The sequence below is a fragment of the Thalassophryne amazonica genome, chromosome 7 (assembly GCF_902500255.1).
Source record: "Thalassophryne amazonica chromosome 7, fThaAma1.1, whole genome shotgun sequence".
NCBI lineage: Eukaryota > Metazoa > Chordata > Actinopteri > Batrachoidiformes > Batrachoididae > Thalassophryne > Thalassophryne amazonica.
Window position 1 is genome coordinate 69,346,220 of NC_047109.1, and position 72,089 is coordinate 69,418,308.

General features: G+C 39.7%; 2 protein-coding genes across 3 annotated transcripts in view; both read left to right on the plus strand.

Annotated features, from left to right (window-relative positions):
* Positions 1–1,830: 1,830 nt before the first annotated feature.
* Positions 1,831–45,222, plus strand: capn7 (calpain 7). Of its 2 annotated transcripts, XM_034174393.1 has the most exons (21): positions 1,831–2,191; positions 15,653–15,761; positions 20,211–20,368; positions 20,481–20,548; positions 21,511–21,744; positions 22,111–22,197; positions 25,185–25,311; positions 32,343–32,428; positions 32,894–32,987; positions 33,086–33,232; positions 34,348–34,454; positions 35,519–35,639; positions 36,251–36,395; positions 36,529–36,628; positions 37,370–37,505; positions 37,615–37,690; positions 40,463–40,608; positions 41,206–41,268; positions 43,855–43,985; positions 44,321–44,413; positions 45,025–45,222. In XM_034174393.1, the coding sequence occupies exons 1-21, from the start codon at positions 2,090–2,092 to the stop codon at positions 45,167–45,169; spliced, it is 2,475 nt and encodes an 824-aa protein (XP_034030284.1). In that variant the 5' UTR covers positions 1,831–2,089; the 3' UTR covers positions 45,170–45,222. The 2 variants fall into 2 exon arrangements, with proteins under 2 accessions (XP_034030284.1, XP_034030285.1); XM_034174394.1 differs by lacking the exon at positions 1,831–2,191 and having other exon boundaries at positions 20,216–20,368.
* A 19,434-nt stretch (positions 45,223–64,656) lies between these two features.
* LOC117513460 (calpain-7-like) overlaps positions 64,657–72,089 on the plus strand; it is a 13,217-nt gene continuing 5,784 nt past the window's right edge. Inside the window, 9 exon segments of the mRNA XM_034173640.1 lie at positions 64,657–64,760; positions 65,217–65,310; positions 65,409–65,555; positions 66,653–66,759; positions 67,819–67,939; positions 68,549–68,693; positions 68,827–68,926; positions 69,667–69,802; positions 69,912–69,987. Of these exon segments, the coding sequence (XP_034029531.1) occupies positions 64,657–64,760; positions 65,217–65,310; positions 65,409–65,555; positions 66,653–66,759; positions 67,819–67,939; positions 68,549–68,693; positions 68,827–68,926; positions 69,667–69,802; positions 69,912–69,987 (1,030 nt within the window).

The window sequence follows — 72,089 nt, forward strand, 5'->3', positions numbered from 1 at the left end:
GGTCTTGTTGGATTTGTGAGAATCTACTGAATCTACTGGTACCTTGTTTCCCATGTAACAATAAGAAATATACTCAAAACCTGCATTAATCTTTTTAGTCACATAGCACTACTATTATTCTGAACACTGCTGTACATGTGTGTAGTGAAAATTGTGCTTGTAGCACAGTTTCCATGCTAAAAGGGCTTGTTGATAGAAAGCACACCATTTCAGGGGCAGTTTAGTGACATTAAAGTTACATTGCAGTAGGAATGGAAGACCTCCAACCTTTTCAAAAATATTGTTGGGAATAAAATACCACAAAGAGTCAGGGTTTCCAATGCATTTTTGATCCATTTGATCTTAAACGTATTATTTAGAACCTGAAAGTCTAAAAGCTCCAGTCCCCCTGACTCCTTGGTTAGTCAGTATAGTTTGTTTCACTCCATGCTGTTTATTCTTCCAAACAATATTCGTGATTAACCTATTGATTTCATCACAAACAGGTTGATTAACATTCAGAGATTGAGTAGGATAGACAAACCTAGATATTCCTTCTGCTTTTGTTAAAAGTGAACTTCCCCAAATAGAAATATCTCTTTGAGTCCACATATTAAAAATGTTTTTAGCTTTCTTCAGTTTAGGAGAGACGTTAAGGTGCTGGCGCATGTTATTGTCCTTATAGATGTGAATTCCAAGATACTTTGGAATTCACAAAGTATTCCTGGGCGGCACGGGCCCCTCCTGCTGCGGCCTTCACCCACTTTGCCTCAATTCGGAAGACGGACTACTTCAAGTTCAGTGCACATAAACAATGTCAAATGTATTTGTGTTGTCTTTCATTTTGATGTGTGCCATTGTTACAGTAAACAAGTAATAATTGTGGATTAATTGCTGTATCTTGTCTGAGGTAATTGTGTAAACGTAATTGCCCTTTTTTGGGATCAATAAAGTTGCCTGAAGTCTGAAGACTTTACTGTTTCCTTTACAGTTATATTATCAATTGTTGTACCGTCACAGTCATACAAACATAAAATTTCACATTTGGACATATTTAGTTTCAAACCAGAAGCCTCTGAAAATTCTTTAATCTTAGATATCGCTCTCCCAACCTGGAGTTTGTCTTTTAGAAATATAGCAGTATCATCTGGTAATTGAGTTATTTTAATTTCTTTATCAAAGATTTTAATTCCTTTTAATCCCTCATCATTTTTAATATATATTGAAAGTAATTCGACTGCTAATAAAAATAGATACGGGAAAAGTGGACACCCTTGTCATACAGATCTTGTAATGGGAAACCTTGAGGTGGTGTTAGGATAGAGCATAAGACTGCTATTGATATCGTTAGTGTGTCTGAATGGTCATTAGAAATTTTGAACCAAATCCTAACGCTTTCAATAAGAAGTGATGTTCTACAGTGTCAAATGCTTTATAAAAGTCCAAGAATAATACAGTATAAGTGCTTGTGAGTCAATGAGTTCAGGGTAATCCAATAGATCTAAAATTAATCCAATATTAGATTTTATGTCCTTTACCAAAAAATAGTACTGATAAGTATATAAAAAGTAAACTAGAAGTATACTTGAAACATACTTGCATATACTACTTTTTGGTAAGGGGTATCTATTGGTCAAACCTGTTTGCGTTTCACTTATTAAATGATTTAGTCCACTTTTTAAGCGATTGGCAATGATTAGAGCAAGAACTTTATGTAAGTCCCTTCGGCTGCTTTTTCTTTTGATTTCTTTTTTCTAAAGCAAAAAAGTAGCTTGTATTTCTTTCTCCCTGTGCCACTTGCATCTAGATCTTATAGATGCACCTTTGGCCAATGCATGTGACGTATTATTTTTGCGACTGCGGTGACGTCATTGATTAGCACTCCCAGCAGTTTCTCTCAAGTCGTTGTTGACACATTCTTGGTGACCTGACTCACATAATTCTCCTCAGTACAGCGGGAACAGTGAGCAGAGAATGATATCGTGATTTCGGACACAAAGCTGTCCTGTGTCAGGTTTTTACCCGGTTCTTGAGCTTTCGAATGAAAGTTAGCGTTGCTAGCTATTAGCTAGCGTTCTCAGTGGCTGAGAGTTTGTGAGTTGGGATAATTATGGACTACACGGCGCTGGAACTCGATGGAGTGAAATTTGCCAAAACAGCTGTCATCTATGACCAAAATGGAAAATATAACGAGGCTGTATTTTATTATAAGGTAGGTGGTTTTGCCAACATACAAACAGCTGTCCGTTAGCAGTTAGCTCAAATTTCCATAGGGACACTTTTAACGCAGCAAACGGGTTCAGACTTGTTAATTTGTTAAATTGACACGTTAGTTAGATGAGGTGGTGGAGAGTGTGCCCAAGCATGAAAGTGGTGATAGGAGGGGACTTCAATGTGCATGTTGGCGAAGGGAACAGAGCTGATGAGGAAGTAATGGGTAGATATGGTATCAAGGACAAGAATGTGGAAGGGCAGATGGTTGATTTGATGATTTTGCAAAGGGAGGAGCACGGGGTGACATATAAGAGTGGAGGAAGGTACACAGGTGGACTACATTATTTGTGGGAGATGCAAGCTAAAAGAAATTGGAGACTGTAAGGTGGTGGCGGGAGAGAGTGCAGCTAGACAGCATAGGATGGTGGGTTGTAGAATGATTTTTAGAGCTGAAGAAGAGAGTGAGAGCTCAACAAAGGATCAGATGGTGGAGGCTGAAGGAGGAAGACTATTGTGTGAAATTCAGTGAGCAGGTGAGAGAGGCAGTGGATGGAGGGGAAGCTATTGGAAAGCAGCTGGAAAAGTACTGCAGATGTGTTGAAGGAGACAGCTAGGAAGGTACTGGGTGTGACATCTGGACAGTGGAAGGAAGATGAGGAGACTTGGTAATGGATTGAAGATGTTCAGGAAAGCATAAGGAGAAAGAGGTTGGTGAAAAAAATTGGCCGGAGAGTCTAAAGTGAAAAGAGAAGAGACGAAAGATAAGGAAAAGGCATATGGTGAGCTGTACAAGCAGTTAAACAGTAAGGAAGGAAAAAAGGATTTGTATGACTTGGCCAGATAAAGGGACAGGGCTGGAAAGGACATGCAGCAGGTCGTGGATGCACATGGTAATGTGCTGATAAGTGAGGAGAGTGTGTTGAGAAGGTCGAGGAAATATTTTGAGGAGGTAATGAATAAAGAAAATGAGAGCGAAAAGTCTGAATGATGTGGAGAGAGTAAATCAGGAAGTGCAAGAGATCGTAATAATGAACTAAGGTGAGCTATAAAGAGTGGAAAGGCAGTTGGTCTAGATGACATTCCAGTGGAGGTATAGAAATGTCTAGGAGAGATTGCAGTGGAGTTTCTTATCAGTTTGTTTAATAAAATCTTGGAAAGTGTGAAGATGCTTGTGGAGTGGAGATGAAGTGTGCTGGTTCTTATTTTCAAGGTGATGTATTGAGATGCAGTAATTACAGATGCATATAGTTGATCCAACATGAAGGTATGGGAAAGTGTAGAGAGCAGGTTGAGTCTAGACTGGAGATGTGGTGATAGAGGTAGGTTGGTGGAATAGTGTGGTTACAAGTAGTTGAAAGTAGATGAGTTTAAATACTCGGGGTCAAATGTCAAAAGTAATGGAGAGTGTGGTACAGTGGTGAAGAAGAGAGTGCAGGCAGGGTGGATTAAGCGGAGAAAGGTGGTAAGTGTGATATGTGACCGAAGAATATTTTATTTGCAAGAGTGAAGGGGAAAGTTTACAAAACAGCAGTGAGACCAGCTATGTTGTATGGCTTAGAGATGGTTGGTCTAGCAAAAAGACAGGAGACAGAGCTGAAGATATTCTGATTCTCCTAATCTGGACAAGATTAGGAATGAACATATCAGAGGAACAGCTACAGGTGGGGCTTTTTCAAGACAAAGTCAGAGAGGCAAGATTGAGATGGTTTGGTCATGTACAGAGGAGGGACTGAGGGTATATAGGGAGAAGGATGGTGAGGATGGAGCCACCAGGCAGGAGAAGAGGGAGACCAAAGAGGAGGTTTATGGATGTGGTGAGGGAGGACATGCAGGTGATTGGTGTGACAGAGGAAGTTACAGAGGACAGGGTGAGATGGAAATGATTGATCTGCTTTGGTAACCCCTAATGGGAGGAGCAAAAAAGGAAGAACATAATATAGAAAGGCCTTTCTATAATATAACTCTATGGCTGGATTCGAACTCAGCTCAGCAAAAGCATCCACACGCGCACTAGCTATGTAACTTCAGCATCATTTCCCATGTCCTATTAACTGAGTGCATCAACAGCGATGAAATGCTTTGTTTTGATTTGCTACTCCAAAACAACTGGTTATGGTTGTAGCTAGATCGGAGCAGAGCAGTGTATAAATGTTCAGAATGAGCTGGAAGGCACGACGGGCATGCGATAAACAGCAGCATGGCTGTGAAACCGAAACTGGTGTCGCAGCCCAAATGGTCCCCTCCTAAAAATCGGTCTATACTGCCTTCACTGCGCATGCGTCTTTTCTGAGCGTCACTAGCGTTTCGCTGATTATCACCTCATTTCTGGTTAAAACTGCACCCCAGTCATCATCTATCTCAGTTATTTCAACAACTTCAAACTAGCATTTTCACACAAATACACATGATTAAGTAAAGTTGAGATGAGATTAGGAAAAAATAATGAAGAAATAGGTGTTAATTGATAATTACACCTCAGTTTTTTCACTCGGAATCAATAAAGGAAGCCTTGTGTTGTCTTTTTTTTTATTACAAAATACCTTATTTCTTGTTTACATTCAATAAATAACAAACATAAGAAACCGTGCATTGTTCCTGTGATTTCTGGGACTTTTTTTGTTAAAGTTAATTATTACATAGTAATCGTATAATCATGATTATTTCTTAGACAATAATTGTACCATCAAAATCTGTAATTGCGTTGTCCGTAGTTGAGAAAAACATACTTGTCGGTAATTTCAAAATACTCTACTTGTTACAGTCCTGTTACATTGCTGTTGATAATCAGCCTGTTTTCCTCTGATGGGCATCTACAAATCTTTACCTGTGCTGACTGATGCAACCATATACAGAAAATGAAACGGCTGTGTGTCCTTTGATCCATAAGGTTCAAAATAAGACTGTATATAAGGACAGAATTGTTTGTTTGCTAGTTGTTGCTTATCAGCTACACGGGGTCTTTAGTTCAATGGGAGCTCACACACACAGGTCAGATAGCAATTTTCATTTTAGTAACATCATGACAGCAGGTGGTGACGTAGACAGTGTCATGTTACCCTAAATTACCTTTTGATCTTGATAAATGTCTTTGCATGTGCAAACCTCACCCCACAATTTTGCGTACTCAGGTAGACACACCTCAAATAGCATATTTATGAAGATAAATGTGTTAAATGGAAAATACTATTTTTTTGGCACTGGAAAGATGCAAACTTCAGTGTACCGTGTTACTAAAACAGCAAGCTTTTTTTTTTTTGCAGGAGCTACTGTGTTTGCATATGCAAACCTAAAGTAAATAAGGCCCTTAATCTGTTAACAGTTATGATATTCATTAATTTCCTGTACCTGCTTATTCCAGTTTTGGGCCTCTCACAGCAGTTATGGTGTGAAAGGTACATTACACCCTGGACAGGCCGCCAATCAATCACAGGACCACATACTGTATAGACAGACAAACACCTATGACCAGTTTAAAGTTTCCAATTCCCCTAACCTGTGTGTCTTTGGAAGTGGATAAAACCTGAGCACCTGAAGAAAACCCACATAAACACATGGAGAACATGCAAACTCCACACAGAAAAGACCAGGTGAGAAATGATCCCAGGGCCTTCTTGCTGAGAGGCAACAATGCTAACTGTTGGGTATTTTCTCCTCCAAACATTCTTAAAACCTTTAACAAGACAAACAGAGTCAAGAACCACCAGTGAGACAGAAAGTCAAATTTATCTCGCGAGGAGTGCAGTCAGGCTGTACACCAAAGCTACACTAAAGTCTGGCCTGCGCTCCTGCTCTTTTTATTGGAGAAGCCCTAACCACATCATAAAACTTGTCCTAAGGGTGGGGGGGACAACGCAAGACAAGTTTCTTCCCGTAACATAAACACATACATACATAAGTGCATCTGCGTTTCTTTAATCTTATCAATGGAGGTCAGCACATCCCGTTCGTCTGTTGCACTTATCATCTGTTCTGCATCTGCCTGGAGTGTCCTGTTCTTTATACTAAGCATCACATATACAAGGCCATAAATTCACAACGGTCAAAACAACCTCCAGTTCTTTACTCCCAGTTCAGACTGACCCCAGCATGCTAAAACAAAGTTGAATAACAAGTACATTCTCAGGGTTACTTTTAAGACAGGTGCATAACAGCACAATAACAGAACAAAGACAAAGGTACAAATGTTTAACAGTGATTAAAAATATATATATATATATATAAAATCTTTAACATTTCCCTCCTGTTATCGCTTGTTAAACATATAGTAGGCATCACCTAGCTTAGCACTTCTTTTGAGATTTTCACTAAGAGGTTCATCATGGTATGTTCTACAGGCTTACACCCCAGAGGTTATGTCATCATTGTCATCATCATCGGTGTCTGGGTCATACTTCCATTGGTCTGGGTACAGGTCATGAGAGCCCTCTTCCTCTTCGTCGTCGTTTTGCCCCAGGAGTGGATATGAAGCTGGTCCCCCTCCTGGTCCTGGACCTATTGCTGTGGTTATCATTCTATTTACAAGGCCTCGAAGACATGGAATACAACAACATCCACACAATGTTAGAATCGCAGCAAATACTGCTATAGACACTAATAGTGAAGAAATCAAAGACCTCCATTTTCCCATCCCTTCCAGCCACCAATCCCAGCCTTCGGTGTTTACTCCACTGTGCTCTTTCATCTTCCTGTTCAACGTCCTCAGCCCGTCGATGGCTTGAGTGAGGCTGCCATCTGCAGCTGTGTTGTTGGGAATGAATGTGCAGCATTGTTCTCCGAACATGGCGCAAACACCTCCTTTCTCTGCCAACAACATATCCAGAGCAATACGGTTCTGGAAGGCCATAAGGGACGTGGCTTCTAACTGCGAATGGACAGCCTTAAACCCTTCCTCAGTCCAATTTCCTAATTTCTGTACATTGTAGTGGATGTAGTTTATTCTGTCCACGTTCTTATTAATTGAACACCACCAACAGATGGAGGATTCGAATCCAGCTGCTATCTGATCAGCCAGTTTATACTCGTCAGGCACTCCTCTGGGGACTCCTATCGCATCAATATATGTTGGATCTCCCACTCCTTTCCAATCTCTTTTTACTCTATGTCTGACTATGCCTTTCTGCCAGTCTTCAGGAATGAGAGAGGCTGTATATGTCATGACTTCTTCAGGTGTCATGGGCATGGCTTTAACTGGTAACAATAATGATATAAATGCACAATAACCTGACACATTTCTTGGCAGTCTGTCAAAAATTCTGTTATCGCCACACCACCACCATACGTCACTCCTACTGACAGGTTTGAATGTGGGAGTACTATGGACCACATCCTTACACCAGGCAGTGTGGTTTAAGCTACCCAAAGTCTTACTTGTCCCTGTCAAGTTTACACATGTATGGTTAGCATGCCCAACTTTGCTTGAAAATAAAGGTTTAATCTTAGTCAATTTGGTCAATGGATAGATCTTGTCCCACTTAGAACAATTGTTGTTTGCTGCAATGTATGTCTGTGTCATTACAGTCAGCAGACAGTCTTTGGGTAATGCTGCCGGTATTACCTGTAATATAGGTCTGGGTCCCATACATACAACACAGTCCTTCTTTGCAGCTAGTCCTGCTTGTTCTGCCATTAAAAGCCAATTGTTATTTTGTCCACTAATTCCTGTAGTTACTAGGAACCAGTCATCTGCCTTCATGTCTTTTGTGCCTTGTATGGACACCCCCTTTGCTTGTATGGACACCCCCTTTGACGTACTTAATTCTGTCAATATTGGTTGCTGTACTCCATCTGTTTCACAGAGGAAAAAATGGAAATACGGATCTTTTCCTGATTTGTATACCCAAAGGAGGAACAACCAGCAGTCTCCCTTTATATCAGGTGGGAATATGGTTCCTTTTTCTGTGGTATTCACCACTATAAACAGCTTATCATCTGTTTGATACATTTTAAGAATTTGACTCTGGTACTTAGCCCACTCGGTTTGTGCCCATCCTGGTGTCCATCTACTCCATTCATCGGCTACCAACGTTTCCCATCTCTTATCTAGCTGATCATTGGTCATATACCATGAGAAACTATTTCCGTAATTAGTCCCTCTGTCACCATCCCATGTTCCATGGGTAAGAGCACTATATGGTACAGAGATGACCACAGAAGCATTTCTAGGAATGCAGGCTTGTACACCAAATCGGTACACATTGTTCCTATCACACCTATGTACTGTGGCATTTGTTATCGGACTGGGGTCTTCGTTACTTCTTTTTGGTCTCTGCAATCTGCGGATGTGATCCTTATTATCATGTCCTGTGCTTATGGCTTTTAATAATAAGCCCAATCCGAAAAAGAAAAGTAGCATAACAAGGACTGTCCATGGGGTCCAGGAACCCTCGTTCTTTTTGTTTTTTTCTTTCGCCATTTCTGCACACTACAGCACACCTATGTTCAGAACAGTGGCTTCTTAATGTCTTCTGCTAGCTTTCGTGTCTAACCTGGATCTTAACACCAAGCTCACACACTATTACTAGTCTTATCCTACTGTTCTTACTGTTTGTCTGTGTCTGCAGAAATGACTTTCTTACAGTGAGTTAAATGAATCCATGTACTTCTTTCCCCAATTTTCAAGGCTGTGGGTGTTGTGAGTAGTACTTGATGGGGCCCTTCCCATTTAGGTGAATGCCAGTGTTTTCTCTTGATGCTTCTTATCAACACCCAGTCTCCAGGTACCACTTTAGGGTCATCCTGTGGAGAAATGGGATCATCAGTGTTTGAAACTCTCCCTCGTTGTCTTTCTAACATCTTCCTCATGTAATCTGCCAAATTGGCTTCCTCAGGTACATCCCAAATTTGCCCATAATATGGCAGTCAGTATTTTCTGCCAAACAATGTTTCATACGGTGTCAACCCCATGGTACTAGTTATGTTTATATACATTTTTACCAAATCTACGCAATGTGTCCATGGTCTGCCTGTTTCCTCCATTGTCTTTCTAAGTCTGTTTTTTACTGTTCCATTCATCCTTTCCACTAATCCGGCACTTTGTGGATGATAAGCACAATGATTTTTGAGATTAATCTGTAGCGCTTCTCCTACGTATTGCACTATTGTATTAACAAAATGCGCTCCATTATCTGAATAGACTGTTTCTGGTATTCCAAATCGTGGAATGATGTCTTTGCACAATGCTTTAGCCACTGTAAGTGCATCTTCTACCCATTTTGAGAACGCATCAATTATGACTAAACAAAATTCTTTTCCTTCATGTTTACTCAGCTGTATATAATCCATATGAATCACTTGAAAGGGATATTGTGGTGTTGGAAATTTGCCTCTTTGGGGTCTCAAATTGCCTTGTGAGTTGTGTTTTGCACATGTCATGCATGCTCTACAATGCTGTTTTGCATATGCATCGAACCCATAAAGACAAAAAATAGATTGCAATTGCGATATCATACCCCCTGATGAGACATGCGTCACGCTATGGCTCATAATAGCTGCCCATTTAAACATATTTTTTGGCAATATGGGTTTCTTTTGTGGTCATAAGTACAAATCATTTGCGAATGTAGCTCCTTTGTGTAACCACATCTGCCTTTATTTCTCAGGTGCCTGCTGTTGCATCTCAGCAAGCAGTATGTGACCTAAGTGCAAATCTGGAGTGGTTTCCTGTACAACAAAAATAGAAGAAGCTGCTGCTGCTGCCGCCTTCGCAGCTCTGTCAGCAAAATCATTTCCTTGTGAAACTATATCAGAGCCTTTGGTGTGAGCCGCACATTTGCATATAGCAATTTGTTTAGGCAATTTCACAGCTTTCAGTAGTGCAGTTAGGAGAGTGGCATGAGTCACCGGCTTTCCAGATGATGTCACCATTCCACGCTCTTCCCACAGTTTTGCAAACACATGCACTGTGCTGAAAGCGTACTGGCTGTCTGTATAAATTGTTACAGCCGTACCTTTAAACAGATAGCAAGCTGCAGTTAAAGCAACTAATTCAGCTGCTTGTGCTGAAAATGACGATGGCAATGAAGCAGAATCCAATACTTCTGAATTTGTGACAACAGCATATCCAGATTGTGTTTGTCCATAAGCATTTTTAGTGGAAGAACCATCCACATACACAATTGTACTGTTTGGGATGGGTGTGTCCTGGAGGTCTGGGCGTGCTTTCATACAGACTGTTGCTACATCAAGACAATTGTGCGGCTCACCATCCTCAGGTAAAGGTATCAATGTGGATGGATTCAATGTTGTACAGCGCTCTACCGTAAGGTGTGGTTGTGATAATAGCAAGGACATGCACGAAAGATGTCTTGCTGGGGACAAAAAGCTCATGTTTGTCTGCAACAGGAGTGCAGAAACTGCATGTGGAACTTTCAATGTCAGCTGATGGAATAGAACAACATTACTGCTACTTTGAACAGCCATAGAGGCTGCAATTACAGCTCGCACGCAGTGAGGCAATGCACTTGCTACTGTATCCAATTTGGAAGAATAGTAAGCCACTGGTCGTAATTTTGTACCATGTGACTGTACTAAGACACTTGTCATGAAATTATTTTTACAATCCACTGTTTGAGTAAATGGTTTACTATAATCTGGTAGTGTCAAAACTGTAGATGACACTAACGTTTGTTTTACTTTTACAAAAGCTTCCTCAGCTTCTTTGTTCCATTCCAACACGGTTGACATTGAAATATCATCTTTGTACATCAAATCAGAAAGTGGACTAGTCAATTCTGCATAGCAGGGAATCCATGCCCTGCAGTAATTAGTCAGTCCAAGAAATGACATCATCTGTCTTTTAGTTTGTGGTTTCGGAGCATATAAAATCGCTTCCTTTCTGTCAGACAGGATAGTACGCCCTGTGGCTGATAATTCATGTCCTAAATATTTTACTTTATCCCTGCACAACTGAACTTTGTTTTTACTCACTTTGTGGCCATTATTAAATAAGAAACATAATAATGCTACTGTGTCAGTTATGCAGTTTTCTCGTGTGTCAGAGGCAATCAAAATGTCATCAACATACACTAATAGTTGGCTATCTGCCGGTGGAACGAAATTGGCTAAACATGCTGACATGACTTGAGAATAAATAGTTGGACTCTCTGCGTAACCCTGCGGTAATCTGGTAAATGTATATCGTTGTCCTTTAAAGGTAAAAGCAAACCAGAATTGACTATCTGGGTGTACTGGCACAGAGAAAAATGCATTACTTATGTCAATTACTGAGAAACTATTAGAATTTGGTCTCAGCGAATTTAACAAGGTGTGTGGATCTGGAACACATGGTGCTCTTTTAATCACAGCAGCATTTACTGCCTGCAGATCTTGAATCATTCTCCACCCCACTGAGGGCGGAGCCTTTTTTACAGGAAATATGGGTGTGTTACATGGTGAATCTGGGCATGGCACTATTACTCCTGCTGTTAACAAATCCTCTATTACTGGCCCGATTCCTTCAATTGCATCAGGTTTCAATGGATACTGTCTTACACATGGTCTGTATTCTGTTTTTGGTCTTATAACTACAGGTTGTGCATTTTTAATCAGTCCTACGTCTGAAAGACCTGTTGTCCACAATCCTGATGGTACTGAAGAAAGAAGATCATCTTCTTCAGGACTCAACTGAAACACTCAGGATTGTGAAGTGGACACATCAATATGTGTTCCAGCTGTCAGCACTAATGAGACATTAACTGGGACTTTATACAATTTAGTTGATGGGCTGAACTCCGTTCGTGGTCCAACTCTGCTCCAATCAGTGGCTGACAAAGCTGTCATGACTATCAGTCCCAAATCTTGCCATTCTGTCAAATATGGTTTACAAAGTGACACATGTAATGGCATACCTGTGAATCTCAATTTTAAAACATCTTCAGTGGCACCTGTCACTGTTATGACAGCTGTGGAGTTGCCATCATGAATCAAATCTGTCATTGTCAGCTTCACAGGTGAAATGCCTTTCAATTTGTTTTCATAGTCACCATCCGGACCTGGAGGATCTTTATGCCACATTGTGACATGCAGGTCAGGTGGTGACATCTTTTGTTCAGGATGTTTCAGTAGGGCTGTTGCTTGCAAAACGACATCTTTACCCCATCCTGCAGCATCTTCTTCAGAAATGTCAAATGTATAGTAATAGTGGAATGTGGGGTCATCGTTTTCTTCTCTCACCATGTTAACACCACCTGTGCGCTTAACAACTAATTTCCCTTGTTCCACAATTATGGACAAGCCCAATGCAGTCAATCCGTCTCGTCCTAGCAGATTTACGGGACACTGTGGCATGTTCAACAATGGCATTGTACACGCCATTCCAAAGGGATCTTCCAAGGTTATGGGTTTAGTAATAGGGACGTCTGATGTTTGTCCATTTGCAGAGCGAACCCTGAAGGTTTCATTGCTTAGTTTATGGACAGGTATGTTGTTATTACATGTGGTTCTACATGCTCCTGTGTCACAAAGAAATACCACTGGTTGTCCATTTACTAACAAAGTCACTTCCGGTTTTGGTACTGGATTTCCCAGTAAGGCACATAAATCCATATCGCACTCAGATTCGCTGTCTGAAGTGGTGCCATGGATTATGGAATCTAGTCATTGTGGATACTGTGGTTGTGGAGGATTATTCCGTTGTGGAATTCTTCCTGCTGCGCCATCAGCAGGTGGATTCGAACAATTTCTAGACATGTGTCCCTCTCTTCCACAGTTCCAACAAATCAGGGGACCACGTGGTGGCCCTCCCTGTCTGCGCTGCTGTTGCGGTTGCCATGGTCCTTGACGTTGTGGCTGTCCACCTTGTCTGTTCTGCCATGGCTTTTGGGGGCGTTTCCACTTCTTCTGCTGTCTTAAGTTACCCTGTTGGTAATATATTTCATCATCTCCTTGTGCTACATACACTCCTTTGTCGCTGTTACCTGTCTTTTTCTGCTTTAAGACTTCTTCTGCATGACAACAGTGGGTGTGTGTTTCTTCCAATGTGCCTGTAGGCAGTCCAATCCAATGTTTCTGTATCCAAGCTTTTATATCCTTGTTGGATTGCTGGATCAGAGCGTTTTTCAATTGTTGTTCATACACTGGTGTTCCTGGCATTATGCCACTGTGGACCTTAAATACACTCTCAAATCTGCATCTAAACTCTGTCCATGGCTCTCCTTCTTTCTGAGCTGTCCTGGTAATTTCAGTATAATTTATTTTTGGTCCTAACACACCTTTTGCTCGTGTAATCATGGCTTCCACTCGTGTTTTCAAGACTGGATCATCATGTTGCACCGGTACGCCATCCCGGTCTACAGGATTCCAATCTCCGCGTACCTGACTCCATTTAGGGCCACATGCTTTCATCCATACCTGTTGGACCTCAGTTCCATCTAGGTGATACGACTTTCTAATGTTTTCTATGTCTTGCATGAATCCCTCAATGTCAACATGAGGTGATGGTATCATGTCAACTGCTGCTTTGATATCATCAGCATTCCATGTTCGATATACGAGCATGGTTGGTCGATGTCCTGCTGTGCCTGCACGAGGATTTGGTACTTCTATCATAGGATAGGCACCGTCCTGGTCACTGTGTTCCTCCATGGGAGGAGCTGTAGGCACTTTTGCTTGACTGCGTGTTTGTGGCTTTTCTTGTTTTTCACTTTTTACCTTAGGTTTTACTGCCAAATCATACTGTGGTGGCGGTACGTCACCATCCTTTGGTAGAGGAGGATATAACTGTGTTGTTACCGACGATCCAGCCGACGGTGGTTGTTGAGGTTGTTCTGGTTCTCTGTGCTGAATTATCACATCTTCTTCTGCCTTACCTACGCCTTTCTTTTTCCTTGCTTTCTCTAATCGTCGCTTCTCTGCTCCCTTCTGTCTGTTCTCTGCTTCCTCCTCCCAAAACGCCACTAAATCTGCCCCTATTTTCTGCTTCTTTTTCTTATCACCTTTATGTTCCTCTTCTAACCTTTCCTTCAACTTCTGAATACTAGTCAGGTTCAGTCGTCCGTCAAAGTCATGTTTATTTATCCAGGTCTCCAATTTCTTAGTTGCTTTTGGATTTTTTGCTTCCATAAATTTCCAGTCGTCAGTTGATAAATTTCCCTTATTTTTAGACGTCTTACCCCCCATTTTTATTATCCCTTGTTATAATTTGGACTTCAGACGGGGGCACACCTAGGGTGTTCTAAATCTGAAGTTTTCACTTTCTTTGGACGTGACAATTAATTTGCCGTCGTGTGGTTGATTCCTTTCACCTCCCCGTAGGAAGCGGAATCACTTGCCTCTGCTTCCACACACGGTTGTCACTAACGTTGTCCAAAGTATTACACTCTCACACTTTTATTCTCAAAAACCGGTATTACTTCGTATATAAACAGAGGAGTCCGCACCCTCCTTCGGAATTTAACTACGTGCGTTCCTCGCCATCGTAGAGGAGTCCGACCTCCTTACAGAGTTTAACTGTGTTTCATTAACAGACGATTCTGTATCATCGCTTGCGGAATTTAACTGTTTATGTGATCTGATCACCACTCACTCAGTACTGTTACAAAGAAATTCTACTCACTGACTCGACTTCCTGTCTGTCTTCTTCGGGAAAATCTCGTCAACCAGACGATGCCACCGGCGGTCGACAATTGCAGACACGATCAATCGATCGGACCTTGGCCAAGGATTTACGTCTGGACTTGGCGACCCCCGCCAGACACCTCCGGTATTGTTGAGATCCCGGACGAGCCCCCAGTCAATGTTGGGTATTTTCTCCTCCAAACATTCTTAAAACCTTTAACAAGACAGAGTCAAGAACCACCAGTGAGACAGAAAGTCAAATTTATCTCGCGAGGAGTGCAGTCAGGCTGTACACCAAAGCTACACTAAAGTCTGGCCTGCGCTCCTGCTCTTTTTATTGGAGAAGCCCTAACCACATCATAAAACTTGTCCTAAGGGTGGGGGGGACAACGCAAGACAAGTTTCTTCCCGTAACATAAACACATACGTCAATAAGTGCATCTGCGTGGAAAAACAGTTTCTTTAATCTTATCAATGGAGGTCAGCACATCCCGTTCGTCTGTTGCACTTATCATCTGTTCTGCATCTGCCTGGAGTGTCCTGTTCTTTATACTAAGCATCACATATACAAGGCCATAAATTCACAACGGTCAAAACAACCTCCAGTTCTTTACTCCCAGTTCAGACTGACCCCAGCATGCTAAAACAAAGTTGAATAACAAGTACATTCTCAGGGTTACTTTTAAGACAGGTGCATAACAGCACAATAACAGAACAAAGACAAAAGTACAAATGTTTAACAGTGATAAAAAAAAAATATATATATATATATATATATATATATAAAATCTTTAACACTAACCACTAAACCACAGTGCTGTCCCTAATCAGTTGGGATATTGACTACCAATATTTCACAACTGTCTTGTGTGTCTGTTAAAGCAATTCTTCCACTGTGATTTTGTAGGAGGCAGCCCAAGCCCTGATATACGCTGGTATGGCAGGTTCCAAACTGGAGGGAATCCAGGACAAAGTGAATGAATACTTGGATCGTGTCCAAGCTCTGCACAATGCAGGTACATTGACATTTTGCTTATGTTGGGACTTTTAAGCCACCAGTGAAATTATTTCCTTTCAGTGCTTTCTTTGTTGTAAAATATGATTGTACTTATGTCTGTCTTTAACATTCTTGCATTTTGGCATCACAAAGGTGTAAAGGAGGGAAAAATGGAATTCTGACTAATCTCTTTTGTTGAGATAAAAATGATTTTGGCTGCTGTTTTCTTGGTATGTGCCCCTGATTGACCTAGCTTCATTACAGTATTAAAAAAAATCATTGTACATAAGGATTAGAACTGTTTTATGACTCTGCATTTCAGTATCAGAGGCTCAAGAACAAGATGAAGAGACTTTATCATTGTACATACGAGGTCTGTCAATAAAGTAACGGTCCTTTTTATTTTTTTCAAAAACTATATGGATTTCATTCATATGTTTTTACGTCAGACATGCTTGAACCCTCGTGCGCATGCATGAGTTTTTCCACGCCTGTCGGTGATGTCATTCACCTGTGAGCACGCCTTGGGAAGGAGTGGTCCCGCCCCCTCGTCGGATTTTCATTGTCTGGAAATGGCGGAATGAAAAGGACTTTTTTTCCATCAGAATTTTTTCAGAAGCTGTTAGAGACTGGCACCTGGAAACCATTCGAAAAATTTATCTGGCTTTCGGTGAAAATTTTACAGGCTTCACAGAGAATAAGTTCTGTTACTACAGCTTTAAGGACCCCTTTAAGGACGCTCGGCGCGCCACGCTCCGAGCTGCGACGACGCGGCACAAGCCACCGGACCATTTCTAAACGGATGGCTCTGTGGATACGAGACCGTCGTGTGCTCTTTCTCTGGTTATCACAAGAGCTGGACATCAGCCATTTTCCGGCAGATTTTACTTTTAACAAGAAATTTTGTCATGGAAAGCCGCGTGGAGGCTTCGCGCGTAAAGACCGATTCGCTTTGGAAGCGAGACAAAGGAACACCTCCGTTTTGGCGTGTCAGAGGACAAGTTTGGACATGTCTATCTCGGCTTTCGATGCTTACCAGTCCAGTAAGTATCAGTGAACTTGTGGAGAGCTGGACATGTCCAAACTTGTCCTCTGACACGCCGAAACAGTGTTCCTTTGTCTCGCTTCCGGTTACTTTTTTAGACCAAGCAGAGGGAAAAAAAATATGGAATCACTCAATTCTGAGGAAAAAATTATGGAATCATGAAAAACAAATGAATGCTCCAACACATCACTAGTATTTTGTTGCACCACCTCTGGCTTTTATAACAGCTTGCAGTCTCTGAGGCATGGACTTAATGAGTGACAAACAGTACTCTTCATCAATCTGGCTCCAACTTTCTCTGATTGCTGTTGCCAGATCAGCTTTGCAGGTTGGAGCCTTGTCATGGACCATTTTCTTCAACTTCCACCAAAGATTTTCAATTGGATTAAGATCCGGACTATTTGCAGGCCATGACATTGACCCTATGTGTCTTTTTGCAAGGAATGTTTTCACAGTTTTTGCTCTATGGCAAGATGCATTATCATCTTGAAAAATGATTTCAACATCCCCAAACATCCTTTCAATTGATGGGATAAGAAAAGTGTCCAAAATATCAACGTAAACTTGTGCATTTATTGATGATGTAATGACAGCCATCTCCCCAATGCCTTTACCTGACATGCAGCCCCATATCATCAGTGACTGTGGAAATTTACATGTTTTCTTCAGGCAGTCATCTTTATAAATCTCATTGGAACGGCACCAAACAAAAGTTCCAGCATCATCACCTTGCCCAATGCAGATTGGAGATTCATCACTGAATATGACTTTCTTCCAGTCATCCACAGTCCACGATTGCTTTTCCTTAGCCCATTGTAACCTTGTTTTTTTTTTCTGTTTAAGTGTTAATGATGGCTTTCATTTAGCTTTTCTGTATGTAAATCCCATTTCCTTTAGGCGGTTTCTTACAGTTCGGTCACAGACGTTGAATCCAGTTTCCTCCCATTCGTTCCTCATTTGTTTTGTTGTGCATTTTCGATTTTTGAGACATATTGCTTTAAGTTTTCTGTCTTGACGCTTTGATGTCTTCCTTGGTCTACCAGTATGTTTGCCTTTAACAACCTTCCCATGTTGTTTGTATTTGGTCCAGAGTTTAGACACAGCTGACTGTGAACAACCAACATTTTTTGCAACATTGCGTGATGATTTACCCTCTTTTAAGAGTTTGATAATCCTCTCCTTTGTTTCAATTGACATCTCACGTGTTGGAGCCATGATTCTTGTCAGTCCAGTTGGTGCAACAGCTCTCCAAGGTATAATCACTCCTTTTTAGATGTAGACTAACGAGCAGGTCTGATTTGATGCAGGTGTTAGTTTTGGGGATGAAAATTTACAGGGTGATTCCATAATTTATTCCTCAGAATTGAGTGAGTCCATATTTTTTTCCCTCTGCTTGGTCTAAAAAAGTAACCGTTACTGACTGCCACAATTATTTTTCCTGATTTCTTATAGTGTTTCTTAAAGCCAGAAAGTTGCCATTTGAAATGACTTTAGTTTTGTGTCATGTCTGTGATCTGCTTTTTTTCTACAAAATTAAACAACTGAATGAACATCCTCCGAGGCCGGTGATTCCATAATTATTGCCAGGGGTTGTAGGTGCAACATTGTCTTCACCAAACCACTCAGCGTTTCATGCTTTAGGTCTTTTTTCTGCTTTGATTGAGATTTAAACAAAACAATGCATACTAGAGTTGCTGTAAAACATTTATGAGTTGTATAAAGTGGTCTCTTAGCATTCATAATTTTATTCTCAACATGTACAGAAAAACATAGACACAATCACACTATGGACAATTTTCACTGTTTTATTTATGTTGACAACATTGTCAACCTTTTATGGACTTGAACTAGACATAAGTGAAGTGCGAACCAGATATATAAAATTACAATAAGCCAAATCAGCATTATCAATACGCATGCACTGTGACCGTGTCAAATCTCCTGGTCAAAGTTCACCAGTACCAGAAGTGTGTGATGGATTTATCTTTTGCCCTTAAAGTTAAATTAGCAGCTTTAAGCAGTGTTAAAGCAGTGCACCAGGTCCACATTGTTCTGTGAATGATCTGTGTGGGATACAAAAGTGGAAAATACAAATTTGCTCAGCACAGGACTGGAAGCAGCACATCACATTTGCGCTGCAACTTTTCCAATGGAATTCTAAGATCCCGAAAAAGATGGTGAGTGGACTACATTAGTAAGTTGTAATTATTATTCGTACTTGTATCTGTCATATATGCAAATAAGTAAGTCCCTTCGGCTGCTCCCTTGTTTTCACTCAGGGTCGCCACAGCAGATCCAAGGTGGGTCTGAATGTTGACTTTGCACAAGTTTTATGCCAGATGCCCTTCCTGACACAACTCCACATTACATGGAGAAATGTGGCAGGGGTGGGATTTGAACCGGGAACCTTCCTCACTGAAACCAAGTGCACTAACCACTTGGCCACCACCCTTGCCTGTTAGATACGCAAATTAACTCAGACAAATATTTTATCATGTCTATATTATGGTACTATGGAGTTATGGTACACTGTGTCATAGTGTGAAGTACAGTGCACTGCTTACAATTATATATTTTTACATGGTGTATGATACCCGTACACAGAACATAGACTCTATATATAAACATCTACAGATGAAAAGGTCTCAGTCTGTATACTCTCTGTGTTTCATGGCCATGCGAGTTTCATCTTTCTGTATGAGATACTTGTTAATAACTTCATGCAGGGGGAACATTTGCTTGTTGCCGATGCCTCGGCAACAACTCAACAACTCAACTTCTGACAGCTGTAACAGATCGGAAATTGTCAACTTCAAACGCCAGTAACAACTTCATGACGATGAACTTCAGATGATGAACTTCCCGTTCATCATCTTTAGTTAGTACTTCAGGGTCAATTTGTAGTGTAAGTGCATGAACTAGGGCTACAATTTCTTTTTTCCGCTTCCCTTGTTTGGTTTTTTTTTGTTTTTTTTTTTTTTGTTTTGTTTTGTTTTTGGAGAGTTTTGCAATTTTATTAAAAATAATAATAAAAAAAAACCTAAGGAATCTTGTGTACATAAGTATTCACAACTTTTCTCATGAAGCTCAAAATTGAGCTCAGGTGCATCCTGTTTCCACTGATCATCCTTAAGATGTTTCTACAGCTTAATTGGAGTTCACCTGGGATAACTTAATTGTGCTGTGAATACTTTCCAGATGAACTGTACAGTACACTGTTTTAGCTCTGAATCTCACAGTGGGATTCTTTACCATTAAATAGCATATAGAAACTATGGTTGTACATTGCTGCATACTCACACCAGCTCAAAATAATGACAGTTATTGAACTGCTCCTTGTTGTGTATGAAATGATTCATAGTTTTCATGCATGGCCAGTGTCAATACATCTTATCCTTTATTTTTACTGTTGTTTATCCCCAGTCCAGGTACAGAAGAGTGACCCATTAAAGTCAAGTCAGCAGGTTGACTTGGAACGCGCCCATTTCCTGGTCACCCAGGCTTTTGACGAAGATGAGAAGGGGAATGATGATGAAGCAATAGAACTCTATACTCAGGCAGTGGAGTTATGCATTAAGACGGTAGTCACATTTTGTATCTTTTTCTTGTCAGAATGAGTCATTTTTGCTGTCTTTTCTCATGAGCGTGATGCTTGTAATCACTTCTGCTTCTCCTTTTTGTTTTTGTTAACAGTCCAATGAGACATCAGATCAGAGTCTGCAGACCAAGCTCAAGCAGCTGGCACGGCAGGCTTTAGACAGGTGCACATTTCTGAAAAACATTACAGTAATCACATTTGTTTTGAGTGTGTCTCTCTTCTGAGTTGTACTCGTACCTGTGTAATACTTGACAGTTTTGTAATTGGCTTTCATCTTATAGTGTACAAATAATGAATGTTTGAGTGCACTGGTAAGAATATTTGTATGATTTGGAAAATAGAACATTCCATTCAGTGATTGATTAATTTTCTGCTGCCTCTCCGGGTTGCTGTAGCAGTATAGCAAGCAGCTCATTCCACACTTCCCTATGGGATCCTGAGGCATTCCGACACCACCTGGGAGATATCATCCCTCCAGCTTGTCCTGGGTCTGAACAAAAATTAACCAGTAGCGCATAACAGCTGCTTGTAGCCTCAAATACTAGTATAACCTTTCCTAGTGACTGAGTTCTTTTAAACAACTTTACTGTGATCACTTCCAGCATGTAGAAAATTGCCAGAACCAGATATGGTTTCACATTTTTTTGGACAGAAACAATAGTTTTGATAGTTTAACAATAGTTTTTTTTTTAAATCAGACATTGGTTATAGAATTGTTTCATATCAGTGTGTTCAGGATTTATTTATTTATTTTTTTAGTAATGGAACTCAAACACTGCACTCTTGCCTTCCACCACGAAGGTGCCTGTGTCAAGACTTCCTACCCCAATGTCCATGAGCATTTCATATAAAATTTGTCAAACCTACTTACGGTCCGTACAGGATCTGACATGATGACCCACAGCAAAAATGGGGGCAGCCAAAAGAAAACCCCTTTGCCAGTGGGACTTCTACCTTTTTCTGTTTCACAAGTTCAGATATGTACACTTTTTTTTTAATAGAACATGAATGCCATCATAAAGAGTTTTTGAATTCATGGCTTCTGACGAACCTTGTTCCTCATACTTGTCGGGTAGAACTTGATTTTTCTGACTATCAACTAAATATCCAGTTATGTGTTATCAGGGCGGAGGGCCTTAAGGAATCCCAGACCAAATCAACTTCAGGCCACACACAAAACAAAACAGGACCTTCTGGGGCAAAGCCAAGCGTCTCTTCTGGGGGACCAGCCCGTCAGTTTTTCCCACTCGGTCCAGATTTCACTCTCAATGACAGGCTGCAGCCCCAGCCTATGCCGTCCGTGCAGTCCAGTGATCCCCAGGGCCAGCGATACACTGCAGAGGAGATCGAGGTTCTCAGGTGAGGAGTCATGTGGGATCTGTTGTTCAGAGATCCTGCTTAAGATGCACAGAGGGTTCCGTAGGTTAGATGTGAGCAGAGGAAACAAACAAATAAGAGTAAGATGAAGTCCAAAAAATATTTTTAAGTCGTCACTGGTAGGAGAGCCCAAGGTTGAACTGTAACTCACATGGAGTCACAATGACAAAGTGTAAGGTGTCAGAAGAGCCATCAACCAACGTTTATAACAACATATTTTTTCAAAAGCTGATTGCTTGTTACATAAATGTTGCCCTTTTTCCACTCTAAACACAATTCTGTGAAACTGACTTTTTCCTCACATGAAGGGTTTGAATAATGGTTTATTGTGTGTTTACTATTTTTCAGGACGACATCTACAATCAATGGCATAGCTTATGTACCCTTTATGAGTGTGGACTTGAAGGAGCGGTTTGCCTTTCCTGTTCCTTTCTCGTGAGTCAGCTTCATGTTCTTTATGGTTTAGTAGTATTAATGCTGGTGTATAATGTTAGACTTAAATGTTAGATTTACATTTGAAATTTTGCTAGGCTAGCTTATCAACAAGCACTTTAAAATATTTTTTCTCCATATTTAATTCAACTGCACTATCACTATTCATTATAATGCATGATGCTACAGTCCCTGAGAGGTGAGTACTCATGTTGTGTCTTCCATTTCAGGCACAGTTTAGTTTTGCATGACCAAAATACAGAAACTGAAATCATACATACAACCCCAGTTCCAATGAAGTTGGGACGTTGTGTGAAATGACAATAAAAACAGAATACAATGATTTGCAAATCCTCTTCAATCTATATTCAACTGAATACACCACAAAGACAAGATATTTAATGTTTAAACTGATAAACTTTATTGTTTTTGTGCAAATATTTGCTCATTTTGAAATGGATGCCTGCAACACAAAAAAGTTGGGACAAAATACTGGAAACGTTTATGAATGCTCAATAGCACCTGTTTGGAACATTCCACAGGTTAATTGGAAACAGGTGAGTGTCATGATTGGATATAAAAGGAGCATCCCCAAAAGGCTCAATCGTTCACAAGCAGAGATGGGGAGAGGATCACCATTTTCTGAACAACTGTGTGAAAAATAGTCCAACAGTTTAAGAACAATGTTTTTCAATGTTCATTTGCAAGGAATTTAGGGATTCCATCATCTACAGTCCATAATATAATCAGAAAATTCAGAGAATCTGGAGAACTTTCTACACATAAGCACCAAGGCCGAAAACCAACATTGAATGCCCGTGACCTTCGATCCCTCAGGTGGCACTGCATTAAAAAACGACATCATTGTGTAAAAGATTTTACCGCGTGGGCTCAGGAACACTTCAGAAAACCATTGTCAGTTAACACATTTTGTCGCTACATCTACAAGTGCAAGTTAAAACTCGACCATGCAACGTGAAAGCCATACATCAACAACATCCAGAAACGCCGTCACCTTCTCTGGGCCTGAGCTCATTTGAAATGGACAGATGCAAAGTGAAAAAGTGTGCCGTGGTCTGATGAGTCCACGTTTCAAATTGTTTTTGGAAATCATGGATGTCATGTCCTCTGGACAAAAGAGGAAAAAGACCATCCAGATTGTTACCAGAGCAAAGTTCAAAAGCCAGCATCTGTGATGGTATGGGGGTGTGTTAGTGCCCATGGTATGGGCAACATACACATCTGTGATGGCACCATCAATGCTGAAAGGTACATTCAGGTTTTGGAGCAACACATGCTGCCATCCAAGCAACGTCTTTTTCAGGGACGTTCACGCTTATTTCAGCAAGACAATGCCAAGCCACATTCTGTACATGTTACAACAGCGTGGCTTCGTAGTAAAAGAGTGCGGGTACTAGATTGGCCTGCCTGCAGTCCAGACCTCTCGCTCATTGAAAATGTGTGGCGCATTATGAAGCGCAAAATACGACAATGGAGACCCCGGACTGTTGAACAACTAAAGTCGTACATCAAGCAAGAATGGGAAAGAATTCCACCTACAAAGCTTCAACAGTTAGTGTCCTCAGTTCCCAAACACTTACTGAGTGTTGTTAGAAGCAAAGGTGATGTAACATAGTGGTAAACATACCACTGTCCCAGCTTTTTTGAAACGTGTTGCAGGCATCCATTTCAAAATGAGCAAATATTTGCACAAAAACAATAAAGTTGAACATTAAATATCTTGTCTATGTGGTGTATTCAACTGAACATAGATCGAAGAAGATTCGCAAATCATTGTTATGTTTTTATTTACATTTCACACAACATCCCATCTTCATTGGAATTGGGGTTGTAATTTATTGTCATTGCATATCAAACACAACGAAACAGTTGGTAACATCACTTCGTGTAACAGCATTTAGTATTTAAAGCCCATAAATTGGTAATAATAAATAAAATCGTAAAAGTCATTAAATTGTGAGAACGGTCAAATATAAATCACAGTTTATACAGAACAGCACAACACAGTGAAGTAATGACAGATGTGCTGAATTTTCCGCATATAAAAGAAATATCTCCTTGAATATGTACTGAGTTTTGATCTCAGATTTTGGCGTTTTCTCCGTTGACTTGGCAGATACTGACAATCAACCCCTTGTCTGACATTATTAAGATCAAATGATGCACCTGTAAAGTAAATTTGACAGGCATTCCTGTAAAATATTAACATATTTTTGGAAGTGAATGAACTGAAATTCTGTCTATTCTGGATCACCAGCAAGTTTGACGATATCTCCAAAAATGTAAAACTATTGAAAGTAGTTTTTGCTCTCTTCAGTTAAATGGGGTTTTAACAAATTTGCATAACATAACATTTATCTGCATTTTCACACCCATGATTACTTATTTGAGCTCATAAAATGCTAGCTTTTAATTTCTAGAGTGTGACATTAGTCATCAGCAAAATTTGGTCATGCTGTCAGATGTTTTTAGAAGTAGTTTGGTGTGATAATTGGAGAATGAGACATTAGGGTTTCTTCTAATTTTGTGCAGATGCTCTGACTCATTTAAAGGGTTCCAAGGGCATTTTTCACAGATTCATATTTGTACAGACTTTGTTCATAAGTATTACTGTGTATGCACTCTCTCTTGATTCATACATTTGTAAACACACCTCCAAATAAAGATGATTTTTAAAAAAAAAAAAGTCATTTGAAGGTTTGCAAGCCTGGCATGTCCGTGACACCAGCAGTAACTATCCCACGACCTCGTAGCAGGTGCTCTGAGTCACTGAGCTACAAATTTTTGTTATACTTTGCCACACCTGGTAATACACAAACACTGCTCCTGAGGAAGTGGTTTCCAGTTACATTACGCCTGCACTATGTCTCGATTTTTGGTTCAGACATCACAGCCAATTGGTATGATCCTTTATTGACTCTGGGGTTTTATATTATTTTATGTATTTATTTTGTTTTGTTTTGAACCAGGGACAAAGTGGGCCACCTGACATTGTCACCCAAACAGAAAGCAATCTTCTCCCGCTGGGTCCGGCCAGATCAGATTTCCAATAACCCCACCATGATCATGTCTGTGTCCAGCTTCAGCATCAAACAGGTCAGATTACCAAAAGAACACAGCTACTGCGTTTATGCTGTAGTTTCTTACCTAACATTGTAATGTAGTACATGATCTGTGAATATGAGAACTAAAACTGAAATTATTAATATTTAAAGTGGAAAGAATTAAATTATTGGTTCCTATTCATAAAAGGCCTAAAGTCCATCTGTCCTTCCATCCAGACTGTAGCATCAACACTAGCCAAACCCCCCCCCTCCCCCCCCAAAAAAACCTTAACATAGAAGCTGTCACTCATAGTGTGTTAGGAGAAATGGGTTTTGTTGCATAGTGAACATGATAATGAACATGATAATGACAACAATGATACCATTGGCTTTGATCTTTCATGTATTTTGATTTAAGATGTTATTATTTCTTCAGCTCGCTTCCACGGAATACTGAGCAAGAGTACGTTCAAAGATGGTGGCAGTAATCATTTCATGGGTGTTGTCATTTTTTGTTGACAGCACTTAAGGCTAGCATTTAGTCTTTTTCCAACAACTCATTTCCTGACGAATATAATATGGTAACTGCAGAAAGTGTTTAAGATCATCATTTCAAAAAGTAATTTTGGTCTTACATTCATTCATTTTCTATGCCCGCTTACTCCATTCAAGAGTCACAGTGGGGCTGGAGCCGATCCCAGCAGTCATAGGGCAAGAGGGCCGGTGTACAACGTGGACAGGATACCAGTCTATGGCAGGGCTACATATAGGTAAACAGATCTACCGTCAATTTAATGTTTCCAGTTCACCTAACATGCTGTCTTTGGAAGAGGGAGGAAGCTGGAGCACCCGGAGGAAACCCAAGCAGACATGCAAACTCCACACACAAAGGACCAGGTGGGAAGTGATCCCAAGACCTTCTTGCTGTGAGGCAACAGTGCTGACACCTAAGCCACCGTGACTGCCCTTGACCCCACTTATGAAGAGAAAACAAGTAAAGATGCGTACCTTCACTTAACCTAGACCAATTGATCAGAAACACAACGTACAAATAGAATTTTGTGTTGTTAATACTGCTACCTACAGATTGTCAGGGCCTTCATTTTTGAAAATCTTTTGCATTGTGCATTCTAACCATACAAGCTTCAAGCATTGAGTTACATTTTACTGACATGGGCATGAAAAAAATCTCAGGAAACCAATTTTTTTAGATATCTATTTCATTTTTGTGGCATTATTAGCAGAAAATAGTTGGCTTTCGATCTGTAACCTTTCTGTAGTTATGAAAATATGTTATTAAAAAAAAAGTACTGATATATGGTGAAAATTGCATGAAATTGCTGTTTTTTTGTAAGTTGAAAATTTCGGACAGTACCACCTGTTTTGCCCAGTTATACATTTTCTATTTATATAGCCACCCAAAGAGTTTGCATGGAACTCACAAACCAATTTTGTTTTTAGGTATTCCATTACAATTTGTCTAAGAAAATCATTGCCAAATGGCAAACAAGAAAAGCTGAAAATCACAACAAAATTTAGACAGAGTCAAAAGCGCAACTTCTAATACTTGTCTACTACAAATTATTCATGGTAGAATTTTGATACTTCACACAAACATTGTGAACATAATATGTTAATACACAAAATAATACATTTTTATCTATTGGTAAATACAGTGTACTTATGTCACAAAGTAGACACCCAGCCATATCAGAAGTTGAATGCGTGAAAAAAATACTGCCCTGTGTAAAAATAAATAAATAAATAAAAATAATAATAATCTCAAAAGATTTTCATCCACTTCAATGAAAAACATATCTTTCTATTTGTTGTGAAAGTGTAGGAACACGGACCCACAACAGGGGGCGCTAAATGAACGGACAATGGATAAGCCAAACAGTAACAATTTAATGTTGTGAAATGCACAACGGGATACAGACAAACACAGTTTTGGTACCAGAGACAATTAAATGTTGAGTGACCTGTGGGCAGGCTTGAGGATAGGAGATGTCCGTCTAGAACCGAGCCGGATCCCACACAGCCTTCACCGCCAACGGATCTGAAGAACACCGGAGCCGCCAAGTCCTGGAGCCCTAGGTGGCCACCGTCTCCAGCTGTCAGAACGGGTACTGCTGGCAGAGAACAGAAACAGTTTTGATGAGTGTGAGTTCGCACACTCAGTAATTCCACTGTCTGTGTTCTTTTGGGAGGGAGCACCTCCACCTCCAATCACACACTCATGCAGTTCCTGTCTAACCACTTATCTGGTTGGAGTGTGAAGCGAAGCCGTCGCTGATCACACCAAACGCCAACTCCCAGATAAGGCAACACCACAGGAAAACGGCTGCAAAAAGAGGTCAGATTATTTGTCAGAGTTGACTACAGCTGAGAAGTTACCTCCAAGGTAGCTGATTTCTCGGCGGGGAGGTGGAGTTGCAGTCCGGTGCAGTCATTGTGCAGTGGTATGGAAATGGAACCTTCAGCAGGATTAGGTCTTCAAATATTGATCTCTTGGCTGAGAATAGAGGTGATGCAAGCAGGGCTTCTTGCAATGAAAATACATTGCACCTCTACCATATAGCACTGTCTGAGCTGAGCCAGGACTAAAATGTTAAGAATATTGTAGAATTTCAAGAAAACAAGTTCATATGTTTTGATGAATTTAGTTTAAGCAACCTATGGCGAGACTGCTGTCTCATAGGTCTGTAAAACGTAGTTACTGCCAAGGTTAGATATAGCTTCGGTTAAGTTCACATAACTTTTTTTTTGGATAAAGATTTTGGATTAATTCTTTCGGTTATATATTGATAAGTATTTTGTTAAGCTAGAAACAGTGTTTGTATTGTGTTATAAGAAAGTTTATTTTTTGGCTTATTTTGTTAAGCTAGAAACAGTGTTTGTATTGTGTTATAAGAAAGTTTATTTTTTGGCTTCTATGTCAGTAAAATGTAAATCAGTACTTGAACCATGTCACCGTGGTATTTCCAGTAGTCATAGTAAGTGACTCTGTGGCCGTGGATTTATTTATTTATTTGTATGATGAACAAGAAAGTTTAAATCAGCATTGCTGTTTTATGTTTGTGTATTCGTCATTATTCCTCATTTGAATTGCATATTAAAGTAGACCTGCATTGAAATAAATGTGGTCAGATTTCAGAAAGAAATAGCTGATATGTATTTATAAGACCCTTGTGAATGCAGTAAAGTAAATCTGTAAGCCCAAATTTGTAATTCAGCGGAGAAATCTTCGTTTAAAAATGACAAATTTGCAGCTAAAATTTAGCCCTCTGTGAAAACAGTTTGTACAGCCGTATCATTTCCATGACGTCAGGGACAAGACGATGCGCTCCCGCCTTCAGTCCGATCCCGCATTGAAATTGATTTTATCTATTAGTAATGTTACTTATACACGTCCTGGTTTCAACATCCAAAAGTAAGCTGCAATGAATGTGAGATACAGATCTGTGTGCTCAGATCAGCCACGACATCGACAGCGGGCGCTGTTCTTCCTCTCCCGCTCTCTGCCTCCGCTACGCTCGCTGTTTTAATGCGAAGCGGCCGGTACACCTGTTGCTGCAAGGACAGACTTCTTGTGGCAAAATCCACAGCACCGCACGTCTCGGCAATCGGAGCCCCAGAGCTCCATGGACGCTGAGAGAGGTTTATATATTTTTAATGACTGGGATTCTTTGCGGGTCTCGCCTCTATATCCTGCGATGGTACCGGAGGCGAAAGACAGTAGATTTTCATTGCGACACCACTCAATCAAATGGGCGTATGTAAAAGTCCCCCAAAATAATTTTCAAGTACAAATAAAAGAAATGTGTACTCACCAAACGTGCCGCAAGACAATATGAAGTTTTAAAAAAGTAGATCCTTCCGTATAAGACAAGAAAAAGGTGCAGATGCAAACTGACGTAAATTCACAAATTACAATTGGCGCAATGCATGCTGGGAGAGGGTCTTGTCCGTGACGTCTCGGCAGCGTCCATGATGAGAGGGACAATTTGCGGAGGGCTAAATGTTGGCTGTAAATTTGTCATTTTCAAATGAAGATTTCTCCGTTGAATGACAGATCTGGGCTTGCAGATTTACTTTACTACATTCAGAAGGATCTCGTGTAAATGTAAGTCATTTTTTGTTCAAAAAATCTGACTGCATTTTTTTCAATGCAGGTCTCCTTTAAAGTGGTTACCAGGAATGCCATCATTCATGGTGGCTGCACAGATATTAGTTTATGCCTGTTTCTTACAGAATTGATTACTGCAGTGTTCACTGTTCAGATCTGCCTGCCACATACAAGTCTTACAAATTTACAGTTGGCTCAACATGTAGCTGTTAGAGTTGTTCTTACGAGACCAAAGAAGTTTGATTGTATGAAATCAGTAATGGTTTTCTGTAATGGTAATGGTTTCTCATGTTGAGTCAGATTTCAGGTTTTTGCTGTTAACATACAAAATACTGAAAGCTAGTGTGCCCTGTAATTGTTTTTCTGGAATAATTGTCCACCTGTGTTTAGACGGCAGATGTGTTAATTGCACAGTCCAAGACAGGCAGACTCTTCAGCGTGTGATTAAGACCTCACAGTACATCTCTGGGGCGGCCTTCCCCCCACTGCAGGACATTAACCAAACCAGAGTCCTACGTAGGACACACAGCCTCACCAGGGACAGTACACATCCCCAACACTCACTCTTTATACTCCTACCATCAGACGCTACAGGAGTCTGAAGTCCAGAACTACTAGGCTGGCGAACAGCTTCTACCCACAGGACATTAGGCTTCTGAACAGCCTTGCGCACTATCCTGTCCACCACCTCAGTGACTGTTATTTCACTGTTGTTCTTCTCATCATCATTATTACTATCATCCTCTAAGTATTTATTATAATAGCTCTGTCGTCTATTTATGCATCCATGCACCTTACGACTCCTGCACAGCAGGAAGTGCTGCTTAAGACTACACAATGTTGCACAAAATTGCCAATACTGCATAAACTGCACATCCTCTAAACTGTACATCCTTTAAAGTGTATATAATACATTCTCAGTCTAATAATGTGTATTTTATGATGTTTTTTCAATCACTTCATGTAAACTTTCTACATGCAGATTGTATAGGGAGAATGAACAGAGTAAGAATTTCATTGTGTGGTATAACTGCCTGTTTTTACTGTGCACACGACAATAAAAAAACCTCTTAACTCTTATTCAATCAATCAATCAACATTTATTTATAAAGCGCTTTACAGCTCCGACTGGTGTCCAAAGTGCTTAACATTAAAAACACAAATTCACAAAAATAAAACACATATAGAATAAAACTATTTATAAAACGACACATAAAAAACAGAATATGTCACCTCCCCATTAAGTGTTAAAATCCAGTTTAAATAAATAAGTCTTTAACTTAGATTTAAAAAGTGCTAGGTCAGGAATAGTACGAAACTCAAGAGGTAGGTCATTCCACAGTCTGGGGACAGCTACCGCGAAAGCACAGTTACCCCAGCATTTATATCTTGACCTTGGAACATCTAAATAAAGCTGGCCAGATGCCCTTAATGTCCTGCTGTAGGTGTGCAAAGTTAAAATTTCAGACAAGTAGGGAGGTGCAAGGCCATAAATAGCTTTAAAAACAAACATTAAAATTTTTAAATCAATTTTAAAACGAACTGGAAGCCAGTGGAGTGAGTACAGGATGGGCATAATATGCTCACGTCTAAAAGTGTTTGTTAAAAGCACCAACTTCTGCACCAACTGGAAACATGCAAGAGATGACTGGTTAATGCCTGAATAAAGTGCATTACAATAGTCAAGTCTGGAAGATGATCATGAATGGCTGTCTCAAGCTCACGTCTACTGAGAAAGTGCTTTATTTTAGCCAAAAGGCGAAGTTGGAAAAAACTAGCTTTGACAACAGAGTTTATCTGTTAATCGAACCTCAAACAGCTGTCAAATATCACTCCCATTTGGTGTTACCACATTTGGTATGCCAGAATGCTCAAACACCATCTCTGTTTTACCATCATTCAGGTAAAGGACGTTTTGGGACAGCCACTGCTTTACATCGTGAATACAATTAAATAATGATGACAAAGCATCACTCCCATTAGTCCTCACAGGCAGATTGATTTGCAGATCATCTGCATAACAATGAAAGGACAGGTTGTGCTGGGTTATAATTGACCCTAATGGCAGAATGTTCAAAGAAAATAGAATCAGCCCAAGGACAGAACCCTGCGGCACTCCACAAGAAAGATGAGCAGTTGATGAGGAGAGGTCCCCAATCATGACAGAAAAGCTCCTTTCAGCCAAATATGATCTAAACCACTTAGGTGCAGTACCCTGAATGCCAATAAAATGTTCTGTCCGGGAAACAAGTACTGTGTGATCCACAGTATCAAATGCTGCTGTGAGGTCCAACAGAACCAGCACAGCAGGATTCCCTGCATCCACCGACAAAGTAATGTCAATATGAACTTTTAAAAGTGCTGACTATGTGCTATTATTTACAATTAATGTACCAATGACTATGTTATGATTTTAAACAATTCATTTATTTTAACTTTGTTTTTTCTCACAAGTTGTTTTTATAGGATTTATTTGTACATTTTACATAGAATGGATTTTTTATTGTACTGATGCTGTGGAGCACTTGGTGTATATGGTCTTTAAAATGCTCTAGGATAACAGTTGTTGTTCATATTCTCCACAACAGTTATAACACTACATTACTTCTTTTCAGTTGCAATATTTTTGATTAGGTCTGAGTTTTACATACACATTTACTAAGGAACTGTGTGTTCTTCTTTGTTTGATTAGTTAGTTTAGTAGAATTACTCACAAATACAATAGAGTTAACCATCTTCCACTTGAAAGATTACACATTTTAACAAAATTACACAGTCCATGGTTACATAACTATATTTTATTTTAAACCACTATAAGATAAAATATTGTCTTGTAATTGTTTTTAATACTTAAAAGCATTTTTTTTTTCAGAGCACCTCAATGTTATGCACATAAAATCTTGTTTATTTTGACTTTTAGTTTTGTTGATGTAATCATGTCTTCTGTTGTCCAGACGGTTGTGTCTGACTGTTCCTTTGTGGCTTCACTTGCCATCAGTGCAGCCTACGAGAGGCGCTACAACAAGAAACTTATCACCAGGTGCTGTATGCAGCTTGACATCCTTAAACCATTGATGTTCTGTGTATATCTGTAGCTGCATGGCTAAAAGTTCATATGGGTTAAAGTAGCTCATTTGCAGACAATCATATTTGTGTTTTTTATGACTCCCACTATGTCTGTCTGCATATACTCCAGAGAATATCACACTGTAACTATACGTGGTAAATACTTCATATCTATGAAACAGGGAATACAAATATGATGAAATGCTTGTCGTTACAAATTATGGTGCTAATTTTAAGCTTTGCTTTCAAATAACAAAACAAAACTTGAAATCAAAGGTTTCAGTTACCTGGTGAGACACTATGTTTTTAAATCAGTGAAACTCAGTATGAGTGCTGACATCAAAGGTGATTAGCGTGTGTGTGTGTGTGTGTGTGTGTGTGTGTGTGTGTGTGTGTGTGTGTGTGTGTGTGTGTGTGTGTGTGTGTGTGTGTGTCACAGCATCATCTACCCTCAGAATAGGCGTGGAGAACCGGAGTATAACCCCTGTGGAAAGTACATGGTCAAACTTCATATCAATGGAGTTCCAAGGAAGGTAAAACAAACTACTGACCTATAGAATAGTAGTTTGCCAAGCTGCTGTGAGGCTACTGTGGTTTATTTAAATGGAAACTGTCTCCATCCCTGCTGCAGGTGATTATAGATGACTACTTGCCAGTGGATCATAATGGAGAGCTGCTGTGCTCCTACTCCAGTAACAGGAATGAACTTTGGGTCTCTCTAATAGAGAAGGCATACATGAAGGTGATGGGAGGCTATGATTTCCCAGGTTCCAACTCGGTGGGTGAGAATGAAGAATCTGTATGTATATTTTGAAGAAAAGCCTGAGATCATGTCCTTGATATTGATTCTGATATTGTGTTTAGTTAACTTCCCATGTTTAGACAAATGGCTGTGAAAATGGATGTGTGCTCAATTGATTTAGATAATGTCATAAATATTTTAATTACAGGAGTAAACAAATGACTTGAGATGGAAGGCAAAATATTTTCACTTGAAATATCTTGGTGGTAAAAGATCTGACCAATCATGGAGGAGAACCTGACCTCAGTGACACCTTGTTTCAAATTGTCAATTCAGTTTTTGAGTTGTGTTCATGGACAAAAAGAATCATACAGTTCCCTCTTGTGTTCCTCCAGGGCTGGGTAATGACATGTGCATGCAAATTAAGCTTGGTCAGTTTTATAAAACTGGACTGTATGTCAAAATATTCATCATTAATACCATGGTGTTACCAGTTCTATATATACTATAAGGCCCATTTCCTTTATGTGGAGCAATATATTCATATTTGCTATCGATTTTTATTTATTGGTTTTGGTTTATATCTATTGATTTTAACAGGTTTGTACACCACATTTAGCAATTTGAACTACATGTGCTCTTACAACCAGCTTGGGGAACCCATCACCTACTTTTCATATATTCATGAGTGGATTTACTTGATGGTCTGGGTATGAAAGTTGGATATTGCCCTGCCACAATTCAATTCTGTTTAAAAAAAAAAAGCACCCATTCCATCATGTTCTAGTGTTAAAACATAAAACAATTCAATTGGCTGCCTACATTGATAAATATTTAATTATTTTTGAACATCAAAAAGTTTTTATAGCCATAATTTGAGACTTTATTCTAACACACACACACACACACACACACACACACACACACACACACACACACACACACACACACATATATATATATACGAGTATATATATATATATATATATACGAGTGTGTATATATATATATATATATATATATATATATATACACGAGTGTATATATATATATACACACACACACACAAAAACATTGCAACAAATTTTATTGTTTAAATTTGATGAGTGGCAAGTTTTATTATAATTATAATCATATGCTCGGTGTTACAGAACATTGATCTGCATGCACTCACTGGCTGGATCCCTGAACGCATCGCCATGCACTCAGACAATCAGTCATTCAGCAAAGATGACACCTTCCGCATGCTCTATCAAAGGTGAGCAACAGAAGCAACTAAAGGAACAAGAATTCTTAGAAAATAAACAGCTTCTTTATTGTCTTTTTCATGTTGTCTATCTACACTTCTGCCTTTTCATTTGGTTTTCAGGCAGGTTGTGTGCAATCAGGCCATCTATTTTATGTATTTTACTATTCATTCACACTTCCATTTTGGCACGAAATCTTGACAACATTTTGAGCAATTTACTTCCAGTTTGATACATTGCTTTGTCTTGGGGAGGGTAAGGTTATTAATGACAAAGGGCACCAGGAGACACAATCTATTGGCACCAGTTGGCACCAGCGGAAAATGGTTTCTGCAAAATAACTCTGCAACATTTTTGAACAGTCAACTTCCAACTTGGTATGTAGCTTCATCATGGCCAGGGGGAGTTCTTCTGGCAGATTCTGATTCTTTATTATCATTGTAACAAATACAACGAAATGTAAGGTGCAAGCTTTTCAGTGCAAATATAAATCTGAGTAAACCACACGCAGACTTAAAAGGTCTGGGGAAGAAAATAAAATAAAAATAAAATTTAACACAAAAAAAAAGATGTGTTCAAAGCACAAATTTTTAAAAAATATCAGTATGTAAGCATGGGTATCCCTTGACCTTGTCATTGTTTAATAGGGAAAATAAAACACTCCTGCACCAGAAATTCATTGTTTATATTTCCTGTGTATTGTTCTTCAGTCTTCATTGAGCTGAGCACCAGACCTTTTAATCTTCCTGTAATCTGTCATTGTCAGAAGTATTGAGAGGGAACCAGCTTCTACAAAATGCTCTTCCACTTCAGTTATTTTCACACTTTGTGAAAATCATCAAATACGTCTTGTTATTTAGATTTAAGATATCTTTATTGTCATTGTGCAGTTGCCTGAACAATGAAATTATTATTATTATTATTATTATTACATGTAATTTTGTCAAAAAAGATGTAACAGCTTGTCTGATTGTTGTGGGTGAGAACTATGCCTTGATTGTGTTTTGAATTTTTCTGAAATTTCTTTTGTCTTTTTACATATGCTTTTATCTTTTTGTTCTCTTTGTCCTTCCAGGTTTCACAAGGGTGATGTCCTAATCACCACGGCAACAGGGGTGATGACAGAGGAAGAAGGAGAGAAATGGGGTTTAGTGCCAACACATGCCTATGCTGTACTTGACATCAGGGACTATAAAGTATGTATATTATAATTGCTTTGGCATGTTGTTGCATGTATCGATATTCATTGTGATGGATTTGGTGGAAAGAAAGCATAAGTCTGCTTGTTTGTAATTTTTATTAACTCTAAAATCAACCTATGGATTTTAAGAAATTCATACCGAGAGATCAGGGAAGTGTTGGTTACATTTTTTAGTGATCCAGGTCTGCATTTTCGCTTTAAGTTTGTAAGATATATTTTTCTTTTGTTGTTTAAAAAAAAAAACTTACTTAAAGTTTGGTAATGGAATTGGAATATTACTGTTGTGTTGATGGTGGTATGCAGTCTTTGAGGGTTTTTTTGTTTGTTTTTTGTGTTTTTACATTCATGCAATAATGGCACACTGTGCTGAAAATATATTATTTGCTTGTGATACATATTGTTCCCCTCCCAACTTTTTTGTAGAAGGATATCATGAGCTTGTAATAAAGAAAATTGCCGTATTTAGGCAAATCCAGTTGGACTTCTTGAATGCTGTCGCTAATCTGCAGTAATATATGTTTCTTGTAAAATGTTATGCACCATCATCCCTGGTTAGCTGATAAAATACTTCCAGTCATCAGCACGTCTGACGTCTCGTTCTTGCAGGGAAAGCGTTTCCTGCAGCTAAAGAATCCATGGAGCCATCTGCGGTGGAAAGGGCGCTACAGCGAACGAGATGAGAAGAACTGGACACCTGATCTCCTCAAATATCTTAACTTTGACCCCAAAACAGCACAGAAATTTGACAATGGTATTCCTGTTCTTTTTATAAAACCTGTGTCTAACAGTTCTGGACCTTGATAATGTTAGCTTTGATAAGTATTAAGTTGTTACATTTGTTTAGTTATGGTCTGTAAACATTCCAGCCTTGTGTTGTTGTCCAGGTGTTTTTTGGATCGCATGGGAGGATCTGTGTCAGTACTATGATGTGATCTACCTGAGCTGGAACCCTGCCCTGTTCAAAGAGTCCTTCTGTATTCACAGGTGTGTGTGTGTGTGTTTGTGTTTAACTGTTTAATCATGTGACTACGTTGGAATTCCAGCAGATACACTGTACGATGTTGGCAAACTATTTTTTGTGGACTTTCATTAAAAAGGTGGGACCCACTTAAAAAAGCTGTAATTTATATGTTGTTCAACTGATTAGAATCTAGAAATGTGTGTGTTAATAATGACTAAGAGTTATTTCTGCCAATGACAGAGGACAGCGATCAGAATGCAAATCTGAATTCTGTTCAGGTCTTTGTGATGCCATGAGATATTGAATAAGATGATAAACTAAAACCTATGTCTGCCATTAAGTGAGTCCACTTATTTAGGCAATTTCTAGATTCTAATCACCAAAGAAATTGAAGAGTAAAAGTTTTTTAACCTTTCATTTTGGATGTGTTGGAATGGAGGTTGGAGACGCAAGCTTGTTACTAATGTTATCTTAGTTTGAATCCCTGTCAGGTGCCCTTAAGCAAGGTCCTTAATCTCCACAATGGTCCCAGTTGAGCACGTGTCAGTGAGTCATCATTGTAGAGTACTTTGACCAGCTGGTTCAGATTCATTTAATCTCTGAGCTATGTTGTTCAGTACGTGTGTCCAAATGAAGTGAATGAACAAGATTATGTTTCCTGAGCTTGTGTCACTGCATATTGATTCCTTTGAGATCTACTGAGACTGAATTTATCAAACAAAATTGTGTGAAGTGTTTGTTCTGGTTTTGTGCACCATCTGCAGTAGCTGGGATGGGAAACAGGGACCAGTGAAGGATGTCTACAGTCTGGCGAACAACCCCCAGTACAAGCTGGAGGTCCAGTGTCCAGCAGGAGGCGCTGCTGTGTGGGTGCTGCTCACCCGGCACATCACTGACAAGGTTAGACAACAGAACATAATGCCACTGTCATATTTCACTGCATGTTTAATTTCAGTATCATAGATATTGTAAGACTTGTCTTTAATGCGCATAATGTGCTTATTTTCAGGATGATTTTGCACAGAACAGAGAATTTATCACCCTTGTTGTTTACAAGACAGACGGGAAAAAGGTTTATTATCCAGGTGAGTTATGATTTAAGTATGTCCTATAGGCCCTGAGGCCATTGGTGTTGGTGCTTAACCTCAGATTCTGTAGCATGAAGCGAATGAGAATGTGGTTTGACAGCAAAGGCAGCACGGTGACTTAGTGGTTAGCACTACTGCCTCACAGCAAGAAGGTCGTGGGATTGATTGCCACCTGTGGCCTTTCTGTGTGGAGTTTGCATGTTCTCCCGTGTTTGCGTGGGTTGAATCTGGGTGCTCCGGTTTCCTCCCACATTTAAAGATATGCAGGTTAGGCGAACTGTAAACTTTATAATTGCCCATGTCTCCCTTGCTAAAGAGATCTTGGTGTCATTGGGACTAACCTGGTTAAATAAAATTAAGAGTCTATGACTGTCCACCTGGATGGGACACCAGTCCAACGCAACAAATTCCCAAACTTTCCAAGGCTGGTGCCCATTTACAGTTGGGGCACTGACATTGCAGATGAAGTGTCACAGCCAACAACACAGGTAACATGACTGGGAATCAAACATACATTTACAGCTCTTATCCCACTGAACTACCTACACTACAGTTATGATTGTTATGATGAGTTATAATTGATACATTGTTAAAACGTTTCTCCCCTTGGCACCGAATACAGATTATAACAAGAGTGGAAGCAGGAGGTGTTTTGGGCACACATTTTGTTTCTGTGACACATTGATATTGTTTATCAATGTGTCACAGAAACAAAACGTATCATTGACATTGTATGTCAGATACTTGGGGGGAAGATCACAAACATCTACCTTTTCTAAATGGAATTTATTCTTGGAGGACTTCAGTGAAGTTTTCTAGAACAGTCTATAGTGTGATAACATGGTTAAATTAAGTTTGAGTTAATGAGTGATCAAGGCAGTCTGTGGGGATGGAGTTGGCAGAGACTGGTGTATATGTGGGGTGGTCAGTAGAGAGAAATTGATCATTAGACTTAAAGTGGTTGTTGTACACTCTTGTTATTTATGTGTTTTTGTTAGTGTACATGTGTTTCATCATGCGAAGGCAGGGGTGGTGCTTGTTTTCAGTGTGGAATGTTCCTGGTTCAAAACTCACCCCTGCCCATTCTCCATGTAATATGGAGTTGTGTCAGGAAGGGCATCTGGCAGAAAACTTGTCAAATCAGCATGCAGGTCCACCTCAGATCTGCTGTGGTGACCTGGAGTGAAAACAAGGGAGCAGACAAAGGGATTTATTGTCAGAGGTTTAATTCCCAGCCTGGCAACCTGCTTGAATGTATCTCGATCTTTGTTTTCCATCTCTCTCAGTCTCATGTAATAAAGTCTGAAAAATACCCCCCCCCCCCCCCCCCCCCCCCCCAAAAAAAGAAGTTAGAAATGTTGGTTTTAGAGTATAGCAATCATATAAAATCTAAAATAAGGTAATGGACTAAAACATGGTGATTACATTTGGGGTTACTACTCATAACTTGAGAATTACTTATATATAAAACATTTTTTCAGATGCATTCTTTCTCTGCAGTCCTGAAATGTCCTTTACTGCTGTCACAAATGATAACTCACTCATTTTCAAATGTGTACACATGTTGTCATTGCACCAAACTCCAAGCAATGGATGGACTAGGAAAGGATGAGAGTTACCACTCCAATGGGCCGCAATGGTTTGTCCAAAACAGAGCTAAACACACCATTTCTATTTCATACCTCACACCTTTACAGATCCTTAAACTGCTGCCAGCCATGGGATACTTACTGATTTATTGGAGGTGTTGAATGTTTTGAACATACAAGGTCTGTTAGAAAAGTATCCGACCTTATTATTTTTTCAAAAACCATATGGATTTGAATCGTGTGATTACATCAGACATGCTTGAACCCTCGTGGGCATGCAAGAGTTTTTTCACGCCTGTCGGTTACGTCATTCGCCTGTCTTTGAGTGAGGAGTCGCCCACCCTCTCGTCGATTTTTTTTTTTTTCTTTTTTTTTTTTTTTCATTGTTTAGGAATGGCTCAGAGACTGCTGCTTTGTTTGATCAAATTTTTTCAAAACTGTAAGGCACAACTGAGTGGACACCATTCGATAAATTCAGCTGGTTTTCGGTAAAAATTTTAACGGCTGATGAGAGATTTTGGTATGGTAGTGTCGCTTTAAGGATGGCCCACGGCGCCTGACGGCGATTTGCGCTTCGAGGCGGCAGCGTCTCGCCGTTTCAAGTTGAAAACTTCCACATTTCAGGCTCTGTTGACCCAGGAAGTCGTCAGAGAACAGAGAACTTTCAGAAGAAGTCGGCATGAGGAGTTTATTCGGACATTCCATTGTTAACGGACATTTTGTAATGAAAGAACGTGCGGGCAGAGTCGCATGTCGGGCCGGACCCGACCTTAATTTCTCGATAGTGTCCACTCGGATATTCCACACAGGTCCAGAAAAAATTTTGATAAAGCAACGCGCGCCATCTCGAGCAGCGTGTGAAACAAAGGAATTCAGCCAAGAGGGCTGAACCACATCTCACTCAGGGCCTGCCCACAGGGAAATGACGTCACCGACACGCGTTGAAAAAACTCCCGCATGCGCACGAGGGTTCAAGCATGATTGGTGTAATCGCACATCATTCAAATCCATATAGTTAAAAAAAAATAAAATAAAAGTGTCGGTTTCTATCTAATACACCTCGTACAGTAGCTGTTTCAGCATAGGGATCAGTGGTGGAGAACAGAATTATGCGCCATAGTTGGTTGAGATGATTTCTGAACATTCTGACAACTATTAAGTTTTGTCATTCCCTTCACAGCGGACCCTCCACCATATATCGACGGTATCCGCATCAACAGCCCCCACTACCTGACTAAGATGAGACTGACTAGCGCAGGAACACACACCTTCACGTTGGTGGTTTCCCAATATGAGAAACAGAACACGATCAACTACACACTGCGGGTAAGAAACGTTTTGTGTCACATTACATCTTTGGTTCAATTACATATTTGTTTGAAACCTTTGAACTGGTTCTCATTCAGACAACACTTTTAAAATATGTAATTAGATTATAGAATAAAGTGTAAAATTCTACTGTTTAAGTGGTGATAGTAGTTCAGTATACAGTATGTTTATGAGCTTATAGTGATCTTATGTTTCTGTTATACTTGCTGTTTATATGCTTTTATGGCTTGTTTTTTTTTTTCTCAGATTTGGTGTTTTAACCATCTCTGTGTTTGTGTCAACTGTTTTGCACTGTATGTTATAAAGTATTTTGCAATAATTTCCTTTACATAGGGCTACACAAATAAAAGTATTTTTTATCAGTTAGCATATTTATCATACTGACTCCAACCCCAAAGCACAAGTCTTGCCATAGGAGAAGAAATGTAGTGCTTTGCAAAACCAATTCACACTCTATTATATTGAGAACACATCTATGACACACATTTGCTTTTTCTATACTTAATTTAAAAAGGAATAGTCTTCTGTTTGTATTAATTGTTTTATCTGCAAATAGATTTTCATGAGAGCACTTTTTCTCCCTTAAATCTGTAGGTCTACTCAGGATGCAAGTTTACCTTCTCCAAGATCCCAAATCCCTTCACTCATGTTAAAAGGGTAGGTGGTTTCACACCTCTAAATGTACATCTGCAGTATGCATGACCAGAGTCACTCTTACAAAGATAATACCCTGTGACTAAGGCCCCTTTAGACAGGAAGGCAGCAGCTGTGAGTTTGTCATTTCAATTTATTTTCATTTATATAGCGCTAAATCACAACAGAGTTGCCTCAAAGCGCTTCACACAGGTAAGGTCTAACCTTACCAACCCCCAGAGCAACAGTGGTAAGGAAAAACTCCCTCTGAGGAAGAAACCTCAAGCAGACCAGACTCAAAGGGGTGACCCTCTGCTTGGCCCATGCTACAAACATAAATTACAGAACAATTCACGGACGAATATACAAGAAATGCTATTGGTGCACAGGACAGGAGGATCGCCAACACGAACACAAGTCCCATCTCTGGATGGAGCTGCACCTTAAACAGAGAAAAAACAGAATCAGGCATCAGAAAGACAAAAAATACTGTATAATTTGCCAGCAATAAACAACAAGAAAAACAGAAATACTAAGGTGATCGCCGGCCACTAGCCCTAAACTTCACTAAAAGACCCAGAATTTAGGTAAAGTTGAGGCCGCGACCCGCTCCAATTACTAATAAATGAATTAAAAGAGTAAAAAGCGTAAAACAAAACTGTACCAGTATGCTAGCCATATGAAAGGGAAAATAAGTGCGTCTTAAGTCTGGATTTGAAAGTCTCCACAGAATCTGACTGTATTATTGACGCAGGGAGATCATTCCACAGAACAGGGGCACGATAAGAGAAAGCTCTATGACCCGCAGACTTCTTATTCAACTTAGGGACACAAAGTAGTCCTGCACCCTGAGAACTTAGGGCCCGGGCTGGTATGTAAGGTTTAATTAGGTCAGCTAGGTAGGGACGTGCCAGTCCATGAATAATTTTATAGGTTAGTAGCAGAACCTTAAAATCTGATCTCACTGGGACATGAAGCCAGTGAAGGGATGCCAAAATGGGTGTAATGTGGTCGAACTTTCTGCTTTGTGTCAAAAGTCTGGCTGCAACATTTTGACCCAATTGGAGACCCCTAATGCTAGACTGCAGTAAACCAGAAAATAGAACATTGCAGTAGTCCAATCTAGAAGAGATAAATGCATGGCTCATGGTCTCAGCATCAGCCATCGACAGGATGGGATGAGTCTTTGCTATATTTCGCAGGTGGAAGAAAGCAGTCCTAGTAATATTTCTAATGTGGAGGCCAAAGGACAACAAAGGATCATCAATCAAAAATTATCCAAGGTTCCTCACTTTGTCAGTGTGATGTATGACACACGAGCCGAGGCTAAGCGTTAACTGGTCAAATTGATGCCGATGTCTCACTGGACCAAGAACCATCATTTCAGTCTTATCAGAGTTTAAAAGTAGGAAGTTTCTAGACATCCAACTTCTCACTGCTGCAAGGCAATCTTCTAAGGATTTTATGTGAACAAGATTACCAGCAGTTATCGGCATGTATAACTGAGTATCATCTGCATAGCAGTGAAAGGTAATCCCAAAATGCCGCAATATGTGCCCAAGGGGTGCTATATAAAGGGAGAAAAGCAGGGGGCCTAAGACAGACCCCTGTGGAACCCCAAATTTCATGTCACTAAGGTTAGAGGTAGTGTTACTGTACAAAACACGGTGAGAATGACTGGTCAAGTATGACGTCAGCCATGCAAGGGCACTCAGAGGGAGACAGAGTGAGACAGAGAATGAGAGAAAGAACAAGAGAGAAAGTAAGGGAGAACAAGCTATATATTAAATGGTTAATTTTTCACACTCTTCAGTTTGGATTTATCTTATGTGTGTGCATGTGCGTGTGCTTTTCTCCGTCATTCATGGGCGGCGTGAGCTAAATTAGCAGAAAAATGACACTGGACAGTTAACACTTTTCACTGGACTTTTTATGGTTGAAAAACAACTGACCCATAAAAATAAGAACAGATTTTTAAAAAAAAACATTTTAGGGACTGAAAAAAGTCACGTTACTGGTGTCCTGTTCTCACTTTGAACTTCTCAGACCAGGCTGGAGCTCCGCACTGAGCTCTGTGAGTCAAATTCTGGATTATACAATTCATGGAAAAATGAGTCCACAGTTCCACAATGAACTTGATGTATCTACTTATATATTATAGCGTTCCACATGAGACGTTTTCATGAAGGTGCTGTCCGGCGCACAGTGGGGCAAAAAGAGCCTAACTGAATATACAGAAATATGGAAAAAGGATTCATTTAACATTTAGCTGGTTTTTGTCTTCCATGGTGACAGGTTTTTAGTTAGTTTGTGCTCCAGGTTGTCATAACACTAATTGGGGAGCAGATTATGTGTCTGACATGACGCATGCTTCATACTTCACGGAACTGTTGCGATTGTGGTGATTTGTGAGAGATACCGAGTGGACCTTGTCGAGTGCCTCTTTGTCATCATGTCGCTTTTGACGCATTTTTATGACCACACAAGGACCGATGGACAGACCCCCTGCCTTTGTAAAGAGGGTTTAAGGAGTCCGATTTCAAGGCATTTGTAGGAGTCTACGTGTGTTGAACAAAGGAGTTATGGTTGTGCATCTGATTTTGTCTTCAGGTCAATGGCCAGTGGAAGGGACTCAGTGCTGGGGGTTGTGGGAATTATAAGGATACATACAAACACAACCCAATCTATCAGCTCAACTTGGAGCGTCCTGGAATGCTGCTTGTTGAGCTCCGAGGATCCAGGTTAAGACTCACTTTTTCACTATGTACAGTACATATTTTGATCTTCTGTTTAGAAATATAATGAGATGGAAGCTAGTCATTTTTATTTACTATTCCTATATGGTCCCCTCCAAAAGTATTGGAACGGCAAGGGTAAATCAGTTTTTTTTTTTTTTTTTAATTGGACATGTTGTTCCAGTACGTCTGGAGGATACTGTACAGGTGAGAAAAGTAATATATTTACAGTCAGTCAGCAGACTGAATTTCAGCCTCAACAATTTGCAGACTTCTTCATGCTGTTTAAGGTCAGAAACACACCTTAATATTGGTCTTCTCAAACCCTCTGGTTTCTACAGGCAATATAGTGTTGGGTTTGAGATGGTGACTGTGTCGACTGTGGGTGAACCGGGCCCAGCGGCCTTCCACAAGAAGAGTAGTGGAGATTACAGGTACATAAGATAATAAAATTAAGTACTGTGGAAATGATTCAAGAGTTTGGTAAAATAGTTTTGGTTTCATCACAGTTTTGAAAAAATATCAGTCTGGTGCTGTGGTATTTTTTAATCTTGAAACTCTTATAGTTTCTTGAGATTTGCAGGGCACATTTACATTAATGGACTCAACAACATAGTCAGCTCTTAGGTTTTGCCTTCTGCTAAATGCAGATGAGGATCAGTGAACCTCCTGTTCTGGGTTATATTGGCATTTTTTTAACACGCAAAAATAGGCAGGTCTGTCATGACGCTTGGTGAATTCTTGTTGCTAATCATAGGGTCCTAGTGGCCAGTAGAGGTCATTGCTGCCTGTATCAGGAGAGCTTGACGTCTAATCCCAAAATGCATCTTTTTGATTTAAATGGAACTTGCTCATTCAGTACAGCAGATAAAATAAAAAAAGAGAGAGAGAAATAAGCCAGTTTTCGTGAACTAATTTTAGTCTGAGTTTTAATTGGAAAAAGAAAGCACTTTTTGTGTCAGCTAGACTTGCTACCTCCAGCAGTCTAAAATAATAAATAAATAAAATCTCTCTTTGTGTTTGTCTTTTTGTCGGTCTTCCTCAGATGTGGCTTCTGCTACATGGAGGTAGATCATGTCCCAGCAGGCATTTACAACGTGATCCCTACCACTTTCCTACCAAAACAAGAAGGACCCTTCTTCCTGGACTTTGCAAGTACCACGCCTATCAAAGTCTCCCACCTCCAGTGACGATGATGATGATGAAGAGAGGGAGATGGCACGGCTCAGGTTCAAGTGGAAAATGCAAACATCATGGAATAATATCTCACTGTACTCTGTATTTTGAGGAGTTATGAGGTCGTTGGTGAAGACTAAACAGCAAAATATAACCAGACGGCTACATTCCCCGCTCACCTTTTCTCTTTTTGTCGAACTCTTCTTAGGTCTATGGACAGAAAATAGGATTGTACCAAAGTAAAAGGTGAATTGACTGCATTTCTATAGCAATTTTCCATCTGTTGTTTATAATGATGCCTCACATTCACCCATTCACACACATAAAACATTGTCAGCATGATGCCATGCAAGATGCTAAACTGTACATTAGGAACAAATTGGGGAATAGAACCTTACTTAAAAGCACCTTAAGCTGGCCAGTCACGACACAATGATGTGAAACGTGTGCACGTATTGCCACCATAGTGCAGAAACGCATGTATATTGCAAGGTGTGTGGGAGCCACTGCAGTATGATCCTGTGTCTCGATGAGACAACTCAGAAGTTTATGCATGTTCAGAATGTCTGTGATGTGACAGGTGCTGTAGTTCCCATGTTACATCATAACATACATTGTGTGTGGTGTGACAGAGATGGTTATTACAAGCTCACATGCACACACATCTGTAACCAAGCAAAACAGTAGCAGCCAAGAGTTCGAGGTGGCGAGATATGTTCTGTTGAAATCCCAACAGAACAATTGAAAGAAGGTTAAATAAATAAATAAATGAACAAAATTTAAAACCAGGCTGATTTAAAGGACCCGACTTCCATAGTGTGCACAGCATCCACTGAGTGTTGGAGTGACTGTAGAGAGGACATTTTTTTTTTTTGAAGTTCATGCCCAAAATCTCAGTGTTCATGACCATATAATTTGTTTTCATGATAAAATATTTTGCCATATTATATTTATAAGGCACAAAACACATCGTGTAGTAAGTGGGTAGTTTTAGTGATTGTAAATTAAAGCAGTGAGTTACTGATGATATTCAGGCTGCAATATACAGTGCATCTGGGAAAGTAGTTTTTCCTCAAAATTCTACACATAATACCCCCATAATGACAATGTGAAAAAAGTTGATTTTTGCAAATTCATATTATATATTATATTATATATATATATATATATAGATAAATAAATCACATGTAATAAGTATTTCCCTTCCTTCCTTCAAGGAAGGGAGACGAAACCAAGGGGCCCCCAAAAAGCGCTATAATGACCAGCTGAAGAAACAGCTCTCCCTTGCAGGTTAGAGAGAGCCTAGCAATCTAGCTACAGATAGACTCAGCTGGCGTTCCAGCATCAAATCCGCAGCCTGAAGTTTGAGGCAGAAAGAAGTGAGGCATCACGCCAGAAGCGTCAAAGACAGAAAGAGCGAGCAGCAGCACAAGCCCAGCCTATTCAAGTGTTCATTTGCCCCAAGTGTAACAGGTCTTGTGCATCCCGCATCGGACTTTTCAGCCACCACAGGGCTTGTAGAAAATAAACTTAAAAAAAAAAAAGCCTTCCCACTATCCTTGCAAGCGAGGAAACTGCCAACAAATAAGTATTTACAGCCTTTGCCATGAAGCTAAATTGAGCTCAAGTGCATCCTGTTTCCACTGATCATCCTTGAGATGTTTTTATATCTAAATTGGAGTCCACCTAAGGTAAATTCAATTGATTGGACATAATTTGGAAAGGCACACACCTGTCTACATATAAGGTCCCACAGTTGACAGTGCATGTCAGAGCACAAACCAAGCATGAAGTCAAAGGAATTGTCTGTAGACCTCCGAGACAGGCTCATCTGGAGGCACAAATCTGGGGAAAGGTACAGAGACATTGTTTCTGCTTTGAAGGTCCCAATGAGCACAGTGGCCTCCATCATCCATAAATGGAAGAAGTTAAGATCAACCAGGACTCTTCCTAGAGCTGGCCGCCCGTCTAAACTGAGCAATCTGGGGAGAAGGGCCTTAGTCAGGGTTGTCTTTCATGTTGAAATCTTGAACCCTTGTTTTCCCACAAAAATGGGAAAACAAGGGTTAATAAATTAGATGCAGGACTGGTGTTAACATAGCTTCTCCTCTCCCAGTGCCATGACAGTGTCCAGTACATCCATGGAGACCTGCTGTGTCAATAAAGAAAATAAAAATTCTATAATGCATTAATTTGCTGTTTAGTGCACATGACAACCATTCATTAAAGTTCGATTAATTTACACACAAGATAATTGGCAGTGTTCAGTGCCAAGACATTTATTCTGCATGTGGGCAAATGCTGTCTGTTTGGCTGTCATGCATGCATATATCTCTGAGCAAACAAAAATTATTCTGTGCTCAACAATTATGTCTGTATTTTATAATATCCACATAAAGAAGCAATAGTCTCTAAGACTCAGTGTTGTTTTCTGTATCTCTTTATCACTTCTATCACTTTGTGATAGAGATGCGTGTATGCCCTGTGTGTAGCTCCTGAGTCATTGTCCTTTGCACACTACAATATGGCACATAGCGTAATGTCTGTTTTTCTTCTGCGACTCCATGCTTTATTACATTGATACCTCCATAGTATCATGGAGGTCATATCATCTCTTATATATCTCATCATATCAGGTCATATCTGTCATATTGTGTCATAAATGGCCAGCTTAAACTGTAACAGTAAAACTACCATCTGTACTGTAATAGATGCTCCCTCTCTAATAGCAGGTCCCCCCTGGATTTTTTTTTTCTGTTTTTTTTTTTTGCCACATTGCATGTTGTGAAATGTGAATTCCTAAGAGAATAATGTAAAATGAAAATGATCTCATCAAATCTGTTCTGGTTTTGATGTTGCTTATGCAGCCGCAGTGCCTCGTATTTCAGACCCTTCCTTGTCACGCAAACACCTGCTGTTCCCCCCCCACCAGGCAACCGTGTAGCTGTTTTGTCCAGGGTTGCAAGCTTAAGGCCCCCTGACATTTGCAACACTTTGATCTGTGCACTTGCATGCACTGTGCCATGCATGAGAGTAAATTAATCTCAAACTCATTGTAAACCAGTGTAAACTGTGTACGCTTTGTGTATGTGTGCAGAGAAATTTTGAAATGTTCAAAATCTCCATCACGCATTAATGACATGAAGTTCAAATGAACATTATGCAAACAATTCAAAAACCACTGCGTGTGAGTGCGAGTGATTGCGTCAGCACACCGCGTCAGAGCTCAGCTCGTCTGAACGGTTATAACGAGATGTTAAATCTATCATAAACATACTTTTACAGCTGCACACAAGAAGGAAAGAACATGCAACTGTTTACCAGCTATTACAATATAAAAATGACAACACTGTGTAACAAATTTTTATTTTTGTTTTGTTCCTGGGTACACAGTGTGTTTTCCTAGCCTGTTATGCCTTAAATAAATAGAAAATAGCTGTTATTCCACAGAAACTTTGCTGTGGCTGTGATCAGGACATTGATATTTTGAAATTTGTCTGTTTTTCAAGAATATTCTCGATTCGCCTTCACTACTACTGAGTAGTCTTCTAGAATATTCTTTAACTGCTAGAACTGTCCAGAATTTTCTAGAAGTTTCCAGAATTATCTAGAAATTTCAAGAAACTTTTAGAACTTTCTAAAACTTTAAAAAAATAAATCAAAGTTTGTGCTGAATGTAGTCATTTTTCCATAGACTTTAGAAATAAGCAGTTGAAATATAACACTTAGAAGCCAGGAACAAAAACTGTGTACATAGTGTAATTACCTTTTTAGATGGCTCCAATGCTTTCTCCACCTCATTCAAACGTCTGTGTAAGAAAAGCTCCAACTAGAACAGTCCGCTGTAATTCCGGAAGCGATTAGATTCGATATCACCCAGCTCGAAGAGAAAATGATTAATCCACAGAATAAATCATTATTTTCTATACGCAGCGTTCCGCGCACAACGCCTGGCAGCCAGTGGAACAAAGCATGACGTCCAGCTGGGGAACACAGCGGGTGGGATCATCACGACAATGTGCATGCAAGTGTGCGGAACAAAGTCGTGCGAGTGTCCGGGACACTTTTATTATCCTTGTTCCTACACCACTCCCTGACTTGTTTCCTGTCAACTAGGAAAATCCAAGCAATATGGTGCTTCCCCTACTGTTCTTTCACAACTTTTAGCTTGAACGCTGCTCAGTAAAAATGTTTGTGCTGAGCCATTTTATGTAATTAACAGCTACTGGATGCAGGAAAAACATTTGTTTCGAGTCTGCGCTGCTTCTCTTGCCTCCAGTACACATGTATGTACGTACCATAAGGCCATACTGTGACAACATGCACGTGCATGCAAACGATGGTCATAAACACCCTCCCTTCATGAAAATTGCATGCCCTGAGGCATTTATTAGAGTAAATGTGGTAAGAACTATGTGCCATTTTGTTTGAGCCTAAGCAGCACTGCAACAACCCAGTGACATGAGTGTGCACACTATTTCAGAAATGAAAATATGCCACTTTCTTAAGTCACACATTTTTAAATAAAAATGTAAATCTTCTTATACTTGAACAGACCCACATTCCTTGGTTCTCTCAGATAATACTGAAAAAACAAAAATAGTTGACATCAATGTAAAAACGCATTGTGTAAAAACAACAGTAGCTCTAGTCAAGACCTAAAACTTAAATCATTAGAATCCACAAGGGGAAAAAGACAAAAAGCCCTACTGATTCAGCTGCACAAACAAAACAATGCTCCACGTACCATTTTTGACAGCGTTATAGCACCCAACGGGAGACAGTTACAGTATATTAGATTAAATCTGTAGCTTCATCTTTACTCATTGCCACCCTTTTGAGGTCCAGTTTAACAAGGCTAACAATTATTGTTTATTTTTTTATATAGCACCAACTCACACTAAGTTGCCCCAAGGTGGCTTCACAAGGTGAGCTTGACCAACCCCCCTGAGCAGGCCCGTAGGGAACGGTGGTTATAAGATTTATTTATTATTTATTTATTTTTTTTTTTTTAGGAAGAAACCTCAAGCAGAAATAAACAAATGCTGTCAGCTACATGATGCACGTCACACCTGTGTGCATATGCTGAATAGTGGTTGTTTATATGAATCGCAAATAGGAAAAAATGTAAACGTATCGCCAAGTACACATCTTCTGTTTCCTTTTTTTGTTATTATTGCGCACTTTTGTAAAAAAACAAAAAACAAACAAAAAAAATACAAAAAAATGCCAGACACTTTAAAATGTGTAAATAAATATGGTTTATTTTTGTTGAAATGCAGTCCTATGATTAGCTGTTGCAGTAGTCACCATTATGATCGGTGTGTGGTACTTTTTGCACCACAGCTTATCACTGCAACATGAGCGTTACATCACAGTGTGGTAACTAAGTGTGTCTGCAACATGTACCTGGTCATGTAAGGCACACCTGAGTGCTTTACGATATAGATAGTAGAAATAAGACTGCGCTTGACTTTGGGCCTTTCATGCTAGCTCTGCACAAACACTGACCACTTCATTTTAAGACACACCCATGGGTGCACACATGAGGACAAGTACACCCGGTGCTACGCTGTGTGCTGCTTTGCACCAGGTATCGGGTTAAATTTGCTGCACAACACTCCTCTGTGCAGTGTCAGAAGCTGTGGTGTCGACCGCAGAAGTTTATATGTTTGAACCAGAATCCAAACTAATGGCCCGGTCACACGGCACTAACGAAGGGCAATGAAGCCCAAACGAAACAAGGAATCTGGACTTTCGTTGGTGTTGTTTAACCTTCGCTCAGCTTCGTTCCTGCAGCTGGAGCTTTGAGCTTTGTTTTGCTGTTGTTCTTGATGGTTTCTTATAGTTTGCTTAGTTTTTGTAACGTCAGCATTTCATTCGACTTTGTTTACACTTCTTTCAACCTCACAAGTCCAACATATTGAATGAACACAACGACATCTGAATGAATCAGTAACTAAAGCCTCGACCAGCTGAACGTTTTCACACAGTAACAGTAGTGTTAAGAAGTTCCCCATGACCAGTGCCAGACATGGACAGTTCCCCATGACCACTGCCATGGATGGTGACGATCCCCAGCATGGAGACGAGCCAGCCCGCCTTGTATGAGTACGAGATGGCTGTTTTTCAGGCGGAAATAGATTACGATGGATGTCAGTCACGTCCTCTTCTTCTTTTGTATTCAGTGGCGGACGGCACCATCTTAAGGTGCATTTACCGTCACCTGCCAGGCTGGTGAGTGAGCTGTGAGATTTTACAAACTTTTAGCTGTCAGTCACGTGATCATGAACGTTTCGTTTAAAGTATTGAGGTCAACGTTAGCTTTGGTTTTGTTTCGTTCCTCTGTCTTTCTTTTTGCGCTGTTGACTTGCAGGCTTTTCGGTGAAAAGTGAAAGCTAATTTGTCCACCTTTCTCAACGATTTATGACTTTGTAGCTTTTTTCCTTCGTTCAGGAATCGTCGTATGTCGTGTGACCGGGCCATTAGGATTCCTGCTTCTGGGAATCATTGATGAACCAAAGTGTTACAGAGGATTCAGCACTGAGCAGTTAAACCCAGCAGCTGTGAAACCGTGTGCAGCAATAACTCACACAGTCAAACAGTGTGAGTGTCATTAGTGTCAAATATAGTGCTAGGACTGGTAAATGACCATTTTTAAAACAGCTGATTGGTTCAGTGCTGCTGTATACTGACTATAAATAAAAACTTACTGCTCAGTCACGTCTGTATAGAACGACTTAATCAGAATCTATTGTCCAAAAAAGGTCTCCAGGTTAATAGTAGCTCCCTCCGCACCCCAATTCTATTTCAAGTGATCATTTTTTAGAAAAGTCCCAAAATGGATTTCAGTTTGTTTTTTTGTTTTTTTCCTCCTGGAGGAGATCGGGCAGGCTGCGCAGCACCACAGCTCTTAGAAATTACTAAATGCATATTTGCATTTCTAATCAGTCCATTTAGGACTTGCTTTGTCTTGATATTGACCATGACTAATGGAGATATGGATTTGATGCCACCTTTAGTTTTTTTCCCAATCACCCCCAGTGAGACCACACAAAACTGTAACTGCTCATTTTCTTGGAAGTATAATTCAAAACATCAAGCATATGCTTTATGTTGCTATTGATGTTTTATAAAATTTTTAGTTTCAGCATCAGTGTTTGAAGCCTCTTTCATGTGGACTGCTCACGTGTGTCACAGTGACATTTGCAGCCTCTCAGCTGCTCTTTGGTTCTAAAACCTCATTTACTTTGTGACATTGTGGTTCTTGAACCTCTCAATGTCCTGTCAGTGAACTCGGGTGCTTCTGTCACACGATCACTTGTTGATTTATGGATGTTTGTTATTCAGTTCCTTTTTTGTTGTTTGTTTGTTTGTTTGATTTTTGTAAAGGCAGTACAATCTTGTGTCATCTTGTGTCAGCTGTTCTCTGAATGATGTGTTGAAGCTAATTTTTGTAGAACTTGCACAAATATTCAGTAGATAAATGTTCTGACTTTAAATACAGAAAACTACATCTGCCTCTGCCTGCTTTAGTTTTTAAAATGTTATTTGCATCAGGTCTTGAAGGAACTCTAGGTGTTTTTTGGGGGGGGGGGGATTAAGTGGGACACAATACTTAATAATTTATCTTGAAATAATCCGTGTGGCTGAATTGCCTTAAGTATTCTTTATGGAGTCAATATGGTTTAATTTCAGACTGAGAATCAGTTTAGGTTCATAGGTAATTCTCTGTATCGCATATATACCGTGTTTTCCAGAGTATAAGTAGCACCTGTTAAAAAATACCTCTTGAAGAGGAAAAAAAAACATATATAAGCAGGGGTGTATATAACTGGTACTCATCATGCTCGTGTGTGCTAAAAATCATTGATGCACAGCAGACAACACACAGAGAGAAACACTTTTCCTACAATCTGTCATTGCTTTCCTCCTATGAAGTTCCCTTGTGTTTTCTGTTGCAACTCATTTATTTTTAGCACGTACAAGCACCCTGAGCACCAGTTATGTGCATGCCTGTATACAAGTCACACCAGAGTATAAGATTTTCTATTATGAGCTCTTTCATTTGGGATTTTTGTGCACTGTTGTTGTGTATTTTTATTAGTTTTTTTTTTTTTAATTTACTTTGTTTAGTAGTTTGATTTTTGGGAAAGTTATATATAAATAGCCATTATAATTACTTGTGAATTTTTAGTATGTAAGTCACACCTGAGTATAAGTTGCAGGGCCTCCCAAACTAGTAAAAAACTTATACTCTGGAAAATACGGTAGTCAGCTATGAAGTACTGTAGGGGCGCTATTATTATTGTCCAGATTTCCCGGCAGCCGTACTTGCGTTTGTGTTGCAACTGGCATAGTGTTTAAAATACAGCCAATAAATATGTCAGATGGGACAAACTCAGTAATACCTTACAACACAATTGCATCTTCCTGATTTTACTTCTCCTGAAGCAACACAGAGCTCAGTAAAATATCATTCTGCAGTTTGACACTGTTTCGGGCTTCACACGGTGTCATAAGAATTGATACTTTGAGTTCCATGAGTTCAACATGGCGTCATTAAACCGTCAACTGCCATCATCACATTTGTGTTTCTTGATTCTTTCATTTGTTGATCTTGAGATTGTGAGTAGAGCCGTCCACTGCAGGAGAACTGACACACGGCTGCTTCTGCCTCCACACAGCTTTGAGAATCCTAAATTCGGCGAGTTCCACTTGACAGTCATTAAACATCTGATAGCCATGATCACATTTGTGTTTCTGTAGATGCAGTCCTGATGCTGCATCCTCTCCAACAAACGTGCGACTTTCTTGTTGACACATGTAAAATTAAAAATCTTTGCTGGGTGCGACAAAGAGAAACTCTTCACTATGTGAATCTGACCTGACTTTTGTCTGTCTGACCAAAACGCCAGATATTTGACAATGTAATGCATTATGGATAAATTTGTACTTATATGTGATAGGAAGAATTTAACACATCAGTAGGCAGGTTTCTAGTACCCACAAAATTGTGCAATTTCAATTAGCAAATTGAAAGGATTATCAATGGAAATGTGCATTTCTGAAAAGCTCAAATATAGCAAAAATACTTTTCATGTTCGAGGTAATTTTTCCGGTGAATGGGGAAACCCATATTTTGCAGAACAGCAAAGGACTCCTCCCCCACCCCTTTTTTGTAATATTATAGGTCACATGAGGTAGAGAAAGTCACATGATTTTCTGTAATGGAAACCCAGCTGGTGATGCTGATTTCACAGACTTTAAGGTTTAATTAAAATTTTTTTTACATACTGGTATGTACGTCAACGTTCTCAAAACTCACTCGAACTCCTCCATTACTGAGTGATGTTACGTTGTCAGCTCCTGAGAGCAGCCTGACCACCCGAGTCAAACGCTTTGTGAAGATCAATATGGGCTGCAAAGAACGACTGCTGATATTCGTGCTTGTGTTGAGTGAGTAGTTCATTCAATGGCCAACCCAGCTACTTTCCTTTGCTCCACGTGTTCCTCTTAAGACAGGTCAGGGCACGTGCACTAGTCCCTCACAGCACTGCATCCACCACACAAAGGAAGTGTCCCAGGGCCTCATTTTTAACTTGTGCACTCCCAAAGTGGAACCTAAAAGATGCACATGGCAATTTTAATGCATACCTTGTGGTTTATAAAAAACAAATAAACTAGATGACAAAATGTATGCATATATGCGTAATAACAGGGTGGTGGTCTCCATCTTGGTTCCTTAGTGGCATCCGCTCAGGCAGACGTCTGATCCACCCCATCTCTCAAACGTAGCCATCTATCTGCCACAGCCAGGTGACGTGTGCTCATTGTCTTCGCCTTTTCCAGTTGCTAGTCTTTAGAACCAAGGCAAGCTGGGTTGTGCCCAAAGAAGTTCTCCACATCATCACACTAGCTGATTTTTGCTCACAATAGATAAAGTGAGTGTGTCTCCAGACATAACTGCTCATTTGACACTTCATTCATTCATTAAAAAATGTGATTTTTTTTTTTTTATTATATTGTTGCCAGTGTGCTTGCTAGTAAGTGGGTACACTCTGTGCAGTGTGTAATGCTACATCTCTTGGTGCTACAAAAAATCCCCCACTGCCCACAAGTGGGCTTTTATTTTGTCCCCCCTCTCACTTTGTAATTCAGGGTGATTAAGTCATATGAGCATATATACAGTAGTGTTCAGAATAATAGTAGTGCTATGTGACTAAAAAGATTAATCCAGGTTTTGAGTATATTTCTTATTGTTACATGGGAAACAAGGTACCAATAGATTCAGCAGATTCTCACAAATCCAACACCAAGCATTCATGATATGCACACTCTTAAGGCTATGAAATTGGGCTATTAGTAAAAAAAAAAAGTAGAAAAGGGGGTGTTCACAATAATAGTAGCATCTGCTTTTGACGCTTTTTCATGATTTTGTCACATCTGTGAGGCATTTTGTTGGTTTGGAACCATGATTTTACTCATTTACTATGTGCTTGGGGTCATTGTCTTGTTGAAACACCCATTTCAATGGCATGTCCTCTTCAGCACAAGGCAACATGGCCTCTTCAAGTATTTCGACATATCCAAACTGATCCATGATACCTGGTATGCGATATATAGGCCCAACACCATAGTAGGAGAAACATGCCCATATCATGATGCTTGCTCCACCATGCTTCACTGTCTTCACTGTGAAGTGTGGCTTAACTTCAGAGTTTGGGGGTCGTCTCACAAACTGCTGCCCTTGGACCCAAAAAGAACAATTTTACTGTCATCAGTCCACAAAATATTCCTCCATTTCTCTTTAGGCCAGTTGATGTGTTCTTTGGCAAATTGTAACGTCTTCTGCACATCTTTTATTTAACAGAGGGACTTTGTGGGGGATTCTTGCAAATAAATTAGCTTCACACAGGCGTCTTCTGTCACAGCACTTACAGGTAACTCCAGAATGTCTTTGATCATCCTGGAGCTGATCAATGGGTGAGCCTTTGCCATTCTGGTTATTATTCTATCCATTTTGATGGTTGTTTTCCATTTTCTTCCACGCGTCTCTGGTTTTTTTGTCCATTTTAAACCCTTGGAGATCATTGTAGATGAACAGTCTATAATATTTTGCACCTGCGTATAAGTTTTCCCCTCTCCAATCAACTTTTTAATCAAACTACACTATTCTTCTGAACAATGTCTTGAACATCCCATTTCCTCAGGCTTTCAAAGAGAAAAGCATGTTCAACAGGTGCTGGCTTCATCCATAAATAGGGGACACCTGATTCACACCTGTTTGTTCCACAAAACTGACAAACTCACTGACTGAATGCCACACTACTATTATTGTGAACACCCCTTTTTCTTTTTTTTTTCTTTTTTTTTTTTTACTAATAGCCCAATTTCATAGCCTTAAGAGTGTGCATATCATGAATGCTTGGTCTTGTTGGATTTATGAGAATCTACTGAATGTACTGGTACCTTGTTTCCCATGTAACAATAAGAAATATACTCAAAACCTGGATTAATCTTTTTAGCCACATAGCACTACTATTATTCTGAACACTACTGTAATTATAAATGCCAACTCTTTGCCCAGTGGACACTTTGAAACAAGTTGCTCACTACTGAAGGAAAACTAACATGACATGATCAGTCTGATGTCAGATTTGTTCAGGTTTTTACGATGCTGAGAAAAGCAATTACACACAGCATGTGTTGACCTCTTATGGACAGAAAGAACTGACCTAAATTAACACCTGGAGCTTCGAATTAACCATGAGCGGAACATTTTTTTGGCAACTGTATTTTGTTAAGTGTTAAAAATAAGCTAGGGTGTGAGCTGGCAAGATCTAAAAAAATCACCTGTAATGCTGCATTCACGTGTCGTTAGTATGCAGCAGACACCAAGAAGTGGAAAAAGTGTCAACTTTTCAGTTTACTGAAGCTACAAGGTCAAATCACCGGATGTTGATTTATCATAAATAACCAAAGGTGGACAGCAGCACACTGTTTTATATGACATCAGCAGGAATGATTTACATGGACATTACAGATCAAAATGACCAACATCACAAAAAGTCAGTTCTCTAAACAGATTTTCCTGTTTTAATACAAGTTGTCTTTCAATTAAAAAGACATTCAGAGGGCATACTATATATCAAAGTCCAACAGTCCTCCCTTTACAGTTTGTGTTTCTCTTTTTCATTATGAGTGGATGATTCCTTTTGGCTTTATCTCTAACGTTCTATGATGCCAAGATCTCCTGAGCCATCTTTAAACACTGACAAAGGGGTTATACGGTTTTGCTTGATCCTGCCATCAGGATCCTGACCTTTGATTCTGATTACTGAAGTGATCTGTATCTTTTGATCAGAGATAAACAACAGGATCAAGATCAAAGGAAACACCATCAAAGACAAGAGGCACACCTTGACCCAGACACACACCAACAGTCATATATTCCTTGTTCCACACCAGGTTTACCACGCAACCAAGTTTAGTTGAAATCCACTCATGTTCCTTAGGTACAGTAGTGTTCAGAATAATACTTGTAGTAGTGCTATGTGACTAAAAGGATTAATCCAGGTTTTGAGTATATTTCTTATTGTTACATGGGAAACAAGGTACCAGTAGATTCTCATAAATCCAACAAGACCCAGCATTCATGATATGCACACTGTTAAGGTTATGAAATTGGGCTATTAGTAAAAAAAAGTAGAAAGGGGCGTGTGTTAGAGATTTTGTATACATGTTATCACTGTTAAACGTTTGTACATTTGCCTTCTTTCTCATGAGAACGGTGTTGTGCTGTTTTGCACTTCACCCTGAGAACGTACGTGTTATTCAACCTTGTTTAGCTTTGTCTTCTTTCTCATGAGAACGGAGATGTGCTGTTTTGCACCTGTCTTAATGCAATCCTGAGAATTCAATTTTGTTTTGACGTTTGTGATGTGGTGCTTAGTGTGAAGGAGTGTGAAGACAGGACACTTCAGGCAGATGCAGAACAGCTGATACCTGTAACACGTACGAGATGTGCTGACCTGAAGTGTTCTTCCTTACAGCTGCACTTATTGACGTATGCGTTTATGTTATGGGAAGAAACTTGTCTTGCGTCATTACCCCCACCCTTAGGACAAGTTTCTTGTTTGTGATGAGGGCGTCTCTTAATAAAAAGAGCGGAAAAGCAGGCCAGACTTTAGTGTAGCCTTGGTGTACAGCCTGGCCGCACTCCGCGCGTAATATTTGACTTTCTGTCTCACTGGTGTTTCTTGACTCTGTTTGTCTTGTTAAAGGTTTTAAAAATGTTTGGAGGAGAAAATACCCAACATTGACTGGGGGCTCGTCCGGGATCTCAACAACACCGGAGGTGTCCGGCGGAGGTCGTCAAGTCCAGACGTAAATCCTTGGCCAAGGTCTGATCGATCGATTGATCGTGTCTGCAATTGTCGACCACCGTTGGCATCGTCTGGTTGACGAGATTTTCCCGAAGAAGACAGACAGGAAGTCGAGTCAGTGAGTAGAATTTCTTTGTAAACAGTACTGAGTGAGTGGTGATCAGATCACATAAACAGTTAAATTCCGCAAGCGATGATACAGAATCGTCTGTTAATGCAAAGCAGTTAAACTCTGTAAAGAGGGTGCGGACTCCTCTGTTTATACGCGTACCGGTAGGGGATAAAAGTGATTACATAAAACAGTTAAACTCCGTATGCGATGATACAGAATCGTCTGTTAATGAAACACAGTTAAACTCTGTAAGGAGGACGGACTCCTCTACGGTTGCGAGGGACGCAAGTAGTTAAATTCCGGAAGGAGGATACGGACTCCTCTGTTTTAATACGTAAAGGAAATCCCGGGTAGAAATACGTGCACTGTAAAAAAGAAGTTAAATTTGGCAGGGACGGCGGAGTCCCCTAAGGCAGGACATTAGTTAAATTTCACGGGAGGGCGAGCTCCCCTGACATAAGAATACGCGTACGATTATTAAAAGTGTTTCTATGTGTAAATAGTGTTTTCGCAAGTGTAAATAACTGTGTGAAAGTGTAATACTTTGGACAACGTTAGTGACAACCGTGCGTGTGGAAGCAGCAGGCAAGTGATTCCGCTTCCTACGGGGAGGTGAAAGGAATCAACCACACGACGGCAAATTAATTGTCACGTCCAAAGAAAGTGTGAAAACTTCAGATTTAGAACACCCTAGGTGTGCCCCCGTCTGAAGTCCAAATTATAACAAGGGATAATAAAAATGGGGGGTAAGACGTCTAAAAAAAGGAAAATTTATCAACTGACGACTGGAAAGTTATGGAGGCAAAAAATCCAAAAGCAACAAAGAAATTGGACCTGGATAAATAAACATGACTTTGACGGACGACTGAACCTGATCAGCATACAAAAGCTGAAGGAGTTAGAACAGCAACATAAAGGTGATGAGAAAAAGATGCAGAAAGTAGGGGCAGATTTAGTGGCATTTTGGGAGGAAGAAGCAGAGAACAGACAGAAAGGAGCAGAGAAGCGACGATTAGAGAAAGCAAGGGAAAAGAAAGCTGTAGGTAAGGCAGAAGATGTGATAATTCAGCACAGAGAGCCAGAACAGCCTCAACAACCACCGCCGGCTGGATCGTCGGTGACAAAGAGACCTTTATCTCCTCTACCAGAGGATGACGATGTACCGCCACCACAGTATGATTTGGCGGTAAAACCTAAGGTAAAAAGAGAAAAACCAGAAAAACCACAAACACGCAGTCAAGCGAAAGTGCCTACAGCCCCTCCCATGGTGGAACATAGTGATCAGGGAGGTGCCTATCCTATGGTAGAAGTACCAAATCCTCGTGCAGGAACAGCAGGACAGCTACCAACCATGCTCGTTTATCGGACATGGAATGCTGATGATATCAAAGCAGCAGTCGACATGATACCATCGCCACATGTCGATATTGAGGGATTTATGCAGGATATAGAAAACATTAGAACATCTTACCACCTTAATGGACCTGAAGTCCAACAGGTGTGGATGAAAGCATGTGGCCCTAAATGGAGTCAGGTACGCGGAGACTGGAATCCTGCAGATCAACAAGGCGTACCACTGACACATGATGATCTAGTCTTGAAAACAAGAGTGGAAGCTATGATTACACGTGCAAAAGGATGTTAGGACCAAAGATAAATTATACTGAAATTACCAGGACAACTCAGAAAGAAGGAGAGCCATGGACAGAGTTTAGGTGCAGATTTGAGAATGTGTTTAGGGTCCATAGTGGCATATTGCCAGAAACACCTGTGTATGAACAACAATTGAAAAACGCTCTGATCCAACATTCCAATAAGGATATAAAAGCTTGAATACAGAAACATTGGATTGGATTGTCTACAGGCACATTGGAAGAGACACATACACACTGCTGTATGATGACCCAGACACCGATGATGGTGACAATGATGACATCACCTCTGGGGTGTAAGCCTAGAGAAAACATACCATGATGAACCTCTAGTGAAAATCTCAAAAGAAGTGCTAAGCTGAGTGATGCCTACTGTATGTTTTAACAGGCGATAACAGGAGGGGAATGTTAGAGATTTTGTATACATGTTATCACTGTTAAACGTTTGTACATTTGCCTTCTTTCTCATGAGAACGGTGTTGTGCTGTTTTGCACTTCACCCTGAGAACGTACGTGTTATTCAACCTTGTTTAGCTTTGTCTTCTTTCTCATGAGAACGGAGATGTGCTGTTTTGCACCTGTCTTAATGCAATCCTGAGAATTCAATTTTGTTTTGACGTTTGTGATGTGGTGTTTAGTGTGAAGGAGTGTGGAAGACAGGACACTTCAGGCAGATGCAGAACAGCTGATACCTGCAACAGACGAACGAATGTGCTGACCTGAGTGTTCTTCCTTAGGCTGCACTTATTGACGTATGCGTTTATGTTATGGGAAGAAACTTGTCTTGCGTCATTACCCCCACCCTTAGGACAAGTTTCTTGTTTATGTGATGAGGGCGTCTCTTAATAAAAAGAGCGGAAAAGCAGGCCAGACTTTAGTGTAGCCTTGGTGTACAGCCTGGCCGCACTCCGCGCGTAATATTTGACTTTCTGTCTCACTGGTGTTTCTTGACTCTGTTGTCTTGTTAAAGGTTTTAAAAATGTTTGGAGGAGAAAATACCCAACAGCGTGTTCACAATAATAGTAGCATCTGCTGTTGACGCTACAAACTCAAAACTATTATGTTCAAACTGCTTTTTTAGCAATCCTGTGAATCACTAAACTAGTATTTAGTTGTATAACCACAGTTTTTCATTTCTTCACATCTGCGAGGCATTAATTTTGTTGGTTTGGAACCAAGATTTTGCTCTGTTACTATAGTGTGCTTGGGGATTGTCTTGTTGAAACCCCATTTCAAGGGCATGTCCTCTTCAGCATGAGGCAACATGACCTCTTCAAGTATTTGACATATCCAAACTGATCCATGATACCTGGTATGCGATATAGGCCCAACACCATAGTAGGCGAAACATGCCCATATCATGATGCTTGCACCACCATGCTTCACTGTCTTCACTGTGAACTGTGGCTTGACTTCAGAGTTTGGGGGTCATCTCACAAACTGTCTGCGGCCCTTGGACCCAAAAATAAGTTTTACTCTCATCAGTCCACAAAATATTCCTCCATTTCTCTTTAGGCCAGTTAATGTTTCTTTGGCAAATTGTAACCTCTTCTGCACGTCTTTTATTTAACAGAGGGACTTTGCGGGGGATTCTTGCAAATAAATTAGCTTCACACAGGCATCTTCTAACTGACACAGCACTTACAGGTAACTCTAGACTGTCTTTGATCATCCTGGAGCTGATCAATGGGTGAGCCTTTGCCATTCTGGTTATTCCTCTATCCATGTTGATGGTTGTTTTCCGTTTTCTTCCACGCGTCTGTTTTTTTTTTTCCATTTTAAAGCATTGGAGATCATTGTAGATGAACAGCCTATAATTTTTTGCACCTGCGTATACGTTTTCCCCTCTCCAATCAACTTTTTAATCAAACTACACTGTTCTTCTGAACGTCTTGAACGTCCCATTTTCCTCAGGCTTTCAAAGAGAAAAGCATGTCCAACAGGTGCTGGCTTCATCCTTACATAGGGGACACCTGATTCACACCTGTTTGTTCCACAAAATTGATGAACTCACTAACTGAATGCCACACTACTATTATTGTGAACACCCCGTTTTCTACTTTTTTTTAATAATAGCCCTTTTCATAGCCTTAAGAGTGTGCATATCATGAATGCTTAGTCTTGTTGGATTTGTGAGAATCTACTGGTACCTTGTTTCCTATGTAACAATAAGAAATATACTCAAAACCTGGATTAATCTTTTTAGTCACATAGCACTACTATTATTCTGAACACTACTGTAGCTCGTTCCACTCAGGTGTAAACGGGTACCGGCCTTGGCTGAGGTCTGGCATCATGTCCAAGGAGACTCTCAGGCTAAGTGTTGGCACCAATGTGCTTTGGAACCTATACAGGACTTGCTTTACAACTTTGTTTTGCCATAAATACATTATAACAAAATCTTCTGTATTCAGATGTCACTTTTCAGCAAGCTAACACTGAGTTTTAAATTAAGAATTATACCACAATTAGAGGAGATTAGCAGACATGGTTCATCTGATTTTTATGAAGAATTTATTTGTTGAAGTAATACTGAGCAGAACATCACATTTGCATGGAAAACAGCATGCAGAGTAACTGACAGTAATGACTCCGGAATTTCAATTATCAGCAATAACAACTAAGATGGCACTAAAATGATCTCCAGTTCAACACAACATACAGACAACCTTTGTGACAGACAGACACATACTGTCCAAATATAATAATACAAAAATCTATTATAACAGTGCACATAATTTCTGAAGTCCAAAGTGCAAAGTTCTTCATAAAGAAGTAGGAGTAATACCCCTCAAAAACCTTCCACTAACTAACAGATGCATCGTCACCAATAACAGGAAAACATGATAGAGTCACTCAATGACTGTGGCGTTTTCAAATGGAGTGCAGCTACGGCAGCCAGCCCAACATCTCAGACAGCAAGGCTTCAAAGTCAACATTTGTTTTTGTTCCTCACTCCTTTGACCACAACTACGGTCTGTCCAGCATCTGTCTTTAGAGACTGCCTGTCCAAGTTTTGGCACTGCCCGCACGAGGGCGTCGAAGGTTGAGAAAACTGAAGCGTGCTTCCAAGCTAAAAGGCTTCTTAGTGCTGGACACCAAAGTGTTGTTGTTGTTGGAGGGAGCATTGTCCAGATCACCCTCTGCACCTTCAGCACGGTCACCTGGACACAAACATTAAAAAGACAACAGATTTTGAAATATTCCACACACAATGATTAGCAGAAACTTAGTGGTTTGCACTGCTGCCCCGCAACAAGAAGGTCCCTGGTCTGCTTCTGACCTGGTCCTTACTGTGTGGAGTTTGCATGTTCTCCCCGTGTGCGCCAGTTTTCTCCCACTTCCAAAGACAAGCAGGTTAGAGGAACTTGTGACACTAAATTGACCGTAGATATGAATGTGTTTGTATGTGTCGGCAGTCTGGTGGTCTGTCCAGTGTGTGTGTACCTTGCCGCCTGCCTAATGAAGACTAGTGCGCCTAGATCAGGGGTGGGCAATATTTTTCGCAAAGGGCCAAATGAGAAACAGAAAATATTGTGGAGGGCCGGGCCCAAAGGCTAAAATCAGTAATACACAATAATAATTTCATTCCTATATAAAACGCAGTAAATTGTTTTGACAAACTAGATGTTCTGATTAGGCAATGGAAAAAGAGGTTAACTTACAAAAATGTAATTTATTCAATCAAATTTTCCAACACAATAGTGAAAAAATGTGAAACATTTCTGGCTCATTACATTTATGATCATTTTCAGTCACACTGACCCCAAAACACATTTTTAGTTTAATATACTGTTGGAACAAGGAGGCTCTTAGCTTTCTAAAGACATCACATCAATTATCATTGTCAACCAGTAATTAAAAACAAGTCACAATGTCATTGTCACTGAACTATGCAGAAAAAAAGAGAAAAGTCCCAGTGCACAAGTTCTTATCGTGGCTTTGCATTTTCCACCACTTTTCACATTTAGTGTTTTTCAGTTTTTTTTCTTGTTCAGTGAGAGAAATCTAGTCTCTGTTGATCTTTAACAAGTGTATCAAATGAGAAGCAAAGCTGAAAGATGATCATGAGAGAGGACTTGTACCTGGATTTATTAAACTTCATCAAATCTACCTCTCTTTTTGGCATGAGTGGACATTTTTGACGAGCAGTACACAGATTGGATTAATCATTTCCGAGAACAAAAAACACAAAAAAACAAACAACAAATTAAAAAAAAAACAGGCTTCAACATAACAGCAATGCAGTTTTAGTTCAGCCATAAAGACGCAGTCACAACGACAGCACAACGAAGTTGATTTATGCACTAAATCTTGTTTATTTGACTTTTAGTTTTGTTGATGTAATCATGTCTTCTGTTGTCCAGACGGTTGTGTCTGACTGTTCCTTTGTGGCTTCACTTGCCATCAGTGCAGCCTACGAGAGGCGCTACAACAAGAAACTTATCACCAGGTGCTGTATGCAGCTTGACATCCTTAAACCATTGATGTTCTGTGTATATCTGTAGCTGCATGGCTAAAAGTTCATATGGGTTAAAGTAGCTCATTTGCAGACAATATTTGTGTTTTTTATGACTCCCACTATGTCTGTCTGCATATACTCCAGAGAATATCACACTGTAACTATACGTGGTAAATACTTCATATCTATGAAACAGGGAATACAAATATGATGAAATGCTTGTCGTTACAAATTATGGTGCTAATTTTAAGCTTTGCTTTCAAATAACAAAACAAAACTTGAAATCAAAGGTTTCAGTTACCTGGTGAGACACTATGTTTTTAAATCAGTGAAACTCAGTATGAGTGCTGACATCAAAGGTGATTAGCGTGTGTGTGTGTGTGTGTGTGTGTGTGTGTGTGTGTGTGTGTGTGTGTGTGTGTGTGTGTGTGTGTGTGTGTGTCACAGCATCATCTACCCTCAGAATAGGCGTGGAGAACCGGAGTATAACCCCTGTGGAAAGTACATGGTCAAACTTCATATCAATGGAGTTCCAAGGAAGGTAAAACAAACTACTGACCTATAGAATAGTAGTTTGCCAAGCTGCTGTGAGGCTACTGTGGTTTATTTAAATGGAAACTGTCTCCATCCCTGCTGCAGGTGATTATAGATGACTACTTGCCAGTGGATCATAATGGAGAGCTGCTGTGCTCCTACTCCAGTAACAGGAATGAACTTTGGGTCTCTCTAATAGAGAAGGCATACATGAAGGTGATGGGAGGCTATGATTTCCCAGGTTCCAACTCGGTGGGTGAGAATGAAGAATCTGTATGTATATTTTGAAGAAAAGCCTGAGATCATGTCCTTGATATTGATTCTGATATTGTGTTTAGTTAACTTCCCATGTTTAGACAAATGGCTGTGAAAATGGATGTGTGCTCAATTGATTTAGATAATGTCATAAATATTTTAATTACAGGAGTAAACAAATGACTTGAGATGGAAGGCAAAATATTTTCACTTGAAATATCTTGGTGGTAAAAGATCTGACCAATCATGGAGGAGAACCTGACCTCAGTGACACCTTGTTTCAAATTGTCAATTCAGTTTTTGAGTTGTGTTCATGGACAAAAAGAATCATACAGTTCCCTCTTGTGTTCCTCCAGGGCTGGGTAATGACATGTGCATGCAAATTAAGCTTGGTCAGTTTTATAAAACTGGACTGTATGTCAAAATATTCATCATTAATACCATGGTGTTACCAGTTCTATATATACTATAAGGCCCATTTCCTTTATGTGGAGCAATATCATATTTGCTATCGATTTTTATTTATTGGTTTTGGTTTATATCTATTGATTTTAACAGGTTTGTACACCACATTTAGCAATTTGAACTACATGTGCTCTTACAACCAGCTTGGGGAACCCATCACCTACTTTTCATATATTCATGAGTGGATTTACTTGATGGTCTGGGTATGAAAGTTGGATATTGCCCTGCCACAATTCAATTCTGTTTAAAAAAAAAAAGCACCCATTCCATCATGTTCTAGTGTTAAAACATAAAACAATTCAATTGGCTGCCTACATGATAAATATTTAATTATTTTTGAACATCAAAAAGTTTTTATAGCCATAATTTGAGACTTTATTCTACACACACACCACACACACACATATAACCACACACACACACACACACACACACACACACACACACATATATATATACGAGTATATATATATATATATATACGAGTGTATATATATATATATATAATATATATATATACGAGTGTATATATATAACACACACAACAAAAACATTGCAACAAATTTTATTGTTTAAATTTGATGAGTGGCAAGTTTATTATAATTATAATCATATGCTCGGTGTTACAGAACATTGATCTGCATGCACTCACTGGCTGGATCCCTGAACGCATCGCCATGCACTCAGACAATCAGTCATTCAGCAAAGATGACACCTTCCGCATGCTCTATCAAAGGTGAGCAACAGAAGCAACTAAAGGAACAAGAATTCTTAGAAAATAAACAGCTTCTTTATTGTCTTTTTCATGTTGTCTATCTACACTTCTGCCTTTTCATTTGGTTTTCAGGCAGGTTGTGTGCAATCAGGCCATCTATTTTATGTATTTTACTATTCATTCACACTTCCATTTTGGCACGAAATCTTGACAACATTTGAGCAATTTACTTCCAGTTTGATACATTGCTTTGTCTTGGGGAGGGTAAGGTTATTAATGACAAAGGGCACCAGGAGACACAATCTATTGGCACCAGTTGGCACCAGCGGAAAATGGTTTCTGCAAAATAACTCTGCAACATTTTTGAACAGTCAACTTCCAACTTGGTATGTAGCTTCATCATGGCCAGGGGGAGTTCTTCTGGCAGATTCTGATTCTTTATTATCATTGTAACAAATACAACGAAATGTAAGGTGCAAGCTTTTCAGTGCAAATATAAATCTGAGTAAACCACACGCAGACTTAAAAGGTCTGGGGAAGAAAATAAAATAAAATAAAATTTAACACAAAAAAAAAGATGTGTTCAAAGCACAAATTTTTAAAAAATATCAGTATGTAAGCATGGGTATCCCTTGACCTTGTCATTGTTTAATAGGGAAAATAAAACACTCCTGCACCAGAAATTCATTGTTTATATTTCCTGTGTATTGTTCTTCAGTCTTCATTGAGCTGAGCACCAGACCTTTTAATCTTCCTGTAATCTGTCATTGTCAGAAGTATTGAGAGGGAACCAGCTTCTACAAAATGCTCTTCCACTTCAGTTATTTTCACACTTTGTGAAAATCATCAAATACGTCTTGTTATTTAGATTTAAGATATCTTTATTGTCATTGTGCAGTTGCCTGAACAATGAAATTATTATTATTATTATTATTACATGTAATTTTGTCAAAAAAGATGTAACAGCTTGTCTGATTGTTGTGGGTGAGAACTATGCCTTGATTGTGTTTTGAATTTTTCTGAAATTTCTTTTGTCTTTTTACATATGCTTTTATCTTTTTGTTCTCTTTGTCCTTCCAGGTTTCACAAGGGTGATGTCCTAATCACCACGGCAACAGGGGTGATGACAGAGGAAGAAGGAGAGAAATGGGGTTTAGTGCCAACACATGCCTATGCTGTACTTGACATCAGGGACTATAAAGTATGTATATATAATTGCTTTGGCATGTTGTTGCATGTATCGATATTCATTGTGATGGATTTGGTGGAAAGAAAGCATAAGTCTGCTTGTTTGTAATTTTTATTAACTCTAAAATCAACCTATGGATTTTAAGAAATTCATACCGAGAGATCAGGGAAGTGTTGGTTACATTTTTTAGTGATCCAGGTCTGCATTTTCGCTTTAAGTTTGTAAGATATATTTTCTTTTGTTGTTTAAAAAAAAAACTTACTTAAAGTTTGGTAATGGAATTGGAATATTACTGTTGTGTTGATGGTGGTATGCAGTCTTTGAGGGTTTTTTTGTTTGTTTTTTGTGTTTTTACATTCATGCAATAATGGCACACTGTGCTGAAAATATATTATTTGCTTGTGATACATATTGTTCCCCTCCCAACTTTTTTGTAGAAGGATATCATGAGCTTGTAATAAAGAAAATTGCCGTATTTAGGCAAATCCAGTTGGACTTCTTGAATGCTGTCGCTAATCTGCAGTAATATATGTTTCTTGTAAAAATGTTATGCACCATCATCCCTGGTTAGCTGATAAAATACTTCCAGTCATCAGCACGTCTGACGTCTCGTTCTTGCAGGGAAAGCGTTTCCTGCAGCTAAAGAATCCATGGAGCCATCTGCGGTGGAAAGGGCGCTACAGCGAACGAGATGAGAAGAACTGGACACCTGATCTCCTCAAATATCTTAACTTTGACCCCAAAACAGCACAGAAATTTGACAATGGTATTCCTGTTCTTTTTATAAAACCTGTGTCTAACAGTTCTGGACCTTGATAATGTTAGCTTTGATAAGTATTAAGTTGTTACATTTGTTTAGTTATGGTCTGTAAACATTCCAGCCTTGTGTTGTTGTCCAGGTGTTTTTTGGATCGCATGGGAGGATCTGTGTCAGTACTATGATGTGATCTACCTGAGCTGGAACCCTGCCCTGTTCAAAGAGTCCTTCTGTATTCACAGGTGTGTGTGTGTGTGTTTGTGTTTAACTGTTTAATCATGTGACTACGTTGGAATTCCAGCAGATACACTGTACGATGTTGGCAAACTATTTTTTGTGGACTTTCATTAAAAAGGTGGGACCCACTTAAAAAAGCTGTAATTTATATGTTGTTCAACTGATTAGAATCTAGAAATGTGTGTGTTAATAATGACTAAGAGTTATTCTGCCAATGACAGAGGACAGCGATCAGAATGCAAATCTGAATTCTGTTCAGGTCTTTGTGATGCCATGAGATATTGAATAAGATGATAAACTAAAACCTATGTCTGCCATTAAGTGAGTCCACTTATTTAGGCAATTTCTAGATTCTAATCACCAAAGAAATTGAAGAGTAAAAGTTTTTTAACCTTTCATTTTGGATGTGTTGGAATGGAGGTTGGAGACGCAAGCTTGTTACTAATGTTATCTTAGTTTGAATCCCTGTCAGGTGCCCTTAAGCAAGGTCCTTAATCTCCACAATGGTCCCAGTTGAGCACGTGTCAGTGAGTCATCATTGTAGAGTACTTTGACCAGCTGGTTCAGATTCATTTAATCTCTGAGCTATGTTGTTCAGTACGTGTGTCCAAATGAAGTGAATGAACAAGATTATGTTTCCTGAGCTTGTGTCACTGCATATTGATTCCTTTGAGATCTACTGAGACTGAATTTATCAAACAAAATTGTGTGAAGTGTTTGTTCTGGTTTTGTGCACCATCTGCAGTAGCTGGGATGGGAAACAGGGACCAGTGAAGGATGTCTACAGTCTGGCGAACAACCCCCAGTACAAGCTGGAGGTCCAGTGTCCAGCAGGAGGCGCTGCTGTGTGGGTGCTGCTCACCCGGCACATCACTGACAAGGTTAGACAACAGAACATAATGCCACTGTCATATTTCACTGCATGTTTAATTTCAGTATCATAGATATTGTAAGACTTGTCTTTAATGCGCATAATGTGCTTATTTTCAGGATGATTTTGCACAGAACAGAGAATTTATCACCCTTGTTGTTTACAAGACAGACGGGAAAAAGGTTTATTATCCAGGTGAGTTATGATTTAAGTATGTCCTATAGGCCCTGAGGCCCATTGGTGTTGGTGCTTAACCTCAGATTCTGTAGCATGAAGCGAATGAGAATGTGGTTTGACAGCAAAGGCAGCACGGTGACTTAGTGGTTAGCACTACTGCCTCACAGCAAGAAGGTCGTGGGATTGATTGCCACCTGTGGCCTTTCTGTGTGGAGTTTGCATGTTCTCCCCGTGTTTGCGTGGGTTGAATCTGGGTGCTCCGGTTTCCTCCCACATTTAAAGATATGCAGGTTAGGCGAACTGTAAACTTTATAATTGCCCATGTCTCCCTTGCTAAAGAGATCTTGGTGTCATTGGGACTAACCTGGTTAAATAAAATTAAGAGTCTATGACTGTCCACCTGGATGGGACACCAGTCCAACGCAACAAATTTCCCAAACTTTCCAAGGCTGGTGCCCATTTACAGTTGGGGCACTGACATTGCAGATGAAGTGTCACAGCCAACAACACAGGTAACATGACTGGGAATCAAACATACATTTACAGCTCTTATCCCACTGAACTACCTACACTACAGTTATGATTGTTATGATGAGTTATAATTGATACATTGTAAAACGTTTCTCCCCTTGGCACCGAATACAGATTATAACAAGAGTGGAAGCAGGAGGTGTTTTGGGCACACATTTTGTTTCTGTGACACATTGATATTGTTTATCAATGTGTCACAGAAACAAAACGTATCATTGACATTGTATGTCAGATACTTGGGGGGAAGATCACAAACATCTACCTTTTCTAAATGGAATTTATTCTTGGAGGACTTCAGTGAAGTTTTCTAGAACAGTCTATAGTGTGATAACATGGTTAAAATTAAGTTTGAGTTAATGAGTGATCAAGGCAGTCTGTGGGGATGGAGTTGGCAGAGACTGGTGTATATGTGGGGTGGTCAGTAGAGAGAAATTGATCATTAGACTTAAAGTGGTTGTTGTACACTCTTGTTATTTATGTGTTTTTGTTAGTGTACATGTGTTTCATCATGCGAAGGCAGGGGTGGTGCTTGTTTTCAGTGTGGAAATGTTCCTGGTTCAAAACTCACCCCTGCCCATTCTCCATGTAATATGGAGTTGTGTCAGGAAGGGCATCTGGCAGAAAACTTGTCAAATCAGCATGCAGGTCCACCTCAGATCTGCTGTGGTGACCTGGAGTGAAAACAAGGGAGCAGACAAAGGGATTTATTGTCAGAGGTTTAATTCCCAGCCTGGCAACCTGCTTGAATGTATCTCGATCTTTGTTTTCCATCTCTCTCAGTCTCATGTAATAAAGTCTGAAAAATAACCCCCCCCCCCCCCCCCCCCCCCCCCAAAAAAAAAAGAAGTTAGAAATGTTGGTTTTAGAGTATAGCAATCATATAAAATCTAAAATAAGGTAATGGACTAAAACATGGTGATTACATTTGGGGTTACTACTCATAACTTGAGAATTACTTATATATAAAACATTTTTTCAGATGCATTCTTTCTCTGCAGTCCTGAAATGTCCTTTACTGCTGTCACAAATGATAACTCACTCATTTTCAAATGTGTACACATGTTGTCATTGCACCAAACTCCAAGCAATGGATGGACTAGGAAAGGATGAGAGTTACCACTCCAATGGGCCGCAATGGTTTGTCCAAAACAGAGCTAAACACACCATTTCTATTTCATACCTCACACCTTTACAGATCCTTAAACTGCTGCCAGCCATGGGATACTTACTGATTTATTGGAGGTGTTGAATTTTGAACATACAAGGTCTGTTAGAAAAGTATCCGACCTTATTATTTTTTCAAAAACCATATGGATTTGAATCGTGTGATTACATCAGACATGCTTGAACCCTCGGGCATGCAAGATTTTTTCACGCCTGTCGGTTACGTCATTCGCCTGTCTTGAGTGAGGAGTCGCCCACCCTCTCGTCGATTTTTTTTTTTTTCTTTTTTTTTTTTTCATTGTTTAGGAATGGCTCAGAGACTGCTGCTTTGTTTGATCAAAATTTTTTCAAAACTGTAAGGCACAACTGAGTGGACACCATTCGATAAATTCAGCTGGTTTTCGGTAAAAATTTTAACGGCTGAT

Coding starts and splice junctions, on each gene's coding strand:
- capn7 (XM_034174393.1), top strand. CDS start 2,090: ATGGACTACACGGCGCTGGAACTCGATGGAGTGAAATTTGCCAAAACA. Junction 32,429..32,893: donor AACAAGAAACTTATCACCAG/GTGCTGTATGCA, acceptor TGTGTGTCACAG/CATCATCTACCCTCAGAATA. Junction 41,269..43,854: donor CCTTCACTCATGTTAAAAGG/GTAGGTGGTTTC, acceptor TTTTGTCTTCAG/GTCAATGGCCAGTGGAAGGG.